The sequence below is a fragment of the Esox lucius genome, chromosome 14 (genome assembly GCF_011004845.1).
Source record: "Esox lucius isolate fEsoLuc1 chromosome 14, fEsoLuc1.pri, whole genome shotgun sequence".
Taxonomy (NCBI): domain Eukaryota; kingdom Metazoa; phylum Chordata; class Actinopteri; order Esociformes; family Esocidae; genus Esox; species Esox lucius.
The window spans coordinates 13,830,364-13,888,349 of record NC_047582.1 but is presented as its reverse complement, the minus strand read 5'-3'; the positions used below and the strand labels follow the sequence as shown (position 1 = coordinate 13,888,349).

The window sequence follows — 57,986 nt, the reverse complement described above, 5'->3', positions numbered from 1 at the left end:
GCAGGACAGCTTTGGATTCCATTCGCAAAGTGAATTGCCCCTATAAGCACTACCTCTAGACACTTTCCTTGTTGGAATATTCATCCAAACCGGATGCAGCCATCTTAAGTAATGGTCCATTTACAAAAGCTGCCCACTCTACAATTGATTTAGCTTGAGAAGAGGAGTGAAAAAATTTAGAGTGGTCAGTTAACCGGTAGTCACTTATCTAACACCAGGGGTCATTATGAGGCAATATACACTCACCTAAAGGATTATTAGGAACACCATACAAATACTGTGTTTGACCACCTTTCGCCTTCAGAACTGCCTTAATTCTACGTGGCATTGATTCAACAAGGTGCTGAAAGCATTCTTTAGAAATGTTGGCCCATATTGATTGGATAGCATCTTGCAGTTGATGGAGATTTGTGGGATGCACATCCAGGGCACGAAGCTCCCGTTCCACCACATCCCAAAGATGCTGTATTGGGTTGAGATCTGGTGACGGTGGGGGCCATTTCAGTACAGTGAACTCATTGTCATGTCCAAGAAACCAATTTTAAATGATTCAAGCTTTGTGACATGGTGCATTATCCTGCTGGAAGTAGCCATCAGAGGATGGGTACATGGTGGTCATAAAGGGATGGACAAGGTCAGAAACAATGCTCAGGTAGGCCGTGGCATTTAAACGATACCCAATTGGCACTAAGGGGCCTAAAGTGTGCCAAGAAAACATCCCCCACACCATTACACCACCACCACCAGCCTGCACAGTGGTAACAAGGCATGATGGATTCATGTTCTCATTCTGTTTACGCCAAATTGTGACTCTACCATCTGAATGTCTCAACAGAAATCGAGACTCATCAGACCAGGGAACATTCTTCTAGTCTTCAACTGTCCAATTTTGGATAGCTCGTGCAAATTGTAGCCTCTTTTTCCTATTTGTAGTGGTGATGAGTGGTACCCGGTGGGGTCTTCTGCTGTTGTAGCCCATCCGCCTCAAGGTTGTGCATGTTGTGGCTTCACAAATGCTTTGCTGCATAGTCTTGACCAGGACCACACCCCTAAATGCATTGAAGCAACTGCCATGTGATTGGTTGATTAGATAATTGCATTAATGAGAAATTGAACAGGTGTTTCTAATAATCCTTTAGGTGAGTGTACAACTACATTTGTGTGTCACACATAAACCTCATTGTTTAGACGCCTGGTGTGATGCACAGCTTTGGTGAACTCCATAGGAAGTTAACTAACTCTGATCATCACTCTCTTGCTTGGGAAGGTGCGCACAGATGTGACGATATAAAAGGTAGGCTTATTGAAGGCCTGAGGGTGTATGAGTTTGGGGCTGTCTACTTTGCATTTGGAGCCCAGGGGGGGCTTTTTCATCCAGGGTGACATCAGATAACATTTGAGCCCCATTCACATATGTGTTATTAATACACATTATTGCTTACTTTCCTGTGGCCAGGGTAAGGTAGCATATTAGGCCAGACTGACACAGATGCTATAGTAGCCAACAGTTGATCAAATTGAGGTTGTCTTCAGGTTACTGGACATAAGTTCCGGGGACATGATTATTGACTAAACAATCGCTATGTTTCCTTACCTTACCACTTTTCAAATTGCTGATGTTCTGGTCAAGGCTGCTGCATTTATTAACTTTTTTGGTCTTGAGTCTTTTGGTAGTGAAGTAAACCCCCCCCCCCCCCCCCCCCCCCCCGCACACACATACACACTCTGGTGCTTCCCTCCCTCTTTACAGCTCACTCTTTCATCATCAGCAACCCGGCAGCAAGGTCACAGTGGAATTAATAGATTCACATTTTTAAAAAAATAATACACTGGGGGCTAAGGTGTAATTTAGAAGTAGCCCAAAAACCTGCCACCTATGACCAATATATTTTTACTCACAAGATAATTTCAAAAGTACCCCAATTTAGCCGGAAAACAGTGGAGTTCATTGAGTTACATACATTTTAAGAAAGATTAAAGTAACTTGGCAACTCAGGAACATTCCCTGTGTCAGGCACTTTTCAATTAATGGCAGTAAATAAGCCCAGTTGTTGAAATGATTTATAGCTTGAATGTAGAATAATAATGTCCTCTCCTAATGAACAATGTATTGGCTATAGCGAGTTGCTCATCAGCTGAAAAAGTCTAAGGGGTAAAAGATTTCCAGCCAAATCCATAGATTTCCTGGTGGAACAATTCATCAAACTTGGCCAGCTGAAGTCATCCACTACCTCCATGAATTTGTTTGTTTTGAGTTCCAGGTTATTTTCAATGCACCAAGCCACCATCTGACCTTGGGAGAGAACAAGGCTGTTACTGCTTAATACACACCTGTTAATGGGGATAAAATGATGTTTCTACAGTAGCTAGCTTGAAAATGAAAAAAAAAAACACTGCATTGTGTGTTGTAAGCTAGCCGCTGGATAGCTTCTTCATTATAATATGAAGTGGCTGACTCATGCTAGATTGAATGTAATGGACAACTGTACATTTACATTATCAATCTTCAGAGATACTACTCTATTTGGAGCCACACCTCATAGTATCTTGAGTAGCTAAAAATCCAACACAGACCCTAACTAGATGATAATGATGGAGGAGCTGGAGATGGACCTTATGATTGATGTGTTGAGCCGAATCAGGAATGACACTAGCACACAAGAAACTCACAAGGGAGCCGTTATGACTATACACGCACGCACTCCTGTATGTTGCTCTAGATACAGCGTCTGCTAAAGGACTTCAATATAACATTGACTGGGAGGGGTTTTCTTTTTTAGCTGCAGCAAATAGTCCACTCCACTCCTGGTGGGCCTTGGTTGTTAATTGTGATGTTGTCCTTCTACCCGAGATTGTGGGAAATTAATTGTCCCATTGATTTTCAATGATTTTTCCAAATCAACAGCTGCGCCCTCACTTTCAAAGGCGGAGAGAGGGGGGTGTTTTCTGAATTCCCCCACTAAGTCCACTGTTTTGTTTGTGTCGCTTGCTTGATAACTGAAAGAGCACCACATTAAGTGTTGTAAGCTCCGGCTAGACTGGATGTGATGGACAACTGTACATTTACATTATGAAACCCCCGAAATACTGATCCATATGGAGCCACACCTTATAGTATTTTGATTAGCTACAATCAAGATGACAAATATGTTACTCGCTCTCACCCGTAAAATGATATGGTCACTCACAAAAAGCCCAACTTGGAAGTGATTGTGGTACAAGGCTCAATGAGGCTACAGGGTGGGAGACAGTTACAGACCACCTATTCCTCTTAAGCACTGTTTCTAGGTGCAGACTGTCTGGCTGATTGGGGCAAGGTAATGTTTGATACATCCCGCACACCTCAGACGTCTTGGTATGCAGTGAATCTGTCACTGCTAGAAGTTCCAATCTCACCCATGGGAAGGCAGCAGAGGTCTAGAAAAAGATGTACTCTGTTTTACGCAGAGCAGGTTTGATTTTACTCCAGTTACTATTAGCATTATCTGATCATTCAAAAGGACTTTCCAACTGTCATAGGTCCTTGGCCTGAAGGCTGAGTTGGAGGAACTGAATCACTGTGCCAACGTTTTGTGCCAACTAATGTCCATTAACCCAAATCCATGTGAAATAACTCCTCAGCCGAGGTGTTCTTCATTGTTATGACTGATCAGTAATGATGTGAGAATGTAAGACTACATGCGGTTTCCCTAACATGAATCCCGTATTTTTGCTAAACCATTTCTGCAGAGACAGGACAGATAGGTGACCGCGGTACCTCAGTGGATTATCACACCAATCTGGCTGGAAATTACTTTTCACATGACATGCTGTGTGTCCCTTTTGACCTTCTGCATGGATGTTAGGTCTGTCATTGTGTTTGTTTTATCAGTTATTACACCAGCTTAGGATGGAAAGGATTGCTCAATTTGTAAGTGCCAAAACTACAACATTGTGATCATCCCTACTGTCGATGAACATCCGCCCTTTGCCAAGTATGACCAGTTTAAGGTCAATTTCAATGATTGATGGATGATTAAAATCACTGAAGATCTTAAGTGTGTTTGTTCATTTCCACTTTAAATTATACACTCCCAGCCATCTTTCCTTTCCAGTACATCAACATCTTGTTGTTGTTGTAGTGTTACTAAGTCACTGTCACACATCATAACAGTTACACTCTATGGTTTAGCAGCCTCTGCTTTCATTGCACGTTCAACTCAAACAAATGCCCACTGTCACTGTGACTAGTATTATACAGCCACTCTCACAAAATAGCAGTTTTGTTGAAGACATTCAGGTCTGGTGATATCTCTCTCACAGACACTGAAACACGGACACAAATGCTTCTATCTAAACAAGGTTAAAACCATGTGTTACAACATTGTCATTAGGTTATGGTTGAGGTGAGATAATCAGGTACCTAATACAGATGGGGGACAAATCAGGAAAAACCTGAATAAATGAGCGGGGGCTCATAATGAATCCAGATGCTTCCATACAGGTGTACTGCATGATTCCATTAAGTAATTAATTGTTGACCAAGCTCAGTTGACCTCGGTTTTGGATACATGGCAAGAGGAAAGGATCTAAGTGATTTTGAAAGAGGGTTCATTATTGGGTCTCTTCCAGGAAGACAATGCCTCTACCCACAGGGTATGAGGGGTCACTGAGTGGTTTGATGAGTATGAAAACTACATTCATAATATTCTATGGATTTCACCACGTCAATCCCCACCCCGAAATGTGTTTTTTCACCACTGCTGACACGCAGTTTCTGAATGTGTAATACTATATTTTTCTCCCTAAGCTATAAATACACTTATACACTTCTTGAAATTCAGCCCATATTGATGAAACTCCTGTTTTACACAAAATGAAACATACTCAAAAACATATTGTCTGGCATATAAATGAAACTTTGCCTTCAAAACTCCCACAAAAGCATCACATACAATGATACTACTAAATACACATTGTACACTGGTGAGAGGAGTTGAAAATAATATCATAAATACATTACTGAGTCAATAACCATCATGTTTTCTAGAATTCCCCCTATTACTTTTGCCCTTTGTATGATATTATAGACTGTAATTATGTCTAGAATGAATGTTTAAGTGTACCGAAAATACACAAATAGCCTAATTGTTCTTTTTGTAAGGGAGTTTGTAACACCTGAAATTCAGCCCTAGACAAGAGGGAAAAACGAAGTGTTTCTAGGCAGATCATGATTGGAGTGGCTAGTTCATGGGTCTCAGAAATCACGCACTGTCTACCACCATCCACTGTAGTCTCTCAGTTCTATAAGAAGAAATAGTATTTTATAGAATAAGTCTCAAGTTCATGTAATTATCCAGTACCGTCCTTCATGTGGTAATGCATAAAGATTCTGAGTACAGAAAACAGGGTGCTCAGCATAGTACTCAGAACACACACCTCTACAGTAAGTCATCTATTCCCAGTTCTGGAAGTCCAGACAATTGACCCAGCATTGAAATGGCTCAGATTTGGCTGTACTCTCAGCCCAAATCCCTTCATTTTTATACCATGTACAAGATATGGTCAGATATGGTACAGATATGGTCAAGTACACTTACACCAATCTCATTGTTCTTCTTTTCCTTCATCTCCCAAGTCCACCTCCCTTGGGATATTTCCCCTTCCTCCACCTCACTCTCTGATAGTCATCCATTGTTCCGAAACACAAGTTACCTTACCTGTGGCCCTTTTTATTCATGCCAACCTCCTGATTGTTTATTGACTAACTATACTTACACCTCAACAACATTTTGTTCAGTGTTAGGATTTTAATTATGGGAGTTTTCTTATTAAATGTCAGTGACTTCTACACAACGACTTGGTTGTGACTGTTTTTTTATAATGAGTGCATGAGTTGAATGAATGAGTTGTGTTCAGAGTAAATATCTTTGGAATGCATTAACCACCACAGAACATTCAACAAACCACCTCCTGGTTATATATTAACGATGAACCAGTAATATTTGTACTAATATTTATACTACTGCAACAAAATCTATGAGAAAAGCTGTGGAAATCATCTAATCGGCACAACTGGACAGTTATCTGGTCATAATCTTGACTGGATAACTGGCCACCTACTAAGGGTCAGAGGGAGCATCTTCTCCTTCAGCCAGATACCTCATCTGCATCATGTCACATGTACAAATGTTTTGAAATAAATTGTTAATTCATATTCATGAAATTGAAAGCCATTTTAACGCATTGCTATTCATTAAACTGGAAGAGAAACTATCTTTAATTTGACATTTGTTAAAGAAGTAATGTCAATCATTTCATGTGAACTAAACAAAGCAATAATGTATGTATTCTTCTGATACACTCTGTATCCAGGGAAGGCAATGAACCTTGAGAGTTCAATCACTACGCAAAAGGTTATTGAGGATTAAGCTAACAACAGCTAGAGGAATTGATAGCTGATGTTTAATTCCCCCTTAACTCTCTGTGCTGGCAAGTGGGTAATCTGTATTTGGAGGTCAGAGTGCCAGTCAGTAATGTTCCTTTGTTGTTGGAAACTAAATCTTGCAAGTAGAATGAGGAAATTAATTGCACAATAAAAGCATGCACTTATTAAAAAGTGGTTCCATATAGAACCTTTTATTTTACTCAATTAACATTTTAACTTTCAATTCAAATAGCAACAGTCATCCCATGTTGATGACAAAAGGCAGTCAAGAGAGTCTTAAAAATGCATTTTATTGTTTTATTCTGGAATCTATGCCAAATAGTTCTACAGATCCAGTCTGACATTAACAGATAGGTAAGGGTTGCTGCCATTGTCAGTATTTCAGTGCGGGGTCATTAGAAGATTTTTGCTGGCCTTTGCATAAAGTTGTCTAATTGTTATATCTGAATGATATTTTTTTTATATAACATATGCATACGACGTGCCGTATTCTGCTTATGATTATATTACTGTTAATACACTATATATGCTCAGTCTAGCAGTAACCAAACTATAAGATGCAGACGATCCCTCTTTTGTTTGCTGCTGAAAACAACGGCATCTAAGATGTTTTATCTACTCTACTTCATAACATTAACAGAACTTCTAGATAACATTCAGACCCTTGCACTTTTTGTTGTAGTGTTATAACATTAATTTCCAAATCACAAATGTATATACAAAACGTCACCTGACACAGCAAAAAAAAGAAAATAAATTTGTGCCAACTTACTGGAAATAAAAAGCTTAAATATGTCTTCAACATAGGTGATCAGACCCTTTTTTCAGCATTGCGTGGAAGAGTCCTTGGCAGCAGTCATTGCTTAGGTATGCCTCTAGCAGCTTTGCTCACCTGGATTTGCGATGTTTCTCCCATTCTTCCTTGTAGATCTTCTCCAGGTCGGTCAAATTTTGATGGGGAGCATCAGGGAACAACGATCTTAAGGACATTCACTAACGTGTCCTGAAGCCTCCAGAGTAATCTTAGCTGTGTGCTATAGCTCGTTGTCATGCTGAAAGAGCAATCTTCACCCCAGTGTGAGGACCTGTTCACTCTGGATCAGGTTTTCTTCAAGGACCTCTATGTATTTTGCTCTGTTCATCCTTCTGTCAATCCTGACCTTTCTCACATTCGCTGATGCTAATAAGCATCCCCATATCAGGATGTTCCCACCTCTATTCCGTAATCATGGTACTTCCCAGGTGATGAGCGGGACCTTGTTTTCGTCTGTAATACAGCTTGGAATTCAAACCTAATTGATAGATCTCATCAGATCAAATAATATTTTTCCTCATTCTGTCAGAGTTCTTCAGACAACATATAATGCCTTTTATTCAGGAGTTCTATATACCCAATCTTACATAAAAGTCTGATTGATGGAGAGCTGCAGAGATGATTGTTCTTCTGGCAGGTCCTCCCATCTCTGCATAGAAAATATGAAGCTCTGCACAGAAACTATGAAGTGGCCCTTGGGTTCTTGGTCACTTTTTTGATCAAGGCCCTTCTTGATCGGGCCCTTGCCCGATTACTTAGTTTGGAAGGACGAACAATTCTAGGAAGAGTTTTGTTTGTTCCAAACTTCTTCAATTTATGCAGTGATAAAGCCCATTGTGCTCCGGGTAAATTTCAATGCTTCAGAATTTTTTTTATAACCTTCCCAGATTTAGGCCATGACACAACTCTCTCAGAGGTCTACAGACAGTTCTTTGGATCTTATTGCTTGGTTTCTGGCTTGGCTCTGACAATCACTTTGTGGGAGTGTTGGTCCTTATATGAGGTGTTAGCATTTCTAAAACATGTCCAATCAGTAGAATTTGCTACAACTGGACTCCAAAGTTCTAGAGACATCTCAAGAATGATGAAAGTTCACAGGAAGCACATGAGCTCAATATGGAGTGTCATGGCAAAGGGTCTAAATACTTACGTACATCAGAGATTTCAGTTTTCAATTTTCAATATATAAACAAAAATATAAAAAACTGTGTTTATGCTTTGTCATTATGGGGTATTATGTGTAGATCGACAACAATAAATATATTTAATCAATTATACATTTAGTCTATAACACAACAAAATGTGTCTGAATACTTCCCAAAGGCACAGTATACGAGTGCATAGCAGGTTGCCTTGACTTTAACGGGTGAGGGGGCTTTGTAATAGAATGTGGCCATCATAACCGCATCTGACACACCACTGCTGCAACACAATTTTCACCACATGAATCAGTTTAACCTAACTTAACTGAACTGCCAACACTGTGTGTGTTAATTATTTGTCCCTCCTGTGAAGTGCAACATGGTGGCCCAAAACTTTATATGGTTTTGGGCCACCATGTTGGCCCAAAACAGCTTCATCCATAGTTTCTGAAATTACCTTTGTAGAACCTATTCTTTTAACAATCGGAAACATAGAAGCAGATACTTCATACACCCACACTACCCATGACCACCAACACAAAACATTCTCCAAACAACCAGAATTTGCATAATTATTTTTATTTGTTATTACTGTTCTTTTTATAGTTCTGCTAAATTGGTAGTTTTTTGTTGAAGTGAACATCCTGTCAAGTAAAGTCCTTAGTTAAGCTGTTTGCACATCATCCTCTTTCTCTGAAAAGGCGAGGTTTGGAAAAGAGAAGTAGAATAGGGCTTCCTTTCTCTTCCTCTCTCTCTTTCACTAGCAGTATTCCAACTCAACCATTTATTCATTATTTGTTTGAACAAAGAGTGAACCGTACAGTATATTTACACATCATACCCACTTTATAACAATTTCCACGTAGATAAAGAAAGGAGGATTAAACTCATTTTTTTTTCTTCTCATATTGTTTTTTGCGGCCTTCAAACTTTTATTTCCTATAATCCTCCCCCGACCCACTTTATATTTTCATGTTGGGTTTGCAAAGAGCTTGTCATTGGTGTCATCATCATCACCACCACCTTTGTCATCATTATCATCATCTTTGTCATAATCTCAATTTATAGAAATCTTTCAATAAATTCCTCTTAGACAACAGCTGTACAATTGTACACAGTGTTTGACTTTTCTATATATTTTGGGAAATATATTAGTTAAATCTAAAAGAACAGAAAAAAAGAAAGAATGTATCAATATCCCAAAGTAACAAAATCATGCATGTTTAAATGTTTCTATCAATAAAAACCAAAAAGGTAACATTATTGATGGGATCTGTTTTTATTTACACTAAAATTGGCACTGTTTTAATGGAATTGGAATCTATGGACTATAGAGTGTAACACTCCTGGTGTCAGAGACCTGCTATAAAAGTCAGGTTTCACAAACACACTCATTTTAAAAATCAAAAAAATTTAAAAGAAGAAAAATAATAATAAGAAAAGAAATAACAAACAGATAATCTTTAAGAGCTATTCAGCCCTAAAAAAAATAGATACAGTGTTTGTAGAAAAAGACCCTTATCTTCAGCTTTTGAATGTGGCAGTTTTCTTCATTGGACGGAAACCCTGTAACATAAGTCCTGTCCTCCAAAGCACTTCCCAGGACCCCCGTGTGACTAATTATCTCCCTATAACCACCCAGGTAAACCAACTTGACTTGTTTTAATTCTTCTCATAAAGCAGCATTAATTGACTCAGGCAAATCAAACAACCCAAAAAGACAAACTTAATTTTGAAACTGCCAGTAAAGAACTCCTGCTCAATCCCAGGTTTGGCAGGCAGAGGGTTTGGGGTAGCCGTCTTCGTTTTCCAGTGTTTCCATGTCAAACAAGTGCTTGACAGTTGATCCCAAGTTCTTGTGTGTGAGCAAACATAAGAATGTGTGGGTATGCGTGTTTGTGTGTGTCTCTACATACTCATATATTCAGTGCAAACACATTTATGCTGACCTTGGGGAAATCCCATCTCGACCTTTGACCCTCAACTTTAATATTTGAAGCAGATCAGTTGAACCTATAGCCGGTCCCTAACAATCCCAAAAGCCCTCACTCCGCCTTGTAGTCTTCACCTTCCTTCCCCTCTTGAAAGAGACAGACAGGCGGGTCTTGGGTATACCGGGCCTGGTAACGAACCGGTCTTCTGCTGCCGCGCAGCCCGTTCTCCCCTCCCCACCCTACCCCCAGTCCTAGCACAGCCCGATGTACTTGAGATTGTTCTGGATGATCACGTCCGTGACGGCGTCAAACACAAACTGGATGTTGCTGGTGTCTGTGGCGCAGGTGAAGTGTGAGTAGATCTCCTTGGTCTCCTTGTTGCGGTTCAGGTCCTCGAACTGCCGCTGCACATAGACTGCCGCCTCCTCATAGGTGTTCTGACCTCTGTAGTCGGCGAAGCACACGGTCAGCGGAATGCGCTTGATCTTCTCAGCCAACAGGTCCTTCTTATTGAGAAAGAGGATGAGGGAGGTGTTGGTGAACCAGTTGTTGTTGCAGATGGAGTCAAAAAGACGCAGGCTCTCCGCCATACGACTCTGTAGAGGAGACAGAGAGGGTGAAAGACACAGAAAAGATGAGAAAGTGATGAACCTATAGTTGTCTGAGATGAGACACACAGCCGGCTGGCATATAGGTGAAAGAAGCTGTTGATGGGACGAAAATGTATTTCATCTGTAATCTTTTGGTATTGGGAATGCTTAACTCAGCTAAATCTTCCATGAAATAAAACAAATAATATCTCAATGAAAATGAAAACAGGACTTGACCCTTTAGGCCAAGTGTAGATGAAAGACTTTTGTGACTGTTGCTCTGCCTGTTAATGATCTATACTTGAGCAGCCAAAGGTGTGGTTTTTCTGTGTTGTGTAAACGGAGCCTATCAGACAAAGACCTTCACTTGAACTCTCATCCCCTAGGATTACAGAGCACATGTCTTCACTCTTTCAATTCTAGCTCAGCATGAGCAGAGAACATTGCCCACATGATAAGCAATAACAGAGTTACTGGAACTTTTCACAGTACAAGAAAACATCAAAGTCTTGTTTTTGAGGTCAGATCAGTATGGGTATGAAATTAATCTCTGTAATGTGCTACTCTAACTGTAACCATTTCCAGGAACAATTGTCGGTGTGAACGGATAGCAATCAGAATATTCATGATTGGCTGTGTAAAGATCTTAAGCCTAACGCGCTCAGGGACATCGTCAGTCTGTCAGTTGAAACCAGAAATGAAACAGAGATACAGTTTCTTTAATCTAGCTTAAAGAGGGATAAAACGTATCATTCACCTTTATGTTATTTGATTACTCAACCTGAATTTAGTTCATGAAACAAAAGAAAGTGGAGTGTAGTTTCTTTGAAAAGCCATTGCCAACTTTAGCCACAGCTAACAGAAAATCAATAGCATGTCAGAAAATTTCGAAAATCTTAAGTGAAAAATGTAAAAATCTATTTAATCTTAATCTCATTGCACTTTATTTGATAACTAAGAAAACAGACAAGCATGATCAGATAACACGTGGAGAGTAACTTGGTTAAAGATTTTAAACTTGGTCTGGTTTAGGAAGACATTATTCTAAGATCAAAAACCAATGTGAGGCCCTTACAAGAAAGATCATTGAAGCCCATGAGTCTTGGAGGGCTTACAAAGCAATGTCCAAGCAATTTGAAGAAAACTGTCCAACAGATCATCTACAGATGGAGAAAATTCCAACCTATTGCCAATCTACACAGGACAGGTTGTCCAACCAAATTCAGCAAAAGAGCTGACCGAAAGATGGTCTTACAAGTCTTGAAGAGCCCCAGGGTAACAACAACTTTAGAAGTGAATTCAATTTTTTAGCTGTAATAAAGTGTATTGGTGATGATTAGACATATACAGTGAGGGAAAACATTATTTGATCCCCTGCTGATTTTGTACGTTTGCCCACGGACAAAGAAATGATCAGTCTATAATTTTAATGGTAGGTTTATTTGAACAGTGAGAGACAGAATAACAACAAAAAAATCCAGAACTACACGTCAAAAAATGTATAAATTGATTTGCATTTTAATGAGTGAAATAAGTATTCAACCCCTCTCAATCAGAAAGATTTCTGTCAACCAGGTCTCTTTTATACAGGTAACAAGCTGAGATTAGGAGCACACTCTTAAAGGGATAAAAGACACTTGTCTACAGAAGCAATCAATCAATCAGATTCCAAACTCTCCACAATGGCCAAGACCAAACAGCTGTCCAAGGATGTCAGGGACAAGATTTTAGACCTACACATGGCTGGAATTGGCTACAAGACCATCACCAAGCAGCTTGGTGAGAGGGTGACAACAGTTGGTGTGATTATTCGCAAATGGAAGAAACACAAAAGAACTGTCAATCTCCCTCGTTCTGGGGATCCATGCAAGATCTCACCTTGTGAAGTTGCAATGATCATGAGAATGGTGAGGAATCAGCCCAGAACTACACAGGTGGATCTTGTCAATGATCTCAAGGCAGCTGGGACCATAGTCACCAAGAAAACAATTGGTAACACATTACGCTCTGAAGGACTGAAATCCTGCAGCGCCTGCAAGGTCCCCTGCTCAAGAAAGCACATGTACAGGCCTGTCTGAAGTTTGCCAATGAACATCTGAATGATTCAGAGGAGAACTGGGTGAAAGTTTTGTGGTCAGATGAGACCAAAATCGAGCTCTTTGACGTCAACTCAACTTCCTGTGTTTGGAGGAGGAGGAATGCTGCCTATGACCCCAAAAACACCATCCCCACCATCAAACATGGAGGTGGAAACATTATGCTTTGGGGGTGTTTTTCTGCTAAGGGGACAGGATAACTTCACATCAAAGGGACGATGGACGGGGTCATGTACCATCAAATCTTGGGTGAGAACCTCCTTCCCTCAGCCAGGGCATTGAAAATGGGTCATAGATGGGTATTCCAGCATGACAATGACCCAAAACACACGGACAAGGCAACAAAGGAGTGCCTCAAGAAGAAGCACATTAAGGTCCTGGAGTGGCCTAGCCAGTCTCCAGACCTTAATCCCATAGAAGATCTGTGGAGAGAGCTGAAAGTTCAAGTTGACAAACATAATGACTTGGAGATGTTCTGCAAAGAGGAGTGGGAAAAAATCCCTCCTGAGATGTGTGCAAACCTGGTGGCCAACTACAAGAAACGTCTGACCTCTGTGATAGCCAACAAGGGTTTTGCCACCAAGTACTAAGTCATGTTTTGCAGAGGGGTCGAATACTTATTTCACTCACATTAAAATGCAAATCAATGTATAACATTTCTGACATGCGTTTTTCTTGATTTTTTTGATGCTATTCGGTCTCTCACTGTTCAAATAAACCTACCAGTTTAATTATTGACTGATCATTTCTTTGCCAGTGGACAGACATACAAAATCAGAAACGGATCAAATAATTGTTTCCCTCATTGTATAAGAGTTGACATCCAAACCGGTCTCATACTTAGATTTGTACCATAAATGTAGGCATATATACAGTGGATATAAAGTCTACAGAGGGTGTGCACACTTATGCAATCCGGTTATTGTAAGATTTTTATTTGTTATTTTTCCCCCTCAAAGATTTCAGTTTGTTTTTCAATTGAATTGTTCATGTTATAGGTCACATTAATGAGGAAAAAGTTCTGACATGATTTATCTTTGTCTCATTCTTTTACATCAAAGGAACCTGGCATTTTAACAGGGGTGTGTAGACTTTTTATATCCACTGTAGCTGGGTGGCAATGAGGAGATTCACACTCTTTCCTCTACAGCATCTTCCCACACCACATTCACAACATTTCCATTGTTTGGTTCTCCCCAACACACACGTTATGCATTACTTTACCCAACTTCTGATGGATTTGCGAAATATGCATCTGTGCATGATTTTTGGGGTAATGTATGCTAGAGAAAAAACCCTTGGGCAGTAAAGCATAAACTAAGCCTAAACTGGGTGTAATCTGTGACAATAATGATGTAATGTCGAGAGGCTATACTGGCAAAGGGTGCCATGGTGTAGTGGTTAAAGACACAGCTGCTTATATGGGGGACCCAGGTTCTAATCCAATGAAAGCAACAACATTAATCACTTTTAATTGCAGGCCGGCTGAGCCAGGTTGGCCTGGTTCCTTTTCTGGTTTAATGTAATACCCAGTAAGGCCGAGATCCAAATTCAACCAGATCCGATTCTAAAACATCTCCAAGATGACGGGGAATTGGATCTTAATTGGTTTGGATATGTATCCTACCACAATTGATACAAAATATATAAAATGCATGCTTTATTCTCACAAGCCAGCCAAATTATTTTCACTTCTCCAGCATTGAGACATTAACATTTAATAGGCCTATGCATTTTATATTGTGGCCAGGTCTTTCTAATGCATGATTTACAGTTCACAGCTTGGTATTCTCATAATGACATATCATTTGAACATTTAAAATGTTAAGGCAAACAGAGAAGGAGTGTGTGGTGAAACACATAATACTTCTCTCTCCGGAATGCCTTCTACTAATTAGTGTGCATTATTTTATTTCACAGGACTTATGCTTGAGCACACAGAAAAAACCTAACTACCCTGTAGAGTTAATTCGAGCGCATTTTGGTATGTCTAGTAATTGTAATAACTCATCTTCAGAGCTGCAGCACTTCTGAAAGTAAACCTCACAGAACGTTGGTAGTGTTTAACATCCATTCTAAATGAATGACAATAGTTAAGATCCATTTGAAAAAAACTTTCCAATTCCTTTCCAACGTCTCTTCTCAATAAGATTAACCACGGCACCTTGGTGTGAGAAAGCAACATCTTCTCATCCCATACCTCCAGTAGAAACATCATGGAATAGGCTACCCAAGCATTTCTCCTTTGTGCAAATACACTGCTCAAAATAATTAAGGGAACACATAACCAACACAGTATAACACCAAGTCAATTAAACTTGAGGGATATCAATCTGTCCAGTTAGGAAGGATAAACGATTGTGAATCAATGTCACCTGTTTTGGTGCAAATGAAAATGACAACCCCCAAAAAGGGAATGGTTATGTAGGTGGTGGCCACAGACAATTGCTCTCTCATTATCCTTCCTGACTGATTCTTCTCTAGTTTTGCGTTTTGCAAGTGTCCTTGTCACTACTGGTAGCATGAGGCGGTACCTGCAGCCCATTCAGATTGCACAGGTAGTCCAGTTCCTCCAGGATGGCACATCCATACGTGCTGTCGCTAGAAGGTTTGCTGTGTCTCCCAGTACAGTCTCAAGGACATCAACACAGCAGCAGGACCAGTGTCTGCTCCTTTGTGCAAGGTGGAACAGGAGGAGCACTGTCAGAGCCCTACAAAATGACCTCCAGCGGGCTATTGGTGTGCTTGTTTCAGACCAAACTGTCCACGTGCTAGCCAACAGTACCCTGACGGCTGTTAGGTACTGGGATGAAATCCTTAGACCCATTGTCAGAACTTACGCTAATACAGTATGCCCTGGGTTCCTCCTTGTGCAGGACAATGCCTGGCCTCATGTGGCCAGAGTGTGTAGGCAGTTCCTGGATGATGAAGGCATTGATGCCATTGACTGGCATCCATGTTCCCCAGACCTGAGTCCAATTGAAAACCTCTGGGATGTTATGTATTGTATATCTGACACCGCCAGTAGCGCCAGGAGCTCAGAGATCCAGGTGTGAGTTTGAATCTAGCCCTTCCATTGATCCTTTTTACGTCATTTTGTTCTCAACGAATTACACAATGTACAATAAAGATGTTTAATATATTTCCTTCATCAAGACTGAAGACTTCATTTATTTGAGCAGTGTATATGTCTCAGGCTCAGTGTCCCAAGCTTGTTTAAACATTGGATGAGCCACCCTTTTTAGTCTGCTTGAAAACTATTTTGGATTAGATTTAGTTTTGGTATAATAGAGGCTTTCAGAGATTTAATTAAAGCCCTCATATTTAATCATATTTAATCTGGTTTCTACCCAACTCATATTAATTTAATAAATATGCCTCATTTTCTTTGTCTGGTTTACCATTCCAAATAAAGCAATTCACTTGGTGTAGGTATTGCCATGAACAAATTAGTGAATTGTGAGATCACCAGGGTGTTGACCAAGGCAACTTTAGTATAACTAGTTAGAAGCAGTCTTTTCCTATCTTCTTCTTATCTATTTGCAAGATTAGTAATGTGTATACCAAGGACATCCACTTCCCCATCAGCCCATTCAACAGGAAGACCACATGTCAGTTTAAAGCTTTTACAATTTAATGATCCAATACGAAATATAGTGCACTCATCATAATTGGGTTTTAGTCCAGGCAAATGTTATCTGGGTCCCAAATGAGATAGCACAGTGATTAAATCTTTTGACTTTTGGAGTCCATCTGCATAGATGGAGACCATTGTTTTTATCCCCTGGATTTCTAAACACTTGTGATGTTATTATTTGTTCTGATTTTAATAGCTTATTTTTCAATGGGTATAATGAATGAATATGGAAACAATGGACATCCTTGTTTTATACCTCTTGATAGATTGCCATTATTTCTAGTTCTACATCTGGGGATGCTATATGACACCTTCATCCAGTGTGTGACAGATGCACTAAAATAATGGTCCAAGAAATGTCCTTGTTGCCAGAAGGAAAACATTTTTTTTTGTTCATTACAATGACATCAAATTGATTAGAAATACAGTGGAGACATTGTCAATGTTTTAAATGACTATTGTAGCTGGAAACAGCTGATTTATTAGATTCCTTTTAAATTTCAAAAATCAGCTAAATCATTGCAATTATAGCTTGCTTTACTAAAGTCATAGCTTACCAAACCAATAGGAAGTATGTTTAGTGTAATTAATGTATTTAAGACTAAAACACTTAAATGCTCATGGATTTTCAAATATCCTGTGCCGATACTGCTCATACCGGTTATCATTTGCTGTTTAGACATCATTAGTAGAGCCAGGGTATGATAGTATTTTTGGAGCATAATAAATTAAGCAATATTAATTCTTGTGGTTCTTAATTGTTCGCCACCAACCAAACCCCATTTGTTTGGGCTGCTTCAGAGTTGTCAGCTGTGCATTATCCAAAACCCTAGGATAACATTTTTTCCAAATTCCTGAATGGGAGCCAGTTCTGTTAGCAGATATTCAAGAAAGATATAGCCATGAGGGCCAAAGTCATAACTTTCAAGATCATATGCTTTCAAAATGCTTGTTGTTTTGGATGTTTGTGTCAGCATAATAAATTAAGCAATATTAAATATTGTGGTTCTTAATTATTTGCCACTAGACCAAGCCCCATTTGTTCAGGCAGCCTAAGAGTTGTTAGCGGTGCATTATCAAAACCCCAGCATAAGATATTTTCCAAATTCTTGAATGGGAGCCAGTTCTGTTAGCAGAAATATATAGCCATGAGAGCCAAAGTCATAACTTCCATGATCAAATGCTCCAAAAAAGGTTTTTATTGAGGATGTTTGTGTTTCAACTCAAAATGCTGAATCAAAAAATTGAAAGATACCTAAATCAGTCTGACATACTGAAAAAGTATTCACAAATTACTTAGTAAAGCTAAACAGTATATTGAAGTAGAACAAGGAAACAGTTGTTCATCATTAACTGCCCGACCCTGTTCCTAGAGAGCTATCATCCTGTAGGTTTTCTCTCCAACCCTAATTGAACACACCTGATTCTAATAATTAGCTTGATGGAAAGCTAAGTCAGGTTAGTCACAAATGGGGTTGCAGAGAAAGGATGATGGATCTCTTGGAACAGGGTTGGGCAGCCCTGCAGTAAATCATATGGTCGTATGAAGCTTGAGCATAAGGTAGCACTGAGCAGTTGGTGCAACCTAGTGTGACAAGATTAGCAGTCTGACTGACAAAGGACAGATGTAGCTGCATCTGTAATGAATGATGCCCCTACCAGTACAATACTATTAACAAAAACATGTGGCCTGATATAGATGATATTCCAGTTAAAGACCCTCGTACAAAAATAATGAACTTTAGACTCACAGCAAGAATGTGCCTTTGTGTGAAAAGGAGTGTGTGTGAGGGTGTGTGTGTGTGAGGGTGGGAGGGAGGGAGGGAGGGAAAGTGAGAGAGATATGGGTGGGGCTGGAAGAGCTGCAGGCATGTGGTGTGTATCTAGTACCTTGTGACTGAGGGAGGAGTTCAGTTCGAAGACTGAGATGCTGTTTAAAAGGTTACTCAAAACATCATGGCGCTCTGAGCAAATCACAAGATCTGCTCAGAAAGAGAAAGGACAGAAACAACAAAACATAGGAATTTAAAGATTTTAATAACAGTTTAAAAAGATGGTGGTAATGCATAACGTGATGGTGTCAAACATATGGCCCACGGGCCAGATCCACAAGGGAATCAATCCGGCCCACTATGCATAAACACATTTCGCGGGTGTGGTAACAAAATCAACTGACTTGAGAAATCTTCAGAGCTACTACTGGACCTCTTTGAAAGCCAAATGCATACATGCATACCTTCGACACCCCTGGGACAGAGTCTATATTTCCCCCAGTTTGCTGTCTCAATCAAATATCAGGACATGTAGTGTTGTTCAATGTTAAACAAATAAATAAAATAAATAAACTCAGATATCTTTCCAGTGTTTATCTCTGGCCTAGTGGAGAATACACAGACTAGTTGTGGATCTAAAAGAGTTCTGTGGAAACAGGGACCAGTGCAGGCTCTTCTGTCTGGCATAACAATAAGAGGGACCAGTGCAGGCTCTTCTGTCTGGCATAACAATAAGAGGGACCAGTGCAGGCTCTTCTGTCTGGCATAACAATAAGAGGGACCAGTGCAGGCTCTTCTGTCTGGCATAACAATAAGAGGGACCAGTGCAGGCTCTTCTGTCTGGCATAACAATAAGAGGGACCAGTGCAGGCTCTTCTGTCTGGCATAACAATAAGAGGGACCAGTGCAGGCTCTTCTGTCTGGCATAACAATAAGAGGGACCAGTGCAGGCTCTTCTGTCTGGCATAACAATAAGAGGGACCAGTGCAGGCTCTTCTCTCTGGCATAACAGTAAGAGGGACCAGTGCAGGCTCTTCTCTTCCTTAGGATCTGAACTCATGGTACTGAGGAGTGTACACTAAAGGTCACAGCCAGTAGCTCCCCTCTCCATGTGTTCTACAACAGGGTGTCGACAACAGATCCCTGCTGCATGGAGAGGAAGGCAGCAGGAACAACTGTGCTTTGGGACTCCCTATCCTCCTCCTGCCCACCATCACTGCTGTAGTTCCAGCTTCACTGAGCGGGAGAGAGGGGGAAGGAGGGGAAAGGTGACGGGATCCCAGGACACAGCATGAAGCTCTCGCTCTCTCCTCCCCGACCCTGACACACTCCCTCCCGGTGGCCTCCCAGCAGCACCCCCCCCCCGACCCCCCCCCCGCCCTCCCTGAGCACTCTAGACACATAAGTCTTAATTAAGCTTGAGTTATAATGAGGAGGTTCAATCCCGTGTTAATGCTTTGTTTCCAGTGAATACCAATCACTGGAGTGAGTGAGGAGCAATCCCTGTATAATTCAATTCAGTATGGTTTGATTCAAACAGCACTACCTTATAACTACCAGAGTCTTAAACAAAAGGCTCTCTATGCACACTACGCTATTAATCAAGGTAATTTATCTTTCTCTCTGTTTTGTAATGCTACCTGAATACTTGGATTCTCCCTCCCAATCACCAGATATTGTGTAAATGTGTATATCTCTCTTCACCAGATATTGTGTAAATGTATATATATGTCTCTTCACCAGATATTGTGTAAATGTATATACATCTCTTCATCAGATATTGTGTAAATGTATATACATCTCTTCATCAGATATTGTGTAAATGTATATACGTCTCTTCATCAGATATTGTGTAGCTGTGTACACATTTCCTTTCTCCACCCCACCCTGTCTCTTATCTGTGTTCTCTCTCACAATGCTTCTGCTCATGGCAACCTCATTCAATCAAAAGCTCTGGGCTCTTCCAGATTCAATTAAATGTGCAGACTACAAACAACATTTAATTCCAGTCTAAATTGAATTCAAGAAGCTTCCATGATTAATCTTAGTATATTCAATATTTTACTGTCATTGATGTCCCCATAGACTGTCCATAACATATTAAATTGTGTTTTACAATGTATACTTAGGCCAAAGACCCTAAAGTCTAACTCTCATGAATACTACTGGTTGCTAGACACCATTATCATTTACAGCCACAGTGTTGGGTTACAGCACAGAGTACTTCACTGAATTGTTTTACATGTATGTTTGGAAAGATTCATTTCAGAAAGTCTTTACATGGATTTTAAGAGAAAGACCAGTTTAAGTTTTAAATGTAATTTTTTTTTAATGTCTTGTCAATTATTTGCATAGTTAGTACTTCTGTTGGTAAACTGAAAATAGTCCTACTCTGTATTCCTGTCAGCTGTAAAATTGTTTTAAATATGTAAATATGTTAAAATCATGCTTTAATACCTATACACACATATTGTTGTATGTATTGTAATATGTATTGTAAGCATACCCCTTGGAAACATTTTCTTTATAATTATTTGGCCATGTACACTTCTTATCACTATTAACAGACATTGGCAACGTAATTCAAAAAATGTAATTAAAGACTATACTTTGCGATTGTGTATTCATAAAAATCTACAGAAATGCTAATTAATTGCACAGTAAAAACAAGTACACACCTATCTATAAATGCTGGTGTTGCATGCTTTGACTGAAGTAACTTAATTTAGCTGCTTCTTGTAAATGTCTGTCAATCTCTTACATCGCCTGAGAGGAATTTCTGCCTATTTTCCTTTACAGTACTGCTTCAGACAGATGGCCTCACATTCTCCTCAAGAATTCTCTGCTATAATATGGAATTCATGGTGACCCAATGATGGTAAGTTGGCCAGGCTCTGTGGCATTAAAGCAGCCCCAAAACGTAATGCAACCAGCTCAAAGCTTTAAGGTTGGTATAAAGGTTCTTCTGTTCAAAGGCAGTGTTTCGATTTCATCAAACATGGGCATCTGGCATTGCGGCCAAACAACAACATTTTTTACTCATTTGTCCAGAGCAAATTGTTCCAGGAGTCTTTACCCAGGTGTTCTCTGGCAAACATCAGTAGTGTCTTGTCCATTTTTAAAGCAAAGGCTTCTTCCTTCCTGCCCACCCACGTACAGTAGGCCAAGTTTGTGGAGTCTGTTTCTGACAGTTCTCATGTACTTCAACATTGTGGCAAGAGAGGCCTTTAGATCCCTTGATGTTAACCTCAGGTTCTAAGAGACTTCTATGACCATCTTTTGGTCAGCTTTTGTCTTGAATTTTGTAGGATGACTTGTTCTATGTAGATTGCCAGCGACCATTTGTACATGATCTGTTAGACAGTGGAATGATGTCATTTGAATTGCTTGGAAACAGATTTGTAACCGCTCCCAGACTCATGGGCACCAATCTTTCTTCTGAGGGCCTCAGCTATTTATATCAGGTATTTTGATTTTGGCATGATTTGTCACCACACACAACCAAACCAGACCAGAGTTTCAAATATTTATCAAAGGTTGGACCTTCCCAAGTTACACACCAATGATCATTTGCATCCTTTTTATTTTAATTTTAACTATTTTAAGCAATGGCAAATGTAGGGATGTACTAACTTTCTTTGCAGAAGGAAATTCTATTTCTCTTTATTTTCATTGCATAAGTGGTTTATTCGTTTTGTGTGAATTGATAAATTGGTTACTTTAATCAATTAATGTGGGTTGGAATTTTGCTCAACTATCCAAATATGTGATCAAGTTAAGAAAAAGACAACTTTCCATGGGTTGTTCACATGACTGTATATAGTATTACATCTGTTGCTGGTATGCCCTAAACAATTTAGTGGCCTATTTAGTGATTTGTTGTAAGTTAATCATTGCACATCACACAATGTACAATGTTCTAACTTTGCCGTTTACCTTCTGCGTTTACATCATGTTGCTGAATCTACCTAGAATGATTACATCCAGGATAAAATGAACAATTATTCTTCCATTGCTGGTTCAGGGATTCCATCTAGCAAGATTCTGGTCACTGGTTAGATGCTGTAACATCCAAGCCAGAGTTACCTTGACTGATCAAACCATCCTTTCAGCCAAAACTCCAACACACCCCAATACAGTTGTGGTTGGTACAACATATTCTGATTACAGTGGACCAATTAACCTTTTTTCTCAATTTTTATTCACTCCTAATTCCTTGAAGTCCAGTTTGCAATAGTGGCCTTATTACAACAACTCCAAAGCAGGTTAAGCAGCGTCAGAGTTTGATAAATGTGTCCACTGATGCAGATCTCACAATGATATGCTGTGTCTTATCATACTGCAAATCATCAGATTGTAGTTGTTCTTATTAAAGTGACTAAAGTTACCAAATATTAGTTAAAAATGCAATATTACTCAGTTTCAAAATGAACATCAAAACAGTAGTCTAAATATGATGTAAATAAGTATAAAGAAAACATTTCAGCTGCAGACAAGGAGGCTGGGTAATATGCACAAAATAGTAATGCTTTCTTCAAGAGATTATATTAAATGTATAACATATTCTGTGTTTGAAGTATTTTATTTGACTTTGTATTATACTTGTAATACAGTTGTATTACATTAGAATGTGTATTTTTCCCTTGGGGTGCTTCATTTTGTAAAATTATGACAATATTTCTTACTTTGTATTCTTACACTCCATATTTGGGGATGTTAAATCTGTTGAGAAGTGTGGTCCTATTCTGGATTCTCTCTGGAGTCACTGGACACTTTAAATTAAAGTCTCTGCTATGTCTATTGGGCTTAGAGTGCAATCACAGGTCACACTAACAGCTCTGTGAAATGTCCACTGTGCACGCCACTACAACCAGAAAGCCCTTGTGCTTTGTATTCACCTCACGTGCAAACAATGTGCAATTCGGTTGTTTAGCCCTTCCTTCTGCATATAACAGTTTAATCATTCACACACACCCATGCAGATAGAACACACACTCATTCTGTATAAATATACATGACTATCTACATATGTACATATATATATGCAAATATACATATATGTATATATACAATATACACATACACACAGACAGACAGATACACACACTCTCTAAGTCACAGCTTACCGTCAACAGCCCAGGATTAGTCGTTTGACTGGCCTGTTGCTAGGCAACTGAAGCCATGGCAACAGGTTCATAATGAAGACACGGATGGGACAGAGAAAATGCATCAGGAAATGGTTTGGTGGTCAAAATGTTTTGCTCTACTGTAATTGTTCCTGTGTAACATGGCCAGCAAGTGATCTAGTAATTCATGCTGCGGTGGAGTGAGGAAGTCCAATTCCAATTCATCGTTCCACGTACACAGCATACATGATTCTGTCTATTTGTTTATTTCTGGTTTCTCAGGTGAGGATGGGCTCAACTTGCTATTGTTCAACCTTCTTTTTTTATGTTTCATGTTTCACAGTCAAAAAGCATAGTGTCCACCAAGCATCCGCCTGTGCCAAACTATCCCTTCAATTACCCCTGGATCTTTTCTATCCAGTCGCTGAAAATTAAATCTCTAGGTAGAGAGCCCTCTGCCTACACTCTCCCCTTGATCAATCTCATTCCACAACCAAGCAAAGAACAATTCCCTGTCTATCCTCTGGTTACGTAATTGTCTTCATCATTGTTGTGTTAATGGTTGGTCTGAGTAAGTATCAGTGTGCCTCGGCACAAAATAAGACTATTTATACATTCAAAATCAGCCAATTACTCGAAGGATGTTAAAACCGTTCTGAAATATTGCTTAAGGTCACCATTGCACCTCAGCTCTTAGTCTTCTCCCGCTGCTGCACGGATTAACGACAGTCCCAAAAGAGGCTGTACTGTACATAGACCATCTAGGATGTATGACCACTGACAAAAACAACTAATCAGTTTTCACAGATATTCCATCAAAGATACACTCTTAAAAAAGGTTCCTTCAGTAGCATTTAGGGGTCCTTCCCACTGAATTTGTGGGGACACCCCATGGTTGTTCAAGGAAAGGAAGCAAGAACTTACTATTTCAAAAAGGGGATTCTCCCCTTAAAAGACAGTTCCCCTCTGATGCACACTCTAAACTAGAAACATATCACATTTTGTCCTACCAAATGATCCATAAGCCTCTTTCTGATCAATCCCCTTTCTGTTGCTCTGTTTGAGTAGAGAGACAGTTATCTGAGATTGAGTGGCATCGACTCCATCAGTGGGGATATGGGTGGAGCTGTGAGAGATAGGATGTGGGCCATCCACTGAGCATCTGGGCCAGCTATAATGCGTTGAGCACTCGTTGAATAATCTAATTCAGTCTCACCCCTTTCTCTCAAAGTCCCTCCCTGGCAGTCTCTGACTTCCACTCTGACTTATTGCCTCTGCCTCACTCCATGTTGATCCCTGGCTATCTTCAGACACATTCCCATCTGGCTTCTAGGATTTAGGAGACATATTGACTCATAATGCTACCTGGGGTTTAAGTGTCCATTGAATTTTGTGGGGGTGTGATCCAGTATGCGCACATGTGGGAAGCAGATGTCCACACTGCAGAAATCACACCAAACACTCCAGACTGGGGGGTTATGTATTATGGAGGACTAAATGTGCCATATCATTAAATAAATTAATACATAAATACACATTTGCATTTCAAAAGTAATAGGGTTTGGGACTTTAAATATTTCCATGATGTGCATTGCATCACAACTGTAATAGGGGGCTAGGAATTGTAATTAGGTTGAGCTGTTCTGATTGGACTGCAGTGTTGTACGCTGAGAACACTATGATTACACACTTGACAGCCACCTAACAATGAAGTTCAAATGTGAGCTGTGAATCTCACACACAAATATGTTTTTATCCATAACTTTTAGGGAAAAACTTACAGCTGGGCATAGGTGTTAACATTTTATTTTACCACACATGGTTACTTGAAGGTTTAGGCATCCGGGGCAAGGACACATACAGTATAGGCATAAATATTATTGTCAAAGGTCAAGGTTAGGGTCAGCAGAATTTCTGGGCTTCGGTCAGGTTATTTTGCACCCAAACCAAATAATGTTTTTAAATGCACTACTTCATATTGCACTGATTGGACCAGTAAAACGATTACTACCTCCACACACAATGGGTTGAAAAAGCATCCCGCGGTAAAGGGCTGTGTTATCACATCAACAGACGTTTCACTGATAAGGCCCCAATCAGCTGTGCCTGCCAACTACACCTGGAGCGGAGTTCATAAATCATGTTCACCATCTGAGGCCTCGCCGACAGACAGGGGCGTGCACGGGGGGAGGGTGTGGCCGTGCGGCTCCGATTTCCTCCAGTCAGTTTTTCCTCCTGAAATCACTTACTCTCATTGCCTTTTCTTAGGTTCCCCCTTCCCATCTAGGAAGTCAGTTGTTCCAGCACCTGCAATGTCCCACTGCTGCACAGTGCCCTCACAAGCTGCTAATTCTCACAGGTACAGTATACCCTCACACCTTCCACTGTGAACTCAATTAACACCTGACTGCATTTTCCTCTCAAGAATGTATTTATAACTTGCTGAGACTAATTGATTTCATGTACTAACTCGTCGAGGGCCTAGGACATCTTGTCTTGTGTGGCACATCCATTATCAGGCCGCAGACATTGCCACATGATGGTGGGGTATTGCTAAAAGTTACAAATGTGTGGTTTTTATGTGTTAAAGCAACATCTTTCCCACAATTTGTCCGGCGGCAAAGATCCAATCCTCTTTGTAACTAAGGCGTTTTCCAAGAAATATAGTGCAGATACTGAGAATACGCACTTCCTGTAACCGCGATGTAGAAGTAGATGCAGGGAAATGCAGAAGGTTGTAAAGAAAGAGGGCCATAGAATAGTGATGACTCAGCAGAGATACCATCAGGCTCATGTGCTCTTGGGTGTGTTATCTGCTCTCAATGCTTCACACAACAGCCTGCTTCACTAACCCGTTATCTCTGAACACATTCTTCCCTTTTCATGGTTTTACAGGCTAAAGCTATCATACCCACAAAGAATGTCAGAACTACCTTCCTCTTTGAACCGGTTAGTAACTTGATCATTTACTGTACCTGTTTTTAACCCCAACGTTATGAGGGAGCACGCTAGGGGTCATCTCCAAGACCCTTACCATTTTTAAACATAATATGATGTATATTCAGTGCTGCAGAAACCGTGGTGTGGAAAGCCTGGTAGAGATAGATTGAATTAAAGTGTGAAGAGGCGAATGCCACAACGATGCGGTTTACGGAACAAGGGTGTGATGACAAAGGGCGGACAGGAACTGGCTGGTGGTGTAACTGCTAACGTTGTGCAAGTTGCCCCTATGGCTTCCCTTACCGTCTGATTGTCCTCGTAGAGCTTGAGGTCATAGCCACTTAGCTCCACGCAGAAAATGATGGCGGTCACGCCCTCGAAGCAGTGGATCCACTTCTTCCTCTCCGAGCGCTGCCCCCCCACGTCCACCATCTTGAAGGTGAGCTCCTTGAAGGTGAACTTGTTCTCCACGATGCCCGTGGTCATGTCGCGGGAGCGGAGGATGTCCTCCACGGTGGGGATGTAGTCAGCGGAGGAGATGCGGTCCAGGTCGTTCAGGTAGTAGGCCGTGTTGTCCTCCAGGTGGTACTCGTTGGAGCGGCAGAAGCACTCCTGCACCCCAGAGTCGGCCCATAGGCGCTTCATGACCCCCTGCAGTTCTGCCGTGATCTCCCCTTTGCTCTCGGCCGGCCCGGTCAGGGCGAAGAGCTGCACGGCGTCATAGGCCCGGTCCGGGTTGTGGAAATCGATCTTGAGCGCGGCAAGGGCTCTGATGATGCGCGTGAGTGAGTCGATGGCATTGTAAAGGATGAGGGGCTTGTATTCCTTGCAGGCGTCCAGATTGAAGCCTCCGCTGTGGATGATCTTCATCTGCTTGACAATGGTGCTCTTGCCAGAGTTGCTGGTACCCAGCAGGAGCAGCTTGATCTCACGGCGCTGCCGCTGGCTTTCGGAGCGCAAGTGGCGGTCGATACGCCGGGAGCGCCGAGCTGCCTCCTTCTCCTCCGAACTCTGCCGGCAACCCATGGTCGTCTGCCACGCGGCGAACACTGAGGAAAACGTGGTGATCGCAGAAGAGAACGTGCCGTTCGGCGAAAAGGGATGTTTGGGGTCAAACCGGCCAAAGGAGCAGAGATAAGAGGCTCTGCGAACGAAGAGAAGGATGAATGTCCGTGCAGGGATATAGGATAATGTCTGAATCTTTACGGCCACAAGGGCTTGATGGGAAGAGAGAGCCTCACTTTCTACTCAGAGCACACAGAAAGAAATGAGAACCACAAAGCAGGATTGACTCAGGAATATTTCATTCTTCTGGTGTTCCAGAAGCTGTCCGTTGGTCTTCTGTCGGTTTATCCCAAGCTTTAGGACTGGCGTTGGGGCAGGGCTCTACCAGGATATGGTGGGACACCAACACAGAGCCTGGAGCTGGACTTCCTGTTGCCAGAAGGGCCGGGGGTCATATCAGTGGTCAACCCCGTGAGGAAGCTTGCAGAGGAGGAATGGGGACCGACGTATTAGTGGAGATGGTTTCCGGGGATGATGGGTAAATGCAGCCAGTCCTCCCCACCTTCCTCCCTCATGGCTCTCGCGTCGCTTCTCCCAATCGCTGTGACCCCAATCCTCCACGTCAGTCCTGCGTGAGTCGTCTGCCCTCTCTCTGGGTTATATTCTGCTCTGTTTTCTCCTGGTGCGTCTCAGGCAACCGAAGGCCTCCGTTTTCTGCCAACGAAAAAGGAAAAAGAGAAACATGATCAGTGAGTCATGATGAATCAGAGCGCAGGACCCCCCCAGATGAGTCTAAGAAATGAAGCTGAGCTACTTCCTGAACCTCTTCTACACAAACACAAACAAATACAGACGCACATTCACACAATCACGTAGACAGTGACACAGACAGAAAAGCATAACGTTTTGTGAAGCACGCGTTCACTTGATCAATGCCCTGACCTGCCTCTCTGATCCTCAGCTGGGTTGTCATGCAGTCCGTTTTAGTGCTCACTTCCTCTTTGCGGTTGATTTCTAACCAGCATTTCTCTATCTGGTATCTTCCTGTGCAGCCCTGTGTCACCATAGACCCAGTCCAAGCAGAGTCACACACAATCAAATATACACACACACACATGCATGCATGCAAACACACGAGTCCACACAAAGGTATCCAGGATGTGAAACAGAAACGGATGAATGTCGGTCCCCCTTGGCCGCTCTCACCGCCTCTACGTTCACTCACCGCGGACTCTCCCACTCCCCTGTCCACCCAAAGCTCAGCAAACTGATATCAGGTGCCTATTTACTATAACAGTGGAAAATAACTGCCAGAAGCTGACAGTTGTGCCTCGCTCTTTCATTCCACTGAAAAGCCTGATCTTTGCCTCAACCTCCAGTATGTAATAAACAGTTGAGAATCATTGGTTATATGGCCTACGACAGAAAACAAACATAGTGCCATACAAAAACGCTGACAGGGAACTGTTGAAAACCTTCGCACCACATGGACTTGTATGGATTACTATCATATTGGTACTACAGTGTGTTCACAGACTGCATGTTATGTGACCTACTGTACATACTGTATATTGCAGTGAATGGGCCGCGTTCCCCTGGGACTCTGAGATAAACAGATGCACAGTGACAGGACAGACGTATGCTATTGGCTGTGTAACAAATGTGAAATTACACTGTGGCCTAGTTTTGTTAGCCAGACTTACACTCCTCAAAACTGTCAGAGACAGAGAGAGAGAGAGAGAGAGAGAGGCCACATTCCCCAAAGCTGTCAATCAGTGATGCGTGTGCCTGGAGAGCAGAAAAGAAGGCCTGTCCCACAGCAGAACAAAGCATCACACAACACAGACAGAAGGGAGAGTATTGTTCTTCTGCTTCGGGACCTGATCGCTCTCAAAACTGGTTAGAAATTGTCACATCATGGATTTTCAGAGGCCATAAAAGTAGCTATTTCAAAAGGAATGGTGATGAGCTCATTTCATTGTGCAATTTCAGCGTTCTAGTTACCGTACAGCCTTCTCCCTGAGTTACTGCTTCTTTAGATAATTGCTGAGGTGGTGGAATGATGGATATTGCATTTCTTGACTGTGTAATAATATTCTCATACTTTACACAGTAATGTACCTCTCTGGATGTACAGACTGTCCTATACCTCAATTGTCAGTTAATTTGACAGAACCATTATCCCCGTCTAGGTGGAGGCCACCGACTTAACAAAACGACAGTGTTGGATTAGTTTAGCAATGGAGGAAACAGGGGTAATGGGACCGGTTGGCAAGTGTGCCAATCTGTAAATGTAGCTGTTGAGGTACTGGTTAATGGGCCCATTGGAGTGCCTCGTCTTCTTACACAACTTAGGAACAGCAAGCTTTCTCTTGTAAGGCATGTATTAGGTTTGAACCCTATTACCCAGAGCACAATTCATCAGTTTACTGAGTTATTATGTTCCGTGGGGAGGTTTGTCCCTTTAAGAGTGTACAGAGAGGGCACTGAATGGGCCATGGAGAGAGGCCAAGCCAGACTCATGTTTAATGGTGAGCGCTGAGGTAATGTGATAGTCTGGGTGAGACCCATCCGGTCATTCTCTCACCTCTCCTTCACTGCTTCTGCAAACGACACAATTGCCTCGTCTCCCAGAGCTCACCGCATATTGCAAATTGCTGTGCCTCAAATAATTACAATATTATTAAAATACATTTGCACATGTAAATGCAGTCACATTCTGTCACTGTGGTATAATGGACCGTTTCTGTCATGATTGTAGTAAGCACCAGTTTGGTACCAGAAAGGTTAGTTATATGAGACGGGTAGGTCGGGTTAATCCACAGAGGGTTGGATAATGTAAGATTTACTCTTGTTGCATTCTGTAAAATGTATATATCTCATTGTATATATCTCATTGCTTCCGCATGTGTATGTGTTTGAAAGGAAATGAAAATGTGTATGTGATATTATTTAGGAAGTATTAGTATGTTATGCCCTAAAGGAAATGAGATATCAAGACTGTCCACACATCCAAATCTTTTTTTACATGGGCATTGTCTTTTTCTGAGTTTTAAGGTTTAATTTTAAATAATGTTTGCAAAGGTCTTTTTAGCATCCATTTATCCACTTGGATGGTCCACATTTAACAGAATGAATCCACAGGGGTCACATCCTGGCATTGCAGGCCTGCCGTGCCAGTGAGATCCAATGCCCTCTCTCCCTCATTCAGAGCACGGACCTGTTTGTTGTTATTGTCCTCACCTGTGTTCCTCATCACTGGCCCTATTTAAGTTCCTCCTCTCTTGCATCTCGTCAGTCATTGTTTTGTATTCCATTCTTTTTTGTAACATCTTTCTTTTAATGTTTGGGTTTGTCTTGTCTTAGTTCTTTTCATTAAAAGTCCTAAGTTGTGCCTGTGTCCTGCCTTTTACCAACAATGTTATAAGGGGCACATGCAGGTTTTGGTGCAAATATTGATCAAATATATTGTTTCACACAAACAATTGCAGGACAATCAGTTACAATAGGATTGTGAGTTTGCTTAACACAACTGAAAACACACAGGAGGCTTTTCTTTTTATCAGGAGTTCTGTTTTTGGAGGAATGCTTTTGTTTTTGGTGTTCAAGGTTGAGCATACTCAAGATAGTTTTATGTTTCTGACAACAAAACATTTTTGTGATTAAATAAACATAGAAGTATGCCAGTCGAATGGAATGCGATTTCTCCAAAATCCTAATGCTAAATGTGTTGTAGTAATGACAAACTACGTGGTCCTGAGTGTGGTATGCAATGTCACCGCCAATTTTTTTTCCCCATTGACAGACATTCAGACATTTATAGATACACAGCCAGATGCTTACAGACACTGACAGTGAGTCAGTCAGACAGATATACACAGACAGACAGATAGACAGATAGAGACTTAAAGACATAGACAGTGAGTCAGTCAGACAGATATTCATATAAAGACAGATGCTGAGAAACATTGACAGTGATTCAGTCAGACAGACATATACAGACAGACAGCCAGAGGCTGAGAGACATTGACAGTGATTCAGTCAGACAGACATATACAGACAGACAGCCAGAGGCTTAGAGACATTGACAGTGATTCAGTCAGACAGACATATACAGACAGACAGCCAGAGGCTGAGAGACATTGACAGTGATTCAGTCAGACAGACATATACAGACAGACAGCCAGAGGCTGAGAGACATTGACAGTGATTCAGTCAGACAGACATATACAGACAGACAGCCAGAGGCTGAGAGACATTGACAGTGATTCAGTCAGACAGACATATACAGACAGACAGCCAGAGGCTGAGAGACATTGACAGTGATTCAGTCAGACAGACATTTAAAGCCAGACAGAGGATGACAGACGGACCAGACAACCATGCATATTTGTACTACATCATTGCCATTTATAATGTCCGTCATTAAATACCTGACTCCCCCAGACATGGACAGCCAAACTCTCACAGATACCGCCATGGATACCCAGGTTCTACCCAGACTCTCACAGACACCGCCATGCACAGCCAGGCTCCACCCAGACTCTCACAGACACCGCCATGCACAGCCAGGCTCCACCCAGACTCTCACAGACACCGCCATGCACAGCCAGGCTCCACCCAGACTCTCACAGACACCGCCAAGCACAGCCAGGCTCCACCCAGACTCTCACAGACACCGCCATGCACAGCCAGGCTCCACCCAGACTCTCACAGACACCGCCATGCACAGCCAGGCTCCACCCAGACTCTCACAGACACCGCCATGCACAGCCAGGCTCCACCCAGACTCTCACAGACACCGCCATGCACAGCCAGGCTCCACCCAGACTCTTACAGACACCGCCATGCACAGCCAGGCTCCACCCAGACTCTCACAGACACCTAAACCCCCCCAGACTACCATAGACACCCCCATGGACCCCCAGGCTTCCCCCAGGCTCCACCCAAACACTGCTATGGACCATCTTCCACCCCCATGGACTGCCATACCCTACCAGACACACCAGGCTCAAAGTTACCACACCTACTTAGTGTGCCACCATTCCCCAGGCAATAAAAAGGCCTTGGCAGGAAATATATTGATATGAAGGACTTAAGACTTAGACAAAAAGCGCAGCGGCATCGCTGTCTTAATGAGGAATGCTATTGATACACAAAGCAACTTGCCCCTTCACCTCCTCTACACACTGGCACCCTAGACCACATCCCTTTAATCACACCTGGTTACATTAGAGTTTACATCCAGCTTTTGCTTTTAATTGTCCATTTACCCACTGGCCCGTGGCCATGCAGTGACAGTGGTAGTGTGTGACATAGAAAACAGGGAGTTATTCCCTGTCTGTCGTTGAGGTTCGTGTGGAGGTAGAGCAGCCTTGCAGACTAAGGGTTCGTTGGACACCAGACTCACTGGTCATTAAGGGCTCTGAGGACACCAGACTCACTGGTCATTAAGGGCTCTGAGGACACCAGACTCACTGGTCATTAAGGGCTCTGAGGACACCAGACTCACTGGTCATTAAGGGCTCTGAGGACACCAGACTCACTGGTCATTAAGGGCTCTGAGGACACCAGACTCACTGGTCATTAAGGGCTCTGAGGACACCAGACTCACTGGTCATTAAGGGCTCTGAGGACACCAGACTCACTGGTCATTAAGGGCTCTGAGGACACCAGACTCACTGGTCATTAAGGGCTCTGAGGACACCAGACTCACTGGTCATTAAGGGCTCTGAGGACACCAGATTCACTGGTCATTAAGGGCTTTGAGGACACCAGACTCACTGGTCATTAAGGGCTCTGAGGACACCAGACTCACTGGTCATTAAGGGCTCTGAGGACACCAGACTCACTGGTCATTAAGGGCTCTGAGGACACCAGACTCACTGGTCATTAAGGGCTCTGAGGACACCAGACTCACTGGTCATTAAGGGCTCTGAGGACACCAGACTCACTGGTCATTAAGGGCTCTGAGGACACCAGATTCACTGGTCATTAAGGGCTTTGAGGACACCAGACTCACTGGTCATTAAGGGCTCTGAGGACACCAGACTCACTGGTCATTAAAGGCTCTGAGGACACCAGACTCACTGGTCATTAAGGGCTCTGAGGACACCAGACTCACTGGTCATTAAGGGCTCTGAGGACACCAGACTCACTGGTCATTAAGTTGCAGTTACCCTCATGGCTCACTGGTAGACATGGCGACAGTTATGGGACACATTTGCCAGTAGCATTTTCAACCCTAATGACAAAAGCAGTCCCACCAAAGAGGGTTGCGAGTAAGTTTTACATACTGTGACGGACTTGGCCTGAAAAACAGGATTAAAAAACAGAAAGATGGGACTGAAAGACAAGCTGACCTGATGGGACTCCTGATCATTTAGATTGATGTTTTGCATTAGGCGATCCAAACTTCTTCATCTGGGCAATCATACAACTGCATGTGGAGCAGTGAGCCAACTAAACTGGTGCAGTTGTTTTGCGCAACTTGACTCGTCATTTATCTTCTTTATCATAATCATTAATAAACTGAGTAGAATGCTAATCAGATTGCTTTCATTTTGTACTTATGGGGCTGTGCAAGACAACTCAAAAATGATATAATTGTCTTTTCTCTTTAGGCTACCAAGAATCTCAAGGACCTGTTAATGCGGACTCAGTCTGGACCTAATAATCCTATGAATTTTAGCTGGTTAGATAGCAAAGAGCTGGGTAACTGTGGTAATAAACAGACAAGGACACAGTGACGATGGCTTGCCAGCCTTGTGACCAACCAACTGATCTATTGTAAATCAAAATGTACACCACAAAATGGTTCTGGGCTGCTAAGTCATTTAATTAGCAAACACAGGCCTTTTGTTTTCAATGAAGCAGTTAGTACACAATGGGATGAAGCCATGCAATACTACTGCGGCACATATGTGTTGCTAATTTACTTTGAAAAAAACAGGCCTTGGTATTTCCTGTTCTGTGGGAAATTACTTTTAGGGATTGAAGACACGGGTTTTCAATCTTTGTGGCACCAAACTAGGGATTCCAAGGTGCACTATGACGTCTGACTGGTTGATGTAGTACACATGACTTCAATCAGCCATTAAATTGTTTCTGAGAACTCCATCTCACATTACCAAGGGTCCAGGAGGAAGACAAATTTTAGCTAAAGGAAAAGAAGGGGAAGAGGAGGGGTTAAGTTCTTAGGAGCGAACAATAGGAGTGCTAATTATGAGTTTTTATTACTGCATGTATAACATATATTGAAAAATATTTAAAGTAAATAGGGCTGTCAAAGCTAAAGCTTTAATGCATGTAATTAATTAATGCATGATTAATGCTGTTAATTTTGTACCCATTAACACATTTTTCATTGTCAGAGCTTGACTTAAGCAAGAGCTTGAGTCAAGCAAGCTTGTTAGCACCCACATGAAGGTATCTTAGCGAAACAACTTTGACTTCATACAGGGGATTTCCACTATCTGCAATACTCAGCTACAATAGCTTTGGTCTCATTGTGAAAGAGTCTTCAGAGACAAGAAAATTTTCCTGATAATACATTTCCTGTCAGGACAGGTTTCATGTCAGGAGCCAGTAATTCTATTAACAAAACAGACAATTTATATTAAGATTGAAGTAGATTCAGAGTGAAAAGGTAACATGGATGTTACTCGAAAACAGAGAAATCACTGGAATTGCCAATGCTTACAATAGCTTGAATTGTGAAGTTTATTAAGCGGATATGTTGCTCATAACAGGAAAGCAGAAACATGAGGAAAATGTAATTTGGCAGTTAGGGGAAATTATGACAAATTTCCAAAACATTTGGGAAATTGTGTTTTGTTACAAAAAATTGCTTGTCAAGTGTTATGCAATTTTGAGTCATAACTTGCAATATACTATTAATTCACCATTTACAATGTACTATTAATTAATCATTTACAATGTACTATGAATTCATCATATACAATGTATTATGAATTCATCATTTACAATGTACTATGAATTCATCATTTACAAGGTACTATGAATTCATCATTTACAATGTATTATGAATTCATCATTTACAATGTACTATGAATTCATCATTTACAATGGACTATGAATTCATCATTTACAATGTACCATGAATTCATCATTTACAATGTACTAGGAATTCATCATTTACAATGTACTATGAATTCATCATTTACAATGTTCTATGAATTCATCATTTACAATGTACAATGAATTCATAATTTACAATGTACTATGAATTCATCATTTGCAATGCACTATAAATTTCTCATTTACAATGTACTATGAAAATGTGTCCAAGCAAGTTATAAGCCAACTCATTATATCCAAATCGAATTCTGGATAATGTCTCTGCACTGATTTTAAAATGTATACTGTAAAGACTGTAAGGCAATTCAAATACCTGATAAGTGACATTTATGTTTTGCAGGGTGAATGTTTTTTGTAAATATTTTAATATTTATTTGCTTTTATTTATTTAATGTAATGTTTTTACTGGCTGTAACACAAGATTCAGCTGTAAAAGAGTCCCCTATTCCAGTTTGATTCTCCTTATAAAGGTTTAATAAAAAGCAAATGAAACAATTCCAGTGATTCATTAATACTTAATGCAACTTTTTATGGTACAGTAATCCACAAAACATGGATTTATGGTACAGTAATTGACTGCAAGGATAAAAGGAAGCTTCACCCATTTTTGAGAGACCACATTCAATCTTTTTGTGCTACAGTAGTAGGGGAACACTCACAAACATTTATTTTATATTTTGTTTTGTTATGGAGACAATAAATATTTGTGATAAAATCTGAGATTGGTTGAAACAATAAATAATGATAAACTGAGGCCAAACCCATAAAATGGCTGTTAATGGAACATTAAGAAATCACTGTCATTATCAACACATATTGTAGCCTGTGTTGTGACCCCAATTCATTAACTGGAGATGGTTTATTAACAGTATATTTATCTAAGAACTAGTGAGTGGGTCTCCTGAATGGCACAGTCATCGTCTCACAGTCACCTGTGTCATACTGTAGCAAGACCAGGATTCGGATTAGCCCAGGGGTCCCGTGGAAGGCGACGCGATTACTCTTAACTGATTATGAATGCAATTCCTAGTTGCATTCTAGAGAGTCCTTGTGGTGTCTGGGGCACCTGTCAGGGCAATCAAAACAGAAAGCTGGAAGGGGGAGGGAGTTTAAAAAATAACTAGTGAATGAATTATCCGTTACTTGAGCAATTTATATTAAACTTTATGAAATTATCACAAATCTTGGAATATGTTTAGTTGTAAACATTTTAATTGAGATCAGGGTACCTGCTGCTCTTAACAAGAAACGGGAATTCTGAGGAAATGTAGGGGAGTAGGGGGACTAACAACACATATCTAAACTGTTCCTTTCTTTACAGAGAAAATTGGTTTTCACATTTTGTTGTCATCACTTGTCATCAATGTGTCTAAGCATATCATAAACTAACTCATATCACCTATAGCACTAGCACAAAAATAGTGGAAATGACACCACGTAACAATAGGTGAGCTTCCCCTTTCAGTACATTTTTTTAGGGTTATGGTAAAGAAGTATGCTTCGGCTTGCATCCACAATAACCTCTCTTATGCTTATATTGCTACGTGGTTTATGTGGCTTGCTTCAACAAAGAGACTGAATAGGATGCAAGACACACTACTCCCTCATGTTATTTCTGGTTCAATAGAAGTCAATATGTAGACTTGTAACACAGACAGGAAATTATCTATTTTAAGATGTGTAACCGCCAGTGTAAACTATCCCCATTTCAATGAAAGCAGTAATTGATGCAGTGGCATACTAAATTTAGCCTTGTCAAGAACCATGTTTTTGGAGATGTTGCGCTATACAACATTAGCTAAAATGCTACAGTAGTCACCATCAATTAACAATACCAACTCTGGAGTGCTTGACGATATTGGATTACACACACATTTTTCCTATGCATGGTTAAGTACGCTCAACTCATTCTAGTGAATCTTGGGCAGTCATCAATGTTAGTTGAATTTCCTAGCAACAACTTGGGGTTAACTAAGTTCAATTCTGAAAATGCTTACCTGTACTAACGTTTGACTTGTGAAACTGCTGTCCTTCAGGCAGGTCCTTCAATATATACAGTACTTTTATTTAACAAATGTTTTGTCAACTAGGCAAATTGCACAACTCGGCATCGGCTTCAGCCACAAAACAAGGGAAGTCAGTGGTTAAAGGGGCCATATTACATTTTTTTCCTGTACTATTTGCATAGATACAAGCATAAACGACCAGAAGACATCTCCAGTTGGTGTTTTAAGGTAATGTTTAAAAAATGTTCTCTACCAAATTATTCAGAGTATATTCTGAGTATATTCTGAGATATTCCCCATGAACTGTTCCAACAATGAACCAAACAACATTGCACCCTTATCTTATTAGACTTAATGCCAAAAGGTATTTTGTTTAGAAGTAGGCTTAACAATGAGTGATTCAGGATTATTTGCACAATGTGTACACTCACATAGAAATTCACATTCCTTTTCCATCTTTTAGCAGATGCCATTATTCATAGCTAGTACAGTAAGTAGTGAGTGCATACATGTTTGGTACTGAACCCCATGGGACCAAAACCCCAAACCCTGGTGATGAAAGTGCCACGCCCTACTGACAGTGATACACAGGGCCGTGTAGGTTTGGATCATTCCATTTCTCTTCCCAGATATTTCCACCTAAATGTATGACTTGTCGGGCTTAACTCTAAATCAAACTTGGCTTTCAAGAGTACATTTAAGAAATTCCTAGGGCATTGGCTTGATAGGCTTCGTCTACCATCCAGTCATCATCCACATCACCTTCAACCACTTGTCTTGTTCACCCAAGCACAAGAGTGTAACATTGATGTGTGATGGAAGAGCATATAGTGCAGCTAAGCTGACGATAGATATTATACTGACCCTGGGCAGAACAAGATAGTTAATGCTTCAATAAAATGTGTTCATTCTGATAATGTTACTACTCTAGCTAGCTAGCTTAGTAAAGGAACATTGTATTTTGTGATATAAACTGCTCAAAAAAATTAAGGCATTGCTTAAATCAAACATCAGGTCTTGATGAAAGAAATATGTTATAGATCCAAATATTTACTGTACATTGTGTAATTTGTTAAGAACGAAATTATGTAACAACGGTTAGTGGAAACCAAAATCCCCAACTGATTGAGGGCTGGATTCAAATTCACACTGAAAATCAAAGTAAACAATTGGAATAACAGGCTTGTGTGAATTTCATCACAGCAACTCATAATGTGACTCAGTAATGTGTATGGACCCACGTGCCTGTATGCACTCCCAACAACGTCTGGGCATGCTCCTGATGGGACGGCGGAAGGTGTCCTGTGGGATCTCCTCCCAGACCTGGATCAGGGCATCATTGAGTTCCTGGACTGTCTGTGGCGCTACTTGGCAGCGTCAGATGCACCGATACATAACATTCCAAAGGTTCTCAATTGGATTCAGGTCTGGGGAACGTAAGGGCCAGTCAATGGCATCAATGCCTTTGTAATTCAGTTACTGCCTACACACTTTGGACACGAGGCCAGGCTTTGTCCTACACCAGGAGGAACCCGGGGTCCACTGCACCAGCATAGGGTCTGACAATGGGTTTGAGGATTTCATTCCGGTACCTAACAGCAGTCAGGGTACCGTTGACTAGCACCTGGAGGTCTGTGTGTCCCTCCAAGGACATGCCTCCCCAGACCATCACTGACCCACCGCCAAACCAGTCATGCTGGATGATGTTGCAGGCAGCATAACATTCTCCATGGCATCTCCAGACTCTTCCACGTCTGTTACATGTGCTTAGTGTGAACTTGTTCTCATCTGTGAAGAGAACAGGGCGCCAATGGTGGACCTGCCAATTCTGGTGTTCTATGGCGAATGCCAATCAAGCTGCATGGTGCTGGACTGTGAGTACAGGTTCCACTAGAGGATGTAGGGCCCTCATGCCACCCTCATGGAGTCTGTTTCTGACATTTTAGTCAGGAACATGCACACCAGTAGCCCGCTGGAGGTCATTTTGTAGGGCTCCTTCTGTTCCTCCTTGCACAAAGGAGCAGATATCGGTCCTGCTGCTGGGTTGATGCCCTTCTATTGCCCTGTCCAGCTCTCCTTATGTAATGGCCCATGTCTTGGTATCTCCTCCATGCTCTTGAGACCATGCTTGGAGACACAGAAAAACGTTTTGCGACGGTGCGTATGGATGTGCCATCCCGGAGGAGCTGGACTACTTGTGCAACCTGAATGGGGGTAAAGCTACCAGTAGTGACATGGACACTAGCAAAATGCAAAACTAGAGAAGGATCAGTCAAGAAGGATAAGGATAGAGCAATTTTCTGTCGCCACCACCTGCAAAACCATTCCCTTTTTGGGGGTTGTCTTGCTGTTGCCTTTCCAGTGCATCTGTTGTCACTTTAATTTACACCAAAACAGGTGACATTAATTCATAATTATTAATTATGCTTCCTAACTGGACAGATATCCCTGAAGTTTAATTGACTTGATGTTATTCCGTGATGATTACATGTTCCCTTAAGTTTATAAAGCAGATTGCTCAGATTTGACTGGATGTAATGGACAAGTGTTTCCATGAACATTATTAAAAGTCTTCCATTCCATTTGAAGTCATGCCTTGCATTACATCGATATAACTTTACTCAGTAAGACCACTCCCACGCGTAGAATGATACGGCCACTCCCACTAAGGCGAACTTAGTGGGAGTGGCCAACTTATGGAAACTTAGGGAATAGTTATTGTGCCAGGCTTATATGTGTAATAGCTTGGGGACGAGGTTAGACCTTGTACATACACTCCCCATGAACACACTCAACCACAGACACTCCATGGACACATTCTCTCTTCACTCAACCTTACAGACTCTCAATCAACATAGAAATTTATAGAAACACAGTCCAAATTCAGTACACTGCTGTACTGTACTACAAATGCTGTACCATCTACGTTGTTATTTTTCTCGTATTATTTTATATTCTGTTTACTTGGTTTAATATTTTTTAAATGTGTGAATGTGTGACTGATGGTATTGTTTTAGAAGCAGAGACACAAGCATTTCGCTACACTCATAACAACATCTACTGTAATGTGTATGGGGCTAGTATACTTCAAACCTGTGTTCTGTGAAACAACCGATCCTGTTACCCTCAATCTCTGTACTTTTTTGTCTAACCATGAAAATACATGGATCTAAAACAATACATTCAAGCAGTATTTCAGACTGGGATAGTGGTGTACAATAATATTTACCAGCATATATTCTTCCATAATAAATATAATTATTTCTCATGGATAACTGACTTAATAATAAGAGAGCGAGTTCTAGATCCGCCCATGTTAAGCCCAGTCTAACACCCACCATAGACCTTCCAAGGTGTGAATCATAGGGTCTCATTAGTATTGGATTGTATTATAATTAAAAGTGTATTGAATTTGATCCATTTGATTAGAAGTGATTATCCTTAAATGTGTTAAAATACAGACTTTAGCTGAGGCAAAACACCCATAACAAAATGTACATACCAGCAGGCTATGTTCTAAAAACTCAGACAACCACAAGAAAGTCGATATCCCTCAGGCAGCAGAGAAACAGATCAATGTCACTCCATCACAAACAGAAAACACAATGTCCTCCTGCCTCTGAAGATGATGACTGGCTTCACAGTTTGAATAACATAGAAATGTAGTGAAAATTCGTTGGAAGCTTGAGGCATAGGTTTCAAGAAAATGTCCTGTATTGCTGTGGTGAGTCACTACCGCTTGTACCACCCTATGTCAGAAACATATCATATGTAGGTCGCAGACTGAATGATCAACAGCACTCAGCATTTTGTATTGCATTATGCAAGATTGAACATTTGGCCTGAGTAGAGCTGTTGCCTCAATATGATGGTTGGTTAAGGCTCTAACTGGTCCTTGTTTTATCTGTAATGACCCAAACAGTTTAGAATAATGACTTCCTCGTTGTCATTTGTCCTTGAGAAGCGAAATACTGCTGAAATTTACCACACTATTGCAAACAGTCATCTGGTGTGACACTACATTATCAGACATTAGTTCAACTGTCAGACATCTCAGCGAAATTGGAATGTACAGATAGCACACTTTATTTGACTTTAGTGCATATGTAGACCACAAATGATGAAAGTCTTCAAAGAGCCCAGAAACTCAGACTATGAACAGTTCTCTAGTGCTGGGTTCTCTCTCCCACATGACAAATGAGGGAGGGGGGAGAGGGGGGGGGGGGTGAGATAATAGATAACACCTTAATCACTCCAAGATGTGTCATCTGACACTGTCCCCCACCAAAATGAACCAGGATTTCTGTCACATGAAGTAAGGATCAGGGCCTCTGGCAGCCTCATTTCATTCTAAATGGATAAGTGAAATAGACCTTCAACCAGATCTTGTGATCAATCAGCAAGTTCAAGTCATTTATTATCATCATTAATTCTTCTAAACCTCCTGGGGTGCAAAGGAGGTCATCCTGAAGTTTATTCCTCTTGCCTCCTGACTCGTGCCAGAACTTTGAATTGGCCTCAGGACATCCCAGGCATCCCCCTGGGAGAGGGGTGTGGTGTGTGTGAGACTGGGTCATAGCGAGAGTATTCACTCCCCTTTTGGGGCTGATTGGTTAGGACTGCAGGCCAACTTCACATTTACTCCACTGCCAGGGATAACATCATTGTGGGGATAAGGTCATAAGAATGTTTCCTCTGAACTTGATTTAAACATTGAATTCACAAATGAAACACTTCATTTAGATATTCTGTCTTGAGATGTTTCCAGGGGAGAATCACAAATACTGATGTGTTACACTGTTGTGGTGAACTGTTGTCAGAATGTCGGAAAGCAGACAAATTGTCTTCAACCTAACGTCTGTATTAACTGTGCACTGTTTTAGGCCTGCTAAGTACATTTAAGACATGGGTCGGCAACGCTGCGCCTGAAAGCCTTCAGGGCATGTTGATTTAACAGAACTGAAAAACCATGTGTTGAATTTAGTAAAACACTGGACCCTTCAATTATCTCAGTCATAATAATGTGCAGTTTTTTAACTATTGGTACTAAAGCCCAAGTCATTGATAGATTTTTTTTCAAGTGACTCAGACCTTTCAGTAGTATATTTGACAGGCTGGCCACAGGGAATAGGCTACAACAAGATTAATATACGCTCCTGAGACGAGATCCAACCACCAACTGTCCATGTGAGTAGGACTGCAGAAAATGCTGCTGGCAAACTAGAGAAGAAAAATACTATTTGAACAGATAACTTATCTTATCCTGCAAGGATGAATGCAAATTATGAAAGATTATTGAATGTTATCAATGGACATATTTCTAGAATGAAAACACAGACAGCCTGCTTATGCTCAATAAGATCAGAAATAAGAATTATTCAGAGGGCAGCAGCCCCTGAAAACAATATTGTTCTTATCCCTGTTCCAGCCAAGGAATTGCATTCTGCTAAGAATTGTTCAAATGTTTGTTTGGTTGTTAACCTAACTTTGTCCATGGATCTTCTTTAGAAGGGAATATTTTTTTTAAAATATATTATGCATGCCCAGCATGCATAGCTTAATAAATGTGAATATTGTATGAAGTACTCTTATTCATTCTTATTCATTCTTGCTTCATACACAATGTAAATGAGAATTGGTTCTCAATCACCTTACTTGGCTAAATAAATGTGTATATAGTTTGATGTACTCTTTTATAAGTCTCAGTTACTTAATTACTATTAAAATATTGCAATATGTTGTTATGTTGTTACAAAAATATGTCACAAATAAAAATGTAATGGCTATTTTTTATTGGTAACATTTTTGTATAATTTCAGAGATAATGTTTCTAATGAAAATGCGTTTTTGTTAACATAAAATGATTAGTTTTTTAATCTTTACATGAGTCTTAAATTATGTGCACAACACATCTTTTGTTTGTGACTCCCTACTCACAGGTTTACAGCATTTTGACCTAAATCTCCATAAATAAGCTCTGTATGGTTAGTGGGAGGCCTGTGAAGTAATGATTCTTGTTTAGCTCATCATTCTCAGATATTGGGTCCGGCATGCTCCTGGAATTACAGAATTCAATCAAGAAAAGCAGTCGAAAGATTTGTTGTTTTGACTGTAATGCTGAGTCAATATAAAGAGTTCAGTTGGTATAATGAGCCAAACAAATATCATCAGTCCTCTGTTGGAAAGATCATTGGCTAAATGATTCACTAAAGGTGTCATCTTCGGTCCATTTGGGATTGGGCCCAAGTTCCTCTGAATACAGGCAGAGGATAGTTAATATGCATCTTTAGCGCAATGACTGAAAGACTAAAGGAACAGTTAGCTGTACTACTTATTCAGTCTTATTCATTCTTGCTTCATACACAATGTAAATGAGAATTGGTTCTCAATCACCTTACCTGGCTAAGTGAATGTGAATAAAATAAAGACTCCTCTCAGACACATAAAACTGGTCCACAACGTATCTGACCCTGGGAACTATTCCTTCTAATTAAAAAGAAACTGGAATTGTTTATGGTTGTTTTATGTACAGGGAATACAATTTTAAACCAAGAATAGAAACAATATTTTCAATGTCCTCTCCCCACACATCCTAACTACGGGTGGACACAAAGTAGGCATTTTGCAACACGCACACCAGGTGCTCTAATGATAGTTATTTAACTACATGATTTGATTAAAGGGTTGGGTTTCCATCCCCCACAATTATTCAGCTGTTTAAAGATCTGGCCTTGACCATTGTGTTTGTTCAACATTTGGTACACTCACTCTCTCTTTATGGCCTTGGGTGTTTAGTTCGAGAAGGAGTCGCTTGGATGCCTCTGTACACTACTCGTACATCACGCTCAACAATGAAAGGCAGTGTTCATTTTTCATCCGTCCAAAACGGGGGGCTGCGGAGAGGGTTAGGGGCTGGGTGGTGGGTGGAGGCTCAGTGTAGTAGATGGTATTTTGTGATACGGTTCTGTGTTAGCCGGCCCCTGTCTCAGCGCTTGCCTGCACCCCTCTGCCTCCCCGTCTCGCCGATGGAGCAGGTCACATTGAGTCACAAGGCCAGCCAGCGCTGACAATGGCACGTTTGTGCACAGGCAGAGCCATGAGCCGGCCCACTCAAGGGAAAGGATGGTACAAGCTGGAGAGAGTCCAACAAGCTGTGTGTGTTTGTGTGTGTGTGTGTGTGTGTATCTGTGTCTATCTGTCTTTCTGAATGTGTGTGTCGTGTCTTATCTGCCTGTATCTGCCTGTCTCTGCGCGAATGTCTCAAGACAGGGCTAGTCATTCTAGCGGCGAAGCAAACACTCTTTTGCGCTACTTTGTAGCTTGTTCAATCTGACCTGCTCAGTACCAGTTAATGCTATTCTTACATCAAACCGGTTAACTGAGTCACCCACAGTTTCATTTCAGTCATAACGGATAAGATACAAAAGTGCTTTGCAACAGACGGAAACTGTGGGGGAACCGCCATTTTGTGTCTGCTCTAAGCCACAGACGTTAGTTACATCCTGCAGTTGATGGTTTCATCATTGGGCCCCAGTCTGGCCAAGATGAAGAAGATTAACCTGAAACTCAGCCAGTGTAGCACTATAATCAGTGGACATTGTGGTTCTGACACCAGTGTAGGACTAACATCTGTGGACAGTGTGGTCCTGACATCAATGTAGGACAAATATCAGTGGACAGTGTGGTCCTGACATCAATGTAGGACTAACATCACTGGACAGTTTAGTCTTGACATCAATGTAGGACTAATGTCAGTGGACAGTGTAGTCTTGACATTAGTGTAGGACTAACATCTATGGTCAGTGTAGTCCTGACATCAGTGTAGGACTAACATCAGTGGACAGTGTGGTCTTGACATCAATGTAGGACTAACATCAGTGGACAGTGTGGTCTTGACATCAGTGTAGGACTAACATCAGTGGACAGTGTGGTCCTGACATCAGTGTAGGACTAACATCTGTGGACAGTGTAGTCTTGACATCAGTGTAGAACTAACATCAGTGTAGGACTAACATCTGTGGACAGTGTAGTCTTGACATTAGTGTAGGACTCACATCAGGGGACAGTGTGGTCCTGACATCAGTGTAGAACTATAATCAGTGGACAGTGTGGTCTTGACATCAGTGTAGGACTAACATCAGTGGACAGTGTGGTCTTGAAATCAGTGTAGGAATAACATCTGTGGACAGTGTGGTCCTGACATCAGTGTAGGACTCACATCTGTGGACAGTGTTGTCCTGACATCAGTGTAGGACTAACATCAGTGGACAGTGTGGTCCTGACATCAGGACTATGGACAGGCTTCAATGTACAGTAGAGTTCACTGCAGTATCCGAGACATACATGAGAGCATATAAGCAGAGCCGGCCCTAGGCTTAAGCAACATAGGGCCCCTGACCTTTAGGGGGCCCTAGTCCGCTAGTGAGGCCCAGGCCAATAGGGAAGAGGGGGCCCCCAAATAAAATTTGGCTTTGGCCTCCCAAAAAGCTAAGGCCGGCCCAGCATATAAGAGTGTTATCAGTTATCAGTCAATCTTTATGGCGTGTTAAGATGCATTTAGGGAAACTTTGCTCCACATTGGCCAACTCACAACAGCATATTATTCAACACTGACTTTGGCCTTCAAACACATCCGTTAGTACTTCCATGTATCTTCCCGACAGACATGCTATCATTCATAAAACAAGGGATTTAAAAAAAATTGTGTTGCCCTTTTTTATCTGTGGCTTTCTGTCTTCTTCACCACAGCAACCAGCTAAAAGCCAGATATTATGTAATTCTCCAATTTTACTTAGTGTTCGAGGGTAGCTACACAGAAGGGTGGCACAACACAAGGTTGTTGGCCTGTGACCTGCAACGCCATCTTTAATTCCATTAGTAGACTTGCAAATCCTGATGTCCTTGCCCCTTCCCATAAGTATGTACTGCAGGTTTTATTTGGAGCTCAGGGAAACTGTGGATGTTCTTTAGACATCCCTCACATTTTCATTTACATTATAATATTTTAACTGAAACTAATATCCAAAGCAATATCCATAAAACATTGATTGTGTTCATTTCAGTACTACATTTAAAAAGAAAACAGCCAACTGGAACCTGGAGAAACAATAGTTAGACATAATGGGATTGGAGTCAGATTGGATATGCAGCCAGTCACTGGGGTTAGAGCCTTTACTAGGTGCCATGGGATCTATAGTGAACAAAAAAGAATCAAGGCACCTGCACAGTGTCCCATCTGACAGCCAGAACTCCATTCAAACCAATGTACCATATACTGCCCTGGGATTTGAACTTCAGACCAGAGGGAAGACTGCCCCCTTCTGGCCCTCCAACACCACTATGACCAGCATCAGGTCTCCCCTACAGGGACCAACCATGCTTAGCTTCAGAGGCAGGTCAGCTGTGGGATGCAGGGAGCTACAGGAACTACCCTGCTTAGCTTCAGAGTCAGGTCAGCTGTGGGATGCAGGGAGCTACAAGAACAACCCTGCTTATCATCAGAGGCAGGTCAGCTGTGGGAAGCAGGGTGTTACAGGACCAACCCTGCTGAGCACAATACAATAAGATAAAATTGTTTGCATTATGCTATAAAAAGTAAATGGTTCCGCTTCTGGATGGATGGATGGATGGATGAATGAATGGAATAATGGACGGATAGATTCAATTCATTTGAAGTTCACATTATTCTATAGTAATTACAAGAGAGTGGAGGTTTGGGTTATGGTTAGGCTGCTAGGTAAAATATTTACCACTTACAACATAATCATTAAGATTTTGATGCATTATATTGCGTGTACTACAAAAAGCCTTGACCAAGTCTTCCAAACTGACAGCCACTATGTGGCAAAACAGACTGAGACGGATTGGAGGACACAACGGATCGCCCAACCACGTGAAGTGAAACAAATCGCTGTCAATCCCATATGAATTAAATGGCACAGCATCTTCCATCACAGCCTCAACTAGGCACACCACCAAAATTCGTTTTAGCCAGAAGCCAAAATAGTGGTCAAAGGTTAGTTCCAAATATATGACACTGTACTGTATTCACCTGGGTAGTTCACAGCAACATTCACAATACAAAAATGAGTTCCCAACCCGCAAACATTTTCCCACAATGCACCCCCGAAGGTCCTTCATTCCAGAGCATCCCCCCAACCACCACATCCTTGCTGTCATATGACTGCTGTCATGTGTGAGGAATGGAGCACAAAGATGCTCTGTTAGTCCCCTTGCTCTGCCCCCAGTAATGAGCGCTGGGAGGAAGGCACACAGCCTATCGTCCTCAGGCACACACATAGGGTCTAGCTGTGAGTGCCGGCACCCGATCTTCTACTGAGAAAGATTGGAGAGAGAGATACATTCATGGATGTAGATGTAGATACCTAATCTGTACTTACTGTAAAATCACTGTGAACAGACAAAGGCCCGATCTAATTAGGTTCAGTCCAACAAACGGTCACAAACCCTCTCACTTGTATTTTATAGTATCATCTGGGGAGAGACAGCGCCAAGACTCTGTCAATGTGATCCAATACGAGAGCAATACGTTGGCCCAGTATACCTGGAGTGAATTTAAAAAAAAAAACGAAACAAATACAAATAGTGGGCCAGCTGAAATGCAGAAACACTTAACTTGAGTCTAGAATGAACAGCTACTGAGAAACTGCTTGATTCAGGGGCCAATAGTAATGGAGTAGCATAATCTAAAATATAGTGTAAGTGGTAAAGTTGGCCAGGTCTGCTTGAATTAGGAAAACATAAAATGCAGCCCTGTGATCCTTCTCAGTCCAAGCCACATAGAGACAAACTGTCACTTTTAAGTCAGAACTGTCTTAAGACTGTCCTAACCCATTATGTCACACAAAGGACTGGCTCAGGCAACACTAAAGTGGGGGAGCAGAGGTCAACCTTAACTGTTGTTTTTGCTGGTTGATATGTTCTTTGGGGAGCTTTCGTGGAAGGTTATTGCAGCGCCATACAAAATGGCAGAACTATGCTAGTACTGGTGTGCCGGTATTTCAAATATGCAATAATAGCCCAATGATATTATGTTGTATTATGTATCCATATGAGCAATGTCAGGAGAGGTTGTTAGTTGATCTGATTTGGGTGTCAGAAAAACCTTATAGCACCCAATGGGGGCATGTGATTTTGACATGACAAGCTAACCTGTGACTTCCATCATTGTAGTCAAGGTTACCAGAGACTGCTTTTGGTTTAATCCCCTCCCTCATCCCTCTCAGTCTAACTGCAAAACATCAGTCCAAACCTGATCAAGATCTCTAGCGGCTGTCCAGTAGTCTTTATTTTTTATTTCACTTTAATTTAACCTTTATTTAAACAGGTAGTCTAATTGCTATAAATTCAGACCAATATCACATCATGGGGGGGTGTGGGGGTGGGGGTGCAACAAAATCTATATAATCAAGATTAATATTCTACAGTTCTACCCCAGTTTCCAGTTCCAGAGTGTATGGAGGTGTGATCAGGTTCCGTTACATCCTGAGATCTACTTGATTTTGTCTAACAACAAACACAGACACATGAAACGGCCCATAGACTCCTTGATGTTTTACTTTGAAGTGTTAGCGTGTACTGTAAGAGTAACGCAGAATGGGGTTAACGACAACATGGTGGTTTAAGTGGTGCAGAAGGAGCTCTATCTGACACACCAGCTACTTGTGTGATTGCCAACCCTCCAAGTAGTGACATCAATATAGGCAGTGACATCAATGAGTTCTGTCAGTCTAGGGTTACGAGCTGAAATGTGTGCCTTACCCCTATAATGTAAAGCGCAACTTTTTAAAGAATGTGAAACATCTGACCTTTCTGGCGTTAGTTGTTGTTATATATGCGTGGTCCGCATATAATAATCTTCATGGTCCATTTAGGTGTTCTAGAACAACTTATACGTCAACAGAACCGGATCACACCTTCATACATCTTGAAGGGATAAAATAAACGACGGTAAAATAAACACTGACCTATTAATAGTCTGTACGTAATCGTACATTTAAGTATTGACAAGGAAATTCTTTTTCCTGTGTCTGCTCAACAGGAACTTCAAGTTTTGAGTACACAAGTAATGACAAGGAGAGCCGGTCAGGATCATGAGGTTCTATAATCAATGCAAGCCTTGGTTTCAGTTTACATCAGTGCCTTTATTTTCCTTTAGATTAACATCGCTAAGAAAACCGTCACGCAATCTGATCTGCTTTTGTAGGGTGTGAGGATTAGTAGGTAGGGGTTGGGGTTAACATCATCATCTGATCTATTTCACCATGTGTTCCTCCAGAGGTTCCCAAAGCATTGTGGGATTTTCTTCCACCATTTCTGCCTCCATTTGTAGATGTCTGAGGGCCTGGATGTTGACCGTTTTCACTTCATTCTTTGTGCCTATCGCATGCAGCCAGTTCTCAAGTCTCCGTCATCCATCATCCCCGGCTGACACTCTGATAAACAGCCTTGTCCCCTCAGTGTTTCTTATTACATTCTCCCCTTGTCTCCTCTCTCCTCATTTACTTCTGCCTCCTCATTCCGTTTCTGTCTCTGCCTTCCCTTTTCTCTCTGTCTCCGACTGTGTTTCTCCCATCGCTGCATCAACCTCCGCCCCTCTGCCCCTTCTGCCTCCCCACTGCTAAAACCCCGAGCCCCACGACCCCTCCCTGTGCGCAAGCGCGCACACACACACACACACACACACACACACACAAACACTCCTACCGCTGCATTGTCGACTCCAACCCGGTCTCCAAAAGCCACTGTAATGCCCCATTAGAGATATGAGGGATTGGAGAGACACAAAATAACACAAATGACCCTAAGGGTAGAGAACACACACACAGACTGTCACTTTCCCAGAAATCATAAATGCACCTCCGCGCGCACACCCGACGTGGGTGGACAAGGTTATCAATGGGTGTGTGGTGTCAATGTTAATCTGGAGTGACAGGTGGAGCGCGGATGGGGGCCAGAATTTAAAGCCAACTGTGGGTCCGTCCAGCCCAGGGTCTGCCCGCACTTCAACGCTCCACACAGGGGGTGTCACATCGAGTCTCACCCAGCCAGCCGTCATGACAACCATACACTCCATCCTACGTGCAGCGCTTCTACGGAGCACCCCCCCCCCCATCGTCTCCCTCTCGTGGTCGGTGGCATGGACGATGCACAAACAGATCTTTGATGTTGTTTACTGACGCGTCAGCCCGTTTTACCCCAAAACCCCCCGTGTTATAGACCTGACCAGACATGTATCAAGGATGTGTCAAGGAGGAGCAGTGCACGGACGGGCAGGACCAGTGCTCGTATTCCATGTCCCCATCTACACAGAGAGCAGAGGTGGAGGAGGGGAGTGGAGGAGCAGCCTTGCCTTGGTTGCATCTCAGAACCTCACCATCCTGATCTTGGCTGAAGCCAAAAAAAAATTATCCTATTCCTCCAAATTATGAACAGAGGAACATCCAGTCCTGACTCTAGCTCCAGACGGACAATGGGGTCTCGAAGGAGGCCAACTTGGCCGTGATGACAAAAAAAAAAAGGGTGTGTGAGAAAATAAAGCAGGCAAGCTTACCGTTTCACCGTCCTGCGTCCATTTCACCAAGGATACTGCAGACAAACCTCTGAGTAAGAGAAAGGCTGTGTGCAATCCACTCTTAGTCCAACATCCTCCAAATCTCTCTCCTTTCACACTCTCTTTGATCCCACTCTTTCTCTTATTATTGTCTGTGTTCTATTTCCTCTTGCGTTGGCTCCAAGGCAGTTGAGGCACTGCAGCGATGGGGGAGGAGGGTGTGTGTATGTGTGCACGTTTGAGTGTGTCAGAGAGCTCAGGGAGAGAGAGCGAGAGAGAGAGAGTGTACAAGAGAGAGAAAAATGAAGGGAGGAGTCAGCAAGGATAGAGAGAGGAAAACGGACAGGATTAAATCATGAGAGAAACAGAAGGAGGAAAAAGGGCACCAAGCTAAACAGAACACAGGGCTGTGAGTGCATCGCTGCTCCGTTGCATGCAAAAGGAAAACGAAAGAAGTGTTAAAGGAAACAAAGAGCCCCGCAAGCTGCAGTAGAAAGGTTGGGTTGTAAGAGCTTTTCAACATATCACAAACACGCTTATTCTCTTTATGTGGACTGTGACAAGTCAACAGCAGGATTGGGTTGTGATTTCATTGATGGCCGAGAATAGCGTGCACGATAAAGAAGGGGGAGGACGAGAGAGCGAGGAGAGGAGAAGAGAGGAGAGGAAAGGAAGGGAGGGAGAAGAGGGATGACGATAGGGGACTGGGAGGGGGATTGGATAATGGTGTAATGTGCTGTTTCCGTGCCAACTGTTTCTGTGACAGAGGGACCTGCGATTGGCTCTAAGCAACAACAGATAGATATGCTGACAAATAAAAAATCGTACTATGTGGGGTGGGGCTTGCTGTTCTCCTAATCGCCCATCTATCTTTGGTAAAAGAAAACAGGCCTGGTGTCCTGTATACCCATAACAAGGCAAAACACCCACACCCATTCAGGTTACAGTGCGTAAGTTGCTGCATGACGTTGACTGCACATCCATCATTAAGGATATAGGAAATGTGTGTAAGGAGACTCCTCACACACACAGCTGGCTAGGGTGAAGAAACCCAGTATCAGATTGCTGGTAGTGTTAAGAGGAAATGTGAACTTTCGGTCTTAGAACAGCTACACCATGCTGTCAATAAATGCTATTAAACTATTGCTAAATGAATTAAATTGATCCACTCTGAGCACATGTGGTAGGGGTAGGTAGATATGTCTGTCTCCCATGAGTCCTCGCCCAGGCCTGTTAATCCAGCCTGACAGACGTGTGCTGTGAGTTGGACCGGAAGCTTGCCATTGTCTTACCTTAGCCTTATCTAGTCATGGATCATTGATGAGCTAAGGCCAACTACTGAGTTTTCTCTGTGGTGTTGTCTCTCAGTTTCTGCCTCCATTTACCTATTGGATTTGTTGTGCTTCTCCTGGAAAAGCATTTTGCAGTGTTTTACATGATCCCCAGACAAACGTTTAGCCCATCTAATCAGACATATGTTTAGCCCATTCTTGTCAGCATGCACATTTAATACAGCCTTTACTGTAGACAAGAATTCTAAAAGGCGGGAAAGAAATACTACAGTCGATTAGTTAGCTTAACAAGTCACATTGAACGGAATGCCCATTCATGCATAAATGGGTACTGCAGTGTTGGCAAAAGTTAGTTTTTTACTATTAACTTTTTTAGCTAGCTTTGCTTTTTGGAAGCAAGCATGATTAATATTTAACAATATTGTGTTTGACTTGTGGCAGTCAATGGAAAATCTAATATTAGTTGGTTGTGGTCGTTTGGGGTTCAAATTATGTGCATGCATTAGACATTTTGGTGCTGACATTGTTATACATATATTTAAATAAACCTTTAACTTAATTAGCTAGCTGTTCAAGTATGAGCAACATTGAGTTGTGCCTCATTGACATAAAATTACTGCATCATTGATTTGCAGTTTGATGAACGTTTGTAGCTATCTGATGGTTAAAGTTATTTCATTAGTTAATTTTAACTAAGTTAGTTCTGGGTTAATAACCATGTACTATTAAAGTTTAGTGAAACTATTCACATTGTGTTAAGTATTGGCCAAATTTCCCCTTCCCTGAATTTGAAATATGCTAAGACTTTTGTTCAAAGCACCGGAACTAATGCTTCTCATTATTTCACACAAACTGTTGTTTTATGATAGATCTACAGTACCATTTATGGTTATGTAGTCTTTCTAAAAGAGATTTGCCAGCCAACTAAGCTTTTGGACAAGATAATTTCAACGTCTTGAGTAATTACATGAAACATGGATGAAGCCACCCAAGTTGCCTCACAATTGAACAATGTCTTCTTGACAGAATACACTGACATCGTTATTAAAAGCAATGCATGGCTTCATTTCACAGAGTGATTAGTAGGTGATCTACCTTTTTGATCTAAATGATTTAAAAACATCTTCCATAAAACATAAAATTCCGACTACCACTTTAAAGTATTTCATTAACTTAAAACTATAGATCTAAATCCTTTACATCTAAATTTGTTTTAGATATTTTAAGAAAAGAAAATGTGCATGTTATTTAGGTGTGTTTATTATAAATCCTAAATTTCCCCCTCTACTGGAGAATATTTTCTAGCCACTGTGCATCAATGTCTCGTTGTTACTTGCCCTTTGGGGTTTTAGGCTGGGTATCTGTATAAGCACTTAGTGACAACTGTTTGTGTAAAAAAGGCTTTATAAAATACATTTGATTTGATTTAATAATTACTATGGGAGTAGCCTAAAGGCCAAAAGCACTCTTCTATTTAATCATATAATTGTTCCAACTGCCTAAAATTTTCCTAAAATAGAAAATGAATTTGCTTGATGGACCATGTTATGACTATGTTAAAATCATTCACTGTGTAAGGGAAGTAAATGTCAGGGATTGTTAAAGAGAAAGTGTTTTCCAAAAGATAATAAAATAAAATAAGATCGACAATATTTTTCTTAAGCAAGCAGTCCCCAGAGGAATAAGGCCATTTATTGCTGGTCTGAAACACACATTTTTTTGAGAAATGCTGTTATATCCCACTTGAAATAATCAAGTATATTTGCTCTGATGCCCATGTATACTTCATGTGTCAGTGCTAGGAAAAATGATGGTCATTGAAAGATTTACTGTGGATGTAATGTTAACTTGATTTAGAACATCTAAGTATTTGTTCATTTAAATAATAAATGTGTGTATCTCTGTGAGGAGATTCAATCTTTGACAAATTAACATTTTGACTGATCTTAATACACAGGAAATGTATCTGAACAGAAACTTTCAATATGTGCAACCTGTTCTGCATACCTTGTATTTATCTCAAGAGATCTAACTGTCTCACCAGAAATGTGGAATGGAATGGAAACATGTTCACCAGGAATCAAAGTCATATCAATGACAGCTATATTTTTGCAGTACCACAAGGCACAAGCACACATCATCATGTTGATGACAAGAATTAGTTGGATTTTCAGAAATACTTTCTTGTACTGTAAACATGCTTTTTATGTATTTCCTAACCAAAAAACACAAATGTACTGGTCTTGTTTAAAAGCCAGAGGTAGGTTTCTCAATATTGTTAGTCATCATTGTTCTGAAATGTTCATGCTAGACAGACTGTTTCTTATAATGACTTCATCCTCACTGCTCCAGCTGTGAGCCCCACTCTATATATGGAAAGTGCTAGTAATGAAGCCAGAAAAGCACCATTGTTTTTGTTAGTGTCTGTTACTGTTAATTTCATTCTCTAACAACTTGAAAAATGTTCTATGAGATAGTAAGGCCATGCAACTTTACATGGTGGTAAAGAGTCAAGGGCCACACCCTCTTCTGCAATGCCAAGCTAATTAGCCATGTGCAAGCATTATAACAAACAAGTGAAGATGCTACAACAGCAGATAAGGGTTATTCTGTTTGGAATTGAGCCCACATGCTCAGGGATGTGTTTCTAACCAATCTGGAAAGTATAGATCAGTATAACTGCATGGGGGCACGATAGGATAGGAAGAACATTCTTCTATGCATATTGTATCATAGAGCCCATGTTGTTTGAGCAACCAGTGGTTCCCAACCACGGGTACTGGGACCCTTTAGGATACTTGGCCTATCAGCAGGGATACCTAAGAACACTGATGAGATCATGGGCTTACATGTAAAAAGAACACGAGAGGGTACTTCAGGGGCACTCTTGGCTGAGCAAAATTGAGTTGATGGTAGAGTAACAGAACATTTTTGGAAACCACTAAGCTAGATTACGGTCAAGTGTTCTGTTGCCAAAAAGGGCACAGATGAGTGCAGCAGCGTTTAAGAGGAAGACGTTTAAAGTACTCAACATCCTTGAATATACTTGTAAATCATTTTTCATGATCTTCTTGATGTTGACAGTTATTAAGTGTGGTAGGAAATGTATCCTGTTAGCGGTGCTATGTCACCACAGCTGAATTCTAGCAATGCTAATAGCGATTGTCCTTTCCAGTGTCCCGTTACTACACCGTTCGTCCTCTTTCGTTACCCTCTCAAATACTATTCCTTCACCTGTCTTTCTCTCTCTGTCTCCCCCCATCTCCCCCTCCCTCTGCCTTTCCCCTTCTCTCAGACATTCTGTGCCTCTCCCAGCATCCTGTCTCCCTAATCCTTAATCCTGTGAAAATCGGTCAGGCGGAAACAGGGCAGCTTTGATCAGGCTCTCATATCAGACGTGGTAACAGTGTTGGCTCCCCCAGATCCCAGAGAAACCCGGAGCCCAGTGGGACGGAGAGGAGCTGAGGCGCTCCAAGCAGGAGGACACACCCAGCTACCCAGGCCACTGTGGAACACGGGCAGACAAGCTAACTCTCCACTTTCATTCATTGCAGCATCACAACTGGCAGCTCACAGATAACTGATTTACACTGGCACATCATTTTACTGTGGCTTTCATTTTTTAAGGCAATGTGACTTAAATTTGTAAGGGATTTTTGTTGTTGAATCCTCTCCTTGAGAGTGTGCTTCAAGTTTTGGCACTGGTGTCGGGCATTGTGTGGCACAGCTAGGGATAATTCATGCTGCCCATTTCATGGCAGGGATGTCACTCAACTCATGCTGGGTAAGGTGGCAGAAATGTGACACAAACAGGAAAGCTAGACTCCTGTAAAGGTCAGGTTTGCAAAGGACATCCACCAGGGAAAGGTCCAGACACGACGCAGCGTGTACTCTGTCAAAAAGGCTTCCCGCTGGCACCCACACTCCACCAGAAAAAATATATATATTGTAGAATATCATTTGTAGTTTATTTGACAATAATCAATGTATTGGGAAGGTTGTTGAGTATAGAGAATCATTATTATGACTTAGATAAACAAAGATGCCTTTGCTTATCTAAGTCATAAAGATGTCCTACTCAAACGTTTGGCTGTTTTTGTGTACTGCATAATTTCCCTTTTCACATTCACCATTTAGCAGGTTTTATTTTGTAATTTATACTTCTTAATTTATCTTAACATGTCGATAACCAATATTTATTTACTAAAAAGTATTATTAAACAAGCATTGTCATTTCTGATGGCGTTTTCCATTTTGACAACAAAACCTGAACGTGTTGCACTGCATGCATTTTAAACGCATAACGTTAAAAGAAGAATATAGAAAATTTGGTATAGGGTAAAGAAACACAGTAGCTGATCAATGTCTGCAAAGAGCTTTGATAGTAGAGTAACACAGGCAGTAGAGTGAGCTAATCCGTGGTGGTCAGCAAAACCTCAGCCCTCATTCTCACACTGTAGCCCCGAGGGACATCAACTGTGCCACAAAACCATGCAGGAGTGGTAAGACAAGATTCACGTTGATTATTCACAGCGTTGCTACAGTTCATGTTATTTGTGTCTGTAATACTTCTTTGTGAATTGATTTGATTAGCAGGGTGGGTGTCTACATTTGTTTCAGTACAAGGGGAGGGTCAGAGCGTCATGCTATAATATTTGGGATGGGCTTGTGTATCTCAGTCTAATCTATCTTTGAGTGTTGACCAGCCCGTCTCAGGTCTCTAGACAGCTGAGGCTGCTGTAAGTGACTGGTTTTCAGGAGGACGCAAAAGAGACAGCATGTCTTATGGTAATATAAAAAAGGATAACAGTCTAGGATTGGTGGTGTTAAAGAGCATAAACAATTCAATTAGACAGAGGAAAATAAGGCCTAGCGGTGTTAAGAGGAATGAATCCAACACAAGCGATGCATTTGCCCATATTTCACATGACCGTCGGGCTGAAGCTCTCATTGCATCCACAACAACACTGACACCGTGCTCAGACATCATTTTAATCAGTTGAGAAATGTAATCAGGTGCTTTGAATCAGCCTGAGAGACTGAGCATTAGCCTGGCCCAGCTGTGTACAGGATGTTCAGAATCTGATATATGACCCACCGCCACAACTCTCTCTCTCCCCTGTAGATCGCAATCTTATTCTCAAGTACTGCTCATTTCCGTGCTTTTACTGGGGTTTTTCTTGTTTTTGCACACCTTTGGGCATAAAGTAGCTGGTGTGAGTATTACCGATCTGATTAAAACATCTTATCATCTGCCCGACATCCGGAAATTTGACCTGCCATGACATTGCTAAAACAGTGATGGTGCTTCTATGGAAGTGGGAAGGAGGGAGTGAGATATACTCACTGACATTAGATGGTCAATAGCCATCCAGCACTACGGTGCCACATGGAGGCAACCAGGACTGACGTGGTGATGGCGTATGGGTATTCAATGAGCAGGGATGACACTTAAAGCAGGGAGACCGCGGAGCTGCAGCAGTTGGTGGAGGGCCTGACTGACAGAAAATCTTCAATCACATATTTGGCATG

The 57,986-nt window shown here is 41.4% G+C and overlaps 1 protein-coding gene across 4 annotated transcripts; it reads right to left on the bottom strand.

Annotated features, from left to right (window-relative positions):
- Positions 1–8,938: 8,938 nt before the first annotated feature.
- Positions 8,939–51,427, bottom strand: gnaz (guanine nucleotide binding protein (G protein), alpha z polypeptide). Of its 4 annotated transcripts, none has more exons than XM_010877720.5 (3): positions 51,163–51,427; positions 26,782–28,197; positions 8,939–10,913 (listed from the first exon to the last, which is right to left on the bottom strand). In XM_010877720.5, the coding sequence occupies exons 2-3, from the start codon at positions 27,502–27,504 to the stop codon at positions 10,569–10,571; spliced, it is 1,068 nt and encodes a 355-aa protein (XP_010876022.1). In that variant the 5' UTR covers positions 27,505–28,197; positions 51,163–51,427; the 3' UTR covers positions 8,939–10,568. The 4 variants fall into 4 exon arrangements, with proteins under 4 accessions (XP_010876022.1, XP_010876023.1, XP_010876024.1 ...); XM_010877721.5 differs by lacking the exon at positions 51,163–51,427 and adding an exon at positions 41,092–41,398; XM_010877722.4 differs by lacking the exon at positions 51,163–51,427 and adding an exon at positions 37,581–38,612.
- Positions 51,428–57,986: the final 6,559 nt, after the last annotated feature.

What these genes read in the sequence shown, in the direction of transcription:
- gnaz (XM_010877720.5), bottom strand. Translation starts at nt 27,504, where the DNA reads ATGGGTTGCCGGCAGAGTTCGGAGGAGAAGGAGGCAGCTCGGCGCTCC. An exon ending in TCTACGAGGACAATCAGACG is followed by an intron (nt 10,914 to 26,781) that starts GTAAGGGAAGCC and finishes TCTCCTCTACAG; the next exon opens with AGTCGTATGGCGGAGAGCCT.